Here is a 60,948-nt window from a genome sequence, read left to right on the forward strand (position 1 = left end):
TCCAAATCCAGCAAACCCTAACTCAGAAAATGTTGCACCACCTCCACCACCTACAGAACCAGCAACCCCAGTTACCCAACCTCCTAGACCTAGCTCAGCCAGTGGGAGCAAGGTCAAGATGACCGACTATATGAAGTTGGGTGCTCCCCAATATGAAAAAGGGGATGACCCGTTTGTGTATCTGGAGAGGGTCAAGGTGATTACAGATGAGATTGGGGCTGATGATAGTAGAGCCATTCAGATGGCTGGGTTCACACTTAAGTGCAAGAAGGCACGAGAATGGTTCAAGAATTATGTGAACTCGAAAGTGGATAGCATGTCTTGGGAAGAGTTCGCAAACGAGTTTGCGGGATGGGCTTTCCCCGATAGCTCGAGGGAGCTAAAAATGATTGAGTTTGAGCAGTTGAGACAAACTGATGAGATGGGAATAGAGGAGTTCACAGACAGATTTTTGGAGCTGTTGCCTTTTTCAGGGCAAAGCCTTGACACGGATCAGAAAAAGTCAAGGAGGTATATCATGAAACTCCACTCTAGATATTCCTCCTTGATCCAGTCAGCAAATAGGGAGAGCTTCCATGCCATAGTGGATATGGCCCGGAAAATGGAGGCCAGTGCCATCGTTCAAGGGACAGTCAAGCAGTCAGTGGCACAGCCTTCTGGTTCTAAGACCCCAGGCTCTTCTTCTTTTAGTGCAGCAGCTTCAGGCAGCAAGAGGTGGAGCAGTACCACCAAGAAGTCGAAGAAGAACAAGTTTTGGAACAAGGTTAAGTCCAGTCTGGGACTAGGGAGTGGCTCAAGCTCTGGTGCGGATAATGCAGTTTGTGCAAGGTGTGGTAAGCCACACAGGGGAGTATGTCGGTTTGGGACGAACGCCTGTTTCAGATGTGGTCAGGAGGGGCATATGGCTCGAGAATGTCCAAGAGCAGTCCCGATGGCTCAGTCCCAGCAGACAGCCTCAGGCAGTGTAGCGCAGCCAGCAGCTCCAGCCATGACTCAGGCCAGTGGCAGAGGCAGAGGGAGAGGAGCAGCCTCTTCTTCAGCGGGGTTCAGAGGTGAAGGTCCATCAGCTCCAGCACGGATCTTCACGATGACTCAACAGGAGGCAGATGCATCTAACACCGTGGTGGCAGGTAATTTAGTCATTGGTTGTTCAGATGTGTATGCCTTGATGGACCCTGGTGCATCTCATTCTTTTATTGCTCCGAGAGCCGTCCAGAGGTTGGGGTTGATGATCTCTGAGTTAGAGTGTCCTCTCTGGGTCAGTGGACCCAAGTGTGATCCATCAGTGGCAGAGTCAGTCTGCCAGTGTAGTCCAGTTTTCATAGAGGGAAGATGCATGTCCGCCGACCTTGTGGTTCTAGACTTGACAGATTTTGACGTCATTCTAGGGATGGACTGGTTATCTACCCATGGTGCTACCTTGGACTGCAGAGACAAGGTATTCAGGTTCAGAGGTCAGGATGGGTCTGAGGTTGTCTTCAGAGGAGACAAGAGGGGTACACCTAGAGGTCTGATATCAGCTCTTCAGGCTCGTAGGTTGCTTAGGAGGGGATGTCAGGGGTATTTGGCTCATGTAAGAGAGCTTAACAGTCAGGTTAGAGAACCCGCCTCGGTGCCAGTGGTTAGAGAGTTTCTAGACGTCTTCCCAGACGAGCTGCCAGGTTTACCACCTGCTAGGGAGATAGAGTTCGAGATAGAACTGATGCCTAGAACCCGACCGATCTCTATCCCTCCCTACAGGATGGCTCCAGCCGAGTTGAAAGAGTTGAAGGAGCAGTTACAGGAGCTGGTAGACAAGGGCTTCATCCGACCGAGCACTTCACCTTGGGGTGCACCAGTTTTGTTCGTGAGAAAGAAGGATGGATCCCTTAGACTTTGTATCGACTACAGGCAGTTGAACAAAGTCACTACCAAGAACAAGTACCCTTTGCCAAGGATCGACGATCTATTCGACCAGCTAGCAGGAGCGGGTTGTTTCTCCAAAATAGATCTGAGATCTGGGTACCATCAGCTGAGGATCAGAGATGAGGATGTGCCAAAGACGGCTTTCAGGACCAGATATGGGCATTTTGAGTTCCTTGTAATGCCGTTCGGGTTAACCAACGCCCCTGCAGCATTCATGGATCTCATGAACAGAGTGTTTAGCCAGTACCTGGATCACTTCATTATTGTCTTCATAGATGATATTTTAGTGTATTCCAGAAATGCAGAGGAGCATGCCCATCATCTGCGGTTGGTCTTGCAGACCTTGAGGGAACATGGCTTGTATGCCAAGTTCTCTAAGTGTGAGTTCTGGCTGAGGAGCATTTCGTTCTTGGGGCATGTAGTGTCAAAGAATGGGTTAGAGGTGGACCCCAAGAAGACAGAAACTGTGGCTAACTGGCCTAGACCCACTTCAGTGACGGAGATCAGGAGTTTCTTGGGTTTGGCAGGTTACTACAGGAGGTTCGTTCAGGACTTCTCGAAAATAGCAGCTCCTCTGACCAGACTAACCAGGAAGAATCAGAAGTTTCTGTGGACCGACCAGTGCGAAGAGAGTTTCGAAGAGCTTAAGAAGAGGTTGACTTCAGCACCAGTTTTAGCTCTGCCATCTAGTGATGAGGACTTTACAGTCTTTTGTGATGCGTCCCGTGTGGGACTGGGTTGTGTACTGATGCAAAATGAGAGGGTGATTGCTTATGCTTCTAGGCAGCTGAAGAAGCACGAGTTGAATTACCCCACACATGACTTGGAGATGGCAGCAGTAATCTTTGCACTCAAGATGTGGAAGCATTACCTCTATGGGGTAAAATGTGAGATCTTTACCGATCATAAGAGCCTGCAGTACATCTTGAGTCAAAGAGATTTGAACTTGAGACAGAGGAGATGGGTAGAGCTGCTGAGTGACTACGATTGCAAGATTCAGTATCATCCGGGTAAGGCGAATGTCGTGGCAGACGCCCTAAGCCGGAAGTCACTAGGCAGTCTATCCCACATCACGGCAGAGAGGAGACCGGTGGTGAAGGAGTTTTACAAACTCATTGATGAAGGTCTACAGTTGGAGTTGTCTGGTACAGGTGCCTTGGTTGCTCAGATGAAAGTGACACCCGTGTTTCTGGAGCAGGTGGCTCAGAAATAGCATGAGGACCCAGAGTTAGTGAAGATTGCCAGGACTGTTCAGTCAGGCAAGGATAGTGAGTTCAGATTTGACAGCAAGGGAATCCTCCGCTATGGAAATCATTTATGTGTACCAGATGACATAGGGCTAAAAGGAGACATTATGAGAGAGGCTCATAATGCAAGATACAACGTTCACCCCGGAGCCACCAAGATTTACCAAGATCTGAAGAAAGTTTATTGGTGGCCAGCGATGAAGAAAGAAGTGGCACAGTTTGTGTCCGCCTGCGAAGTATGTCAGAGGGTGAAGCTGGAACATCAGAAGCCGGCTGGAATGCTTAACCCGCTACCTATTCCAGAGTGGAAATAGGAGAATATAGCTATGGATTTCGTAGTGGGGTTACCGGCAACGTTCAACAGATTGGACTCCATATGGGTGATTATGGACAGACTCACCAAATCTGCTCACTTCATCCCTGTCAGGAGTGGCTACTCTGTGGACAAGTTGGCGCAGGTATATGTGAATGAAATCGTCAGACTGCATGGGGTTCCTGTTTCTATAGTGTCAGATAGAGGGCCCCAGTTCACCTCCAGGTTTTGGCGGAGTCTGCAGGATGCCATGGGTACTAGGTTGAATTTCAGTACTGCCTTCCACCCTCAGACTGACGGACAGTCAGAAAGGACCATCCAGACTATCGAGGATATGCTTAGGATGTGTGTGCTGGACTTTGGCGGTTCTTGGAGGCAACATCTACCTTTGGTGGAGTTTGCCTACAATAACAGCCATCATGCTAGCATCGGGATGGCTCCATATGAAGCTTTATATGGGAGGAAGTGCAGGTCACCTGTTTGCTGGGAGGAAGTTGGAGAAAAGGCCTTGGCAGGGCCTGAGCTAGTAGAGATCACCAGCAGGGTAGTACCCATAATCAGAGAGAGAATCAAAACTGCTGCAAGCAGACAGAAGAGTTATGCAGACATCCGCAGAAGACAGGTAGAGTTTCAGGAGGGGGATCTGGTATTGCTCAAGGTGTCTCCAATGAAAGGAGTGGTTCGCTTTGGGAAAAAAGGTAAACTAGCCCCACGATACATCGGACCCTTCGAAATCTTGCAGAAGATTGGAAACGTGTCGTACAAGCTAGATTTGCCTGCTTCAATGGCAAGAATCCATCCGGTTTTCCATGTTTCAATGTTGAGAAAATTTGTGTTAGATCCGGGCAAGGTTCTTAGTGAGCCTGATGTGGAGATCCAAGAGGATCTCACCTATGTTGAGCAGCCAGTGCGGATCATAGACACTCAGATCAGAAAGCTAAGAAACAAGGAAATCCCGATTGTGAAAGTCCTATGGAACCACCACAATATGGAAGAGTGCACCTGGGAGACACGGGAGTCCATGCTCCAGCAATATCCCCATCTCTTTTAGAGGTTAGTATCCTTGTGTGCTATGTTTTATGTATGTATGTTATGTTGTTTTCCTATGCATGTACTAGTTGAGGAACATTCGGGGACGAATGTTCTTAAGGGGGGGAGAATGTAATACCCGGCTAGACTCCGGTATCGGAATTCCTACTGTCCGGTGGAATCTCGGATGTCGGAAACCTCTAGAAGGGTAAAAGTATGTTTTTATGATATGTTTTCATGTTTTTAATAATTTTAAGAATGTTTTTACATGAGTTTTGTATGAAAAGTCTTTGGAGGAAAACCCAGGTTCGGCCGCCGAAAGTCAAGTTCGGCCGCCGAACATGCATGCGTTTTGGAGGCACGTTAGGCCCCCGAAAGCATGAGTGAGGGAAGTCCAGGTTCAGCCGCCGAAACTCAAGTTCGGCCGCCGAACATGGCATGCATGCGGAAGCACTTTCGGCCCCCGAACGTGGCCTGGCCAGCCACCTATAAATGGGTCGCTTAGCCGAAATGGGGGAACTTTCTCCCATTTTCGGCCACAGCTAGCTTCCGACCTCCCTCTCCCCAAATCTTGTGTTCTTTCTTCAAATCTCCTCCATTTTTCTTGAGTTTTAACCTCACATTGCAAGTTTTGAGCATTTTAAACAAGTTTGGAGCTTTGGAAACTCAGGAGCTCATTTGCTTGGATCTCCGAGTTTTGGTCGTCTCTTTCTCGATCTTCAAGAGGTAAGAGCCGATCTTAAGCTCAATGTATGTTTTAAACAAGTTTTATGGGGTAGAAATGCATGTTTAAGTTAGTTGAGCTATGTTAGGTTTTATGTGATTTATGGACAATGTATGTTGTTGATGTGTGTTTGAAGTGTTGTAGTTGGGGTGTATGCTAGTTTGAGACCCCTAGGTGTAATGTATGATATATATGCATGTTTTAGAACAAGTTTATGCATGATTTGAGGCTTGGGGAGGCAAGAGGCTCGTTTGAGCCAAGTTTCTGCCCCTTTGGGAGAAACAAGGTTCGGCAGCCGAAGGAACTTTCGGCCGCCGAACCCCCCTTTGTGGAGGCAGCATTCGGCTGCCGAAGCTTGCCCCCGAAAGAGGACTTTCGGATCTGTCTGGAACTTTCGGCCGCCGAAGGTGCCGCCGAAAGTGCTTGACTTTCGGATCTGTCTGGGACTTTCGGCCGTCGAAGGTGCCGCCGAAAGTGCCCTGTCCAGCCTTTCTTTGCATGTTTTGCATGGATGTTTTGAGATGTTTAGGGGGTTTTTGGGGGATGTTTTTGGAGTTATGTTCTAGTATGTTTGGTCCCTCATTTGAGTCCACCTATGTAGGTTCGAACCCGAGGAACCGAGGACCCCAGCAGTGAGTCTGCTGCCCCAGTGTCTGGTCAGAGCTGCCCAGAGGTGAGTGGAATAACTCTTATGCTTTTAAATAAATAAATCAGTTTTAGCATGATTCACGCATCATGAATGCCATGAGATATAATAGGGTGCTTGCATTAGAATTCACGAATATGTTGCATTGCATATTATGTTGATGATGCGGATGAATGTTGAATGATCCTTTAGTCCTCCTATGTTATGATATGATGATGATACGGTATGGAAGACCAGTGAGGCCCATTCTACGCCCCTGGCACTATGTAAGAGAAAGACCAGTGAGGCCCATTCTACGCCCCTGGCACTATGGAATGTTATGTTATGTTATGTATGTAAGAGAAAGACCAGTGAGGCCCATTCTACGCCCTTGGCACTATTGGAATGTGTAGAGGACTATTGGTGACAAATTCATCCTTGATGTGATTAGCTGTGATGTGATGCATTTCATGTTATCATATATTTTAAATGTTTTACTATTCTGCTCACTGGGCTTTGTAGCTCACCCCTCTCCCCTAACCCCAGATGTGCAGGTACAGGGTAGACCAGGAGGTTAGCCAAAGTTTGAAGTACATGTTTATGTAATAGTTAGAATGTGGACATGACAGATTGTATAATGATGTATAGATATGTAATGTAAGAGATTATAGTATGTTATGTAATGAGGTATATTGAGGTTATAGTTGTGCTTGACCCTATGAGTATTGTAATCCCTTGTTGATACATGATCTTAATGTCTATTGATGTTTATGTTTAACCAACTCAACTTATGATGTATCGCCCACTTGGGCAAGGATGAGATCCCACTGAGGGATTAATGTTTAAGTTATGTTATGTTTTGTGCATGCACAGGTTGAGTATGGTGTATGATGTAAAGGAAAGTTTTAATTTTTATGTATGATTGTTGATCATGTATGGGATTAAACAGGTTCACAGGTTTCATGTTAGGCTTGCTACGGGTCCCGGCGGCCTTAAGTCGACCCGGATCCTAGCACCGGTAGCGGTCCGATTTTCGGGTCGTTACAATCACAAAACGATCCAAGTACTCCCTGAAAACCCTGTTCATGAGATCCATGAATGCTGCAGGGGCATTAGTCAACCCGAACGGCATCACTAGGAACTCATAATGCCCATATCTGGTTCGGAAAGCAGTCTTCGATACATCGCCTTCCCTGATCTTCAACTGGTGGTATCCGGATCTCAAATCTATCTTTGAAAAACAACCTGCTCCTGCCAGTTGGTCGAATAGATCATCGATCCTGGGTAAAGGATACTTGTTTTTGATAGTGACTTTGTTCAACTGTCTGTAGTCGACACAAAGTCTAAGAGGTCCATCCTTCTTTCTGACAAATAATACTGGAGCACCCCAGGGTGAGGTACTCGGGCGGATGAAACCCTTAGCTACCAAATCCTGTAACTGCTCTTTCAACTCTCTCAACTCTGTTGGCGCCATCCTGTAGGGAGGAATAGAGATCGGTCTGGCACCGGGCATCAACTCTATCTCGAACTCTATTTCCCTATCATGTGGTAGTCCTGGAAGCTCTTCAGGAAACACATCTGGGAATTCTCTCACAACTGGTACTGAGGATGGTTCCCTAACCTGACTGTCTAGCTCTCTCACATAAGCTAGGAAACCCTGACACCCCTTCCTCAACATCCTACGAGCCTGGAGGGCTGATATCAAACCCCTAGGTGTCCCTCTCCTGTCTCCTCTGAAGACACACTCTGACCCATCCTGGTCTCTAAGACTCACTACCTTGTCCCTGCAGTGCAAGGTAGCACTATAGGTAGATAACCAATCCATCCCTAGAATGACATCAAAATCTGTCAACTCTAGAACCACAAGGTCAGCTGGAAGGCATCTATCCTCTATAAACACTGGACTGAAGTGACAGACTGACTCTGCCAATGATGGGTCACATCTAGGTCCACTGACCCAGAGAGGACACTCTAACTCGGATACAATCAACCCCAATCTCTCTGCGGCTCTAGAAGAAATGAAAGAGTGAGAAGCACCGGGGTCCATTAAAGCATACACCTCTGAACACCCAATGATGAGAGTACTTGACACCACTGTGTTCGAAGTGTCTGCCTCCTGTTGCGTCATGGTGAAAATCCGTGCTGGAGCTGACGGACCTGCACCTCGGGAACCCATCCCTGATGAAGAGGCTGCCCCTCTTCCTCTACCTCTGCCACTGCTTGGTGGACGGACTGAAGCTGCTGACTGGACGACACTACCTGAGGTCATCTGCTGGGCTGGAGCAACCAAAGTCGCCTGAGGACATTCCCGTGCATAATGTCCCTCCTGCCCACATCTATAGCAGGCTGTAGATCCCAACATACAAGCTCCTCTGTGCGGTCTCCCACACCTATTGCAAACTAGAAGATCTGTGCCCGAACTGGAGCCGCTACTCATTCCCAGACCCGACTTAAGCCTATTCCAGAACTTGCCTCTCTTTCCTCTGAATTTCTCCCATCTCTTTTTGCTCGCACTTGCTGTACTCTGTGAGGAGGAACCTGGTTTAGCACCAGAAGACTGTGCCTTATATTGCTTGACTACACCCTGACTTATGGCACTGGCCTCCATCTTTCTAGCAGCATCCACAATGGAGTGGAAACTCTCCTTCTCCGCGTGAAGAATCAAAGAGAAATACCTGGGATGAAGCCTTGTGGCATATCTCTTTGCCTTCTTCTGATCCGTATCATACGCCTGACCCACGTATGGTAACAATTCCAGGAACTTATCTGTATACTCATCAACGCTCATCTCCTCCGTCTGTCGCAACTGCTCAAACTCCACAACCTTTAACTCTCTGGAACTGTCAGGAAAAGCCCACCCATCAAATTCGTTGGCGAACTCTTCCCATGTCATACTGTCTATTCTAGGGTCCACATAGGTCTTGAACCATTCTCTGGCTTTCTTACATTTCAACGTGAACCCTGCCATCTCAATGGCCCTGCTCTCATCTGCTCCCAACTCACTTGTTATCATTCTAACTGCACTGAGATACTCAAAGGGATCATCTCCCGTATTAAATTTAGGAGCATCCAACTTTAAGTACTCCGTCATCTTCACCTTCGCTCCCCCTGAAGAACTGGGTTGTGCATCAACAACCGGGGCTGCTGGTTCAGGTGGTGGTGGTGGAGGTACTGTTTCTCTGGTTTTAGGCTGTACTGGACTTGAGTGAAAAGGTGGGGGTGGATACATGTGATATGGTGGATAAAAGGAAGGATGGGGCATATATGGCATGTAGGGTGGATATGGGGCAAAGCTGGAGTAATCCGACGTGCCCCCCCTCGGATCCCCTGGGCCCTGTGGAAAGGGTGGATAGCCAAACCCCGAGGCCTGTGCGCCTCCCTGGGACTCCCCCATTCCTTCTTCTGACCTTCCTACACCCATGCTTACATCTCTACTCTGAGCCTCCTCCAGAGCAACTCTCTCTTCTTCTGATCTTCCCCCTCTGCCTATTCCTCTTCTGCTCTCGTCAGAAGACCTTTTCGGGTCTCTTGACGTTCCCTCCCTGCTTGACCTGTGAGTCCTTGCCCTTGGCAATGCAGGAGGACGAGCAGCTGTACCCTCACTTTCAAGTGGTACTCCAGTCAATCTCGCGGATCGACGAGTTCCTCGCATCTTAACTCTCTCTGGAAACAACACATAACAGAGCACATAAGCAACACATAGAGGAAAACAACACATGCAGCATGGCATTGCACATCATCAGCAAATAGACAGGACTAACATCCTATCCTAGTGGACATGTTTTCCTATTGTGTTTGACCCACTAAACCTCTATGAGCCCAACTCTAGCTAGATAGGTCCGACCATGTGAACCTAGGGCTCTGATACCAATCTGTAACAGCCCGGAAACCGAACTGCTACCGGCACTAGGATCCAGATCGACTTAAGGTCGCCGGGACCCGTAGTAAGCCTGCTATACTGTCTGTGTACCTGTGAAATCCCATACATGATCATACATTTTCTTGTTAAAACAAAACATTTCAACGTTTCTTTTCTCCAGGGCTTAACCTGTGCATGCACTATATCTCTGCTATCCCCACTCAAGGCGGATATACTCATCATATGAAGCCTGGTTTTCTCATCAAGGTGAACAAGAAAAGAAACATACATAAACTGATCATGTGTCTACAACAAGGGATTACAACACATCTAAGTCAAACACAAGTCTCTACATTGTACATTATCCCTTTCCATATACATGTCCACACTAGCTATTACAAACTATATACTCTTCCTGTACCCTGCTGACTTCCCTCTGACCTCGGAACCTGCACAACTGGAGTTAGGGGAGAGGGATGAGCTACTATAGCCCAGTGAGTAGAACAGTAATAAAGAACAGGTGATAAAACATGCTCTCATGAAAGGTATCACATCACAAGTAATCACACCATCTCAGTATGGACGGATCAACACTCCCTCTATCTGGGTCCAGCCCACAAAGGAGCTTTTAGGACTGCATCTCATCTGGGGTACCGAAGTACCATGTGCCTGGTCCCCTTAGGGCTGTTCCAGGTCTTTGTGCCTGGTCCCCGTAGGGCTGTTCCAGGTCTTTCCTTCGAGGGCTATTGAATCCGTACTATGTCCATACAGGCATAGAAATAATGTACAAGGAGCAATGCCAAGTACAAGGATAAATGCAATGCAGCATATTCGTGTCCACTAATGCACTCACCCTATAGCATATTCATGATGCATGAAGCATGATAAAATAGTCATTTCTCATATTCAAACATTAAGTTCCGTTCCACTCACCTCGGGTTGACTCTGAACTGACTCTGCAGGTTCTAAAACTGGACTCACTGCTGACCTCCCTGATTCCTCTGGTCCGTACCTACACAGGTGGACTCAAATGAGGGACCAAACGACCTCACGAACATCTCTAAGAACCTCCCCAAAAACTCTCTACAAACTCCCCAAACAATCACATAAAACATGCAAAAGAAAGCTGGACAGGGCACTTTCGGCGGCAGGTTCGGCGGCCGAAACCCCTCTCCAGAGACGAAACTCATGCATGTTCGGCGGCACCTTCGGCAGCCGAAAGTCTCGTCCAGAGACGAAACTCAACCTTCGGCGGCACTTTCAGCGGCCGAACCTTGCCTCCAGAGACAAAAGTCCCAAGTTTCGGGGGCAAGCTTTGGCAGCCGAAACTGCCTCCACAACGGGTTCGGCGGCCGAACCTTCCTTCGGCGGCCGAACCTGGTTTTGCCTAACGGGCAGAACCCTGCTCTGTTTCATGCAACCTTTTCCCCAACTCCTCTCAACATGCATATCAACTACTCCCAACTAGCATATACACCTAGATCTGCACAAAGGGGTCTAAAACTAACCTAAAACCCCAAACAAACATAGCACATAACACGCAAACATGCTTGAACACCAAAGATCACCAAAAACCTCACCTAAACCTAAACATGCATACTACCCACACAACCTTCATGAAACCTTCAAAAATCATCAAAGAAGCTCAGGATCTTCACTTACCTCTTAAGGAACTTGAGGATGAAGGATCCTAACGTGGAGATATGGAGGAATCCTCTCTCAAACCTCCAAGCTTCAAAACTTGCTAGTTTTGCGCAAAACCTTCAAAACACACCAAAACTCTTAAAACCCTTGAAAGATTTGGTGAAAAACATGGAAAACATGAAAGTCAACTTGGGAAAGGCTTGAACTCACCTCTGGCTGCAAGTGGAGGAGAAATATCCTCCTTCCACCGACCTTTGGCCCTTAAATAGGTGGCTGGCCAGACCACCTTCGGCAGCCGAACGTGAATCCGAAACCATGCAATGTTCGGCGGCCGAAAGTGACCTTCGGCGGCCGAACCTTTGCATTTCTCCCTTATTGCTTTTCTTGCAAAACTCATTTCCTTTCACACTTAAAAACATTCAGAACTCTTGAAAACACACCTGAAAACATATGTCTTACCCTTCTCGAGGGTTTCGACACCCGAGATTCCACCAGACGACAGGAAGTCCGAGGCCAGACTCGAGCCGGGTATTACAGGCCCCATTCACGTTACCGCTCCCATTGTTCTACTAAAGGCGGTCCATGAAAGTGAAAACATCCTAGTCAACGAAATCCCTTCTGTAACTAAATGAGAAGGACATATAACATCTCTTGAGAAATCTTTCGTTTCTATGCTCTATCTCCCAGCGTTCGCGTAGATGACCAGATCTCTAGGATACCATCATTGTCTACGAAGAACAGCTAAAGGTAGATCTTCGATTCTCCATGGATCCATTTTTTTACTAAGGTCCTTCGATTCCACAAGCTGTTAGTGGCCCAGTTGTGCCCCAATAGCTGGAGGATCTTGGTAGCCTTCCGCTTTGTTTATTTTAATAACAATATTGAGCCGAGTGTGGCCCTCTTCTCTCAAATGTACCAATTGGGGACCAAAAAAATGAAGAGTTTTGATTTTTTAGTGGGAGAAAAAGGCAAACGTTATTTGACTGAATATCCTTGTCCTTAAAGCGATGGAAGAATAAGTTTTTCATCCTCCGTCACAAGATATCCGGGGGTTTTGGTCCCTTCCATACCAACTAGAACGTGTATTCGAAACTGAGAAAGGATGGGGTCCAGCCATAGAGGAATGAGAAAGAGGCTATGGAATTCCTCCAAACGATGGCCACATCCCAAAAAATAGCCATTACCGCGACTGTGAAGAACACCATTTTATCCTGGCAGAACCATCTCCAAGTGAGCCAGGCATGGGCTCCTCACCCGCCCAACCTTCCCTATCTTAGAGAAAGCACCTCCTTGGCTAGCAAACATGGTACTTTTCTTTTCAAATCCTTTTGTACTTCATACTACCTCACTCACATTTTATTTTATGCATATATGGCCGGGTCAAGATACAAATTCGCCGAGGCAGCACGTGCTTCCTAGAAAGACAAGGTTGTTGCTGGAGTGACCACACCTCCACTTAAGCATGCTCGTCACGCCGAGGAGATCATCATGCTTCCTCCTCATCCTCCCCCTCCCTCTCCTGCAACTGAAGAATTGGCTCCCACTTAGCTCGAGTATTTTTTATAAGGGATACTCCTCCTAGCCCCTTCACACCGATGCTCTACAAGAAGAAGCTGGTGTTGGAGCCACATGGCCTTGGGGCATCCAGCACCTGGCATTGGCTCTGACCCGTACCAATTTCCTTCTCGAGGAGCTCTGCCTATCTGTTCTAGTCACCAAGAGTGCTATGAGGCCTGGGGATTAGCACCGATAAATAACGTCGAGATTGATGACCTTTATGACAACATTATCCACTCTGCCATAGATAGTGCTCTTTGTGTCTACATGGCCAAGAAGCATAACAAGACTTTGAGGCGAGAGTTCAGGGCATAAGAAACAGATAAAATCCTCGTACAGGAGGAGTGTTTGAGGTTGAAGGCTCGGGTTGATGAAATGGAGGGCACAATGAAGGAGATGCTGGAGTCGGTGGATAAGCTCCAAACAGACTTGGAATAGGCAAATGCTTCAAAGTCAGCCTTTGAGAATCGGGCAAAAGCAGCCGAGGATCAAGTGGCCATGCTTCAGTGTCAATTCTAGGAGCTGCAATCTCAAGTTGAGGAGAACCTAGCCACCTCCACCATTATCGCTGAATTAGAAGTAGAACTTCAAGAAATGGTGGCCCGGAAAGAGGAGATGTTCGTCGAGGGCTAAGACTCGGTCAAGAAGGAACTGGTGAAACGGTTTCCTTCTGAAGACTTTACTTAGATAGACGACATCTTTCCGGAGGAGGGAGATAAGGACGACAAGAGGAGGAGGGACAAGCTAAGGAAAATCACACCGTCCGAATTTCTGCAGATAATGTAATAGATGTAGAAAATACTGATGTGATAGAGATTCGGGAGGAGGAACCTGAAGATATCTCTCCTCCTATGTAATTCTTTGTGTCTTTAATGAAAATATTTTCTCTCATATCTTGTCATTATTTTCACTAAGTTCTTATATGCTCTATACTCATTTATAACTCTTATCCCACTATAGTCAAACAAGACTTTAAATAATCTCTAAAAGGTGAAAAATTTTCCAAGGGATTAACACCTAACCAACGACCCGATAATCATTACCTTTGCTAAAAATGATTAAAGTAGGCTCGTTAACCGAGCATAACATCTGGTGACTAGCCTAACTAGTACCCTACTTCGTGGCCATAAAATAAACAACTTGGAAGATTCACAAAATGGAACCAACACCTGGTCATTGGGCCTGGCGGATACCCACCTTGTGGTCTTAGCATAAAATGTCTTAAGAACAAAAATTTTATAAACGTGAGGCTAACGCCTGGCGGATACCCGCCTTATGGTCTGGACATAAAATACCTTAAGAAATTTTTATAAAATGGGACTAACACTCGGTCACGTGGCCTGGTAGATATTCACCTTGTGGCCTGGACATAAAATGCCTTAGAAAATTTTTATAATATGGGACTAACACCCAGTCATGTGGCCTGGGCATAAAATACCTTAGAAAATTTTTAAAAAATAGGACTAATACTTGGTCATGTAGCCTGGTGGATACCCGCTTTGTAGCCTGGGCATAAAATGCCTTAAAATTTTTTTAAAAAATGAGACTAACACCCGGTCATGTGGCCTGGCGGATATCTACCTTGTAGCCTGGGCATAAAATGCCTTAGAAAATTTTTAAAAATGGGACTAACACCCAATCATATGGCATGGCAGAGTGCCTTATGGCATGAGCATAAAATGTTTTAGAAAAATTAAAAAAAAAGGGATTAACAACCGGTCATGTGGCTTGGCGGATACTCGCCTTATGGTCTGGGCATAAAATGCCTTAGAAAATTTTTTACAAAATAGAACTAATACCCGGTCATGTGGCTTGGTAGATACCCGCCTTGTGGCTTGGGCATAAAATGCCTTAGAAAATTTTTAAAAAATGGGACTAACACCCAGTCATGTGGCTTGGCGGATACCCATATTGTGGCTTGGGCATAAAGTGCCTTAGAAAATTTTTAAAAAATGGGACTAACATCTGGTCATGTAGCCTGGCGGATGCCCACCTTGTGGCTTGGGCATAAAATGGCTTAGAAAATTTTTTAAAAAATGGGACCAACACTCGGTCACTGAGTCTGGCGGATACCTGCCTTGTGGCTTTTATTAACGAACGTTCTTTAATCTTTTTGAAGAAGGCAAACCCATCGTTTCTTGTCTTTGAACAACACAATATATGGAAAAAATACCTCATTAATTTTTATTGATAAAATTTTCTCAAATTATAAATATTCTAGGAGTGGGGAATGACTCGACCATCTAATTTGAACAGCTTATAAGATCCTGGGTGAATAACCTTCGAGACTCTAAATGGTCCTTTCCAGTTTTTACCCAACTTACCAGACCCGACACTACTGCTTGTTGTATCTACTCTTTTAAGGACTAAGTCTCCAACATTAAAGATACGTGATCTAACTCTATTATTGAACATTATGGATATCTTGTTTCTATAAACCGCCATTCTGCTTGTTCACATAAAAACTCGGCTTGATTTAGATTGAATTATATTTCTTTAGGATTTCTTGAGATTTCAGGGTACTGTGTCCTGAAACTGCTTACTGACTCGCGGTTGTCGAAGCCGGTAAAAAATAACCTTTCCGGTTATCAATAATTTTACAACTGCAGATAGTGGTAAAGGATCGAATCTACAGAGAATTGAAAACTTATCTATTTTTCTCAATAAGACCAAGAGATTTAATTGAATGAGAAACTGAAAGCAAGTAACTGAAAGCGGAACAAAAGTAAAGTGCAATAAAAGTAAAAAAAAGGGGTTTGAGATTGATTTGATTAGCAAACTACTGAAAGCAATTAAATCAGCAAGTAAATAAAATAAAAGAGAGATCTAATATGAGAAAGGTCTAGTTGAAAAGATGGATCCACTTTGGTTGTTTGGATTGATCATTGAAACTTATGTTCTCTTGATTGATTCAATAGATTAGTTATGGAGATGGAAAACGCTTCTCACCACCATGTCTCTCCTTATGATTAAATCAATTAGGGAATGTCCTCTAATCAATTACTAATTAACAAATTGCCAATGAACGTCCTTGGGCCTTAGGCATTAAAACAATTATCAATTGCATGAAGAAATAGAGAGATCCAATCCTAGCTACCCAAACGCATGGAGATGTTGCTAGATCATACAATTCCTTAGTTGTTACACCAAGTGTTCTTATGTTTGAATAATTCTAGTAATTACGGACTAAAAATTATCCAAACTAACAATCAATTACCTTGAAATCAAGAATCAAGTGGCCAATTTGATCAAAACAACAAAGTAATCATAGATTCAAGCACCAAATTGTATGAATATTGAACAAATCAAAGACAAATAGTTTATGTTCAGATCTCACAATCCATAAAACAATCTTAGTTTCAACCAATCTTCAACTAGAATAAAAGGTTTCAGCCACTCATGGCTGAAACAAAAATAAAAAACAAGAAGAGAAGATAAAAAGGGGAACCGAATGGAGGAGATGAAGCTTGGTGCGCCTCCCTTGCCTTGGCCGAATGGTGTGATGAAGAGTGCTTGGTCGGATGGCCTCTTTGGAGTCTTTAAATATGTTTTAAGATGCTGGCCTAGGGTTTCTTGGCTGTCCATGAGTCTTTAAGAGGCTTCCCAAAATGCCCTTGGTCCAAGATGTGCCATCCATGCACATGTGAGAAGGGAAAAACGTGGGGCATGTGTGGCTTATGCAAGAGTGGGTCTTTTGATCTTTGCTTGCTGTCCAAGTGTCTTCAAGATGCTTTCCAAGATGCCCAAGTCTTGCCTTCACACTCTCCTTGCCACCCATGCACTAATAAGGAAAGTGGAGCCTCCTTCACAATTTGAATTTTGAATGTGCAAGGCATAAGGTGACAAGCATGTGATCTTTGGATTTGGCTTCCTTGATAAGCTGGATTTTGAAATTCAAAATTTGAATATGAATCTTGAAGATTTGAAATTCAAAATACTTTCCTCATTTGGCTCTTCATTTATGGCAACTTGAGACTTGGCTTCTTGAATAAGGAAAATGCTACTTGGAGATTTGAAATTTGAATTTCAAATTGCTTTGGCTGAATGTTCTTTCCATATTTGCCACTTTTCTTATTTAGAACTTTCCTTATTTAGCTTGACCAACTTGGCAGGCTTGCTCTCCTTTGCTCCATTTAAGGCAGTTTTAAGGGTATTTTCTCCAAAGTGTCATTTTTCACCATTTTCTATAAAATAATGTCAAGAGCACTAAATTAAGCAGAAATCACGTAGATAATCATCAATAATATCAAGATAAAATGGACTAAAATATGTTCTATCAAATACCCCCACACCTAGCCTTTTGTTTGTCCTCAAGCAAATAAAATAGTCACATAAGCTTTCTTTGCTACTCGATTCTTATTTCCACTTAAGCTCTTACTCTAGACACCTATTTTGAATCATTGCTAATAGAGCATAATTTAGTCCATTTTATATTAATGTTATTGATGATTATTTACATGATTTCTGCTTAATTTAGTGCTTTTAATATTATTTTGCAGAAAATGGTGTAAAAGGACACTTTGGAGAAAATCCCCCTAAAATTGCCTTATTTGGAGCAAAAGAGAGCAAGCCTACCAAGTTGGAATCAAGTCAAGATAAATAAGGAAAGTTCTAAATAAGGAAAGTGGCAAAGAGGGAAAGAACATTCAGCCAAAGCAATTTGAAATTCAAATTTCAAATCACCAAGTTACCTTTTCCTTATTTAAGAAGCCATATCTCAAGTTGCCATAAATGGAGAGCCAAACAAGGAAAGTATTTTGGAGTTCAAATCTTCAAGATTCATATTCAAATTTTGAATTTCAAAATCCAACTTGCTAAGGAAGCCAAATCTTGAAGATCACATGCTTGCTAACTCATTCTTTGCACATTCAAAATTCACATGTGCAAGGAAAGGCTCCACCTTCCTTATTTGTACATGGGCAGCAACTTGACACTTGGGCAGCCCTTTGGAAGCACTTGGGCAGCCTCATGAAGGTGTGTGGGCAGCAAAGACACTTGACCAGCAATTAAATAATGGACAGCCCATTCTTGCAATTAAGAACCAACGCACTTCACCATTCACACGCACATGGGACGCGCACATGGACAGCACTTCAACACCGCACATGGGCAGCAACTCCAGCGCACGTGGACCACAATTGAAGACCTAGGGCACTCCTTTCATCCTATATAAAGACCCTTAAGTGGCCGCCCAACAAATCCATCTCTTGGCAATTTCCGCAAGGATTCGGCGTAAGGCAGAATTCAAGAACTCAATTACTTCGGTTCATCTTCTTTGTTTTCCCTTTTATTTTCTGTTTTTAATTCAGCCATGAGTGGCTGAATTCTTTTAATCTAGTTGAATATTGGTTGAAGTTTTAGTTGATTAATGGGTTGTGAGACTTGATCAATGGGTTGTGAGACTTGATCAAATATTGTTTAACTTTTGGGTGTTCAATATTCATGCAATTTCATACTTAATGTTCATATGACTTTGTTATTGAGATCTACGTTGATTTTTGATTGCAAAATAATTATTTGTTAGTTTGAATTATTTAAGTCCGTAATTGCTTAGATTATTCTTACATAAGAACACTTGACATAAAAACCAAGGAAGTTGCATGATCTAGCGTTATCTCCATACGTTTGGGTAGCTAGGATTGGATCTCTTTATTTCTTAATGCAATTAACAGTTGTTTGTTGCCTGAGGCCCAGGGACGTTCCTTGGCAACTTGTTGATTAGTTATTAGTTAGAGGACGTTCCCTAATTAATTTATTCCTAAGGAGAGATAATGGTAGTTAGAGACTTCCTCCATCTCCATAACTAATCTGTAATACCCGGCTAGACTCCGGTATCGGAATTCCTACCGTCCGGTGGGATCTCGGATGTCGGAGACCTCTAGAGGGGTAAAATCATGTTTTCATAAAATTTTTTAATGTGTTTTATGATTTTAAGTAAGAAAGAAATTGAAATTTAAATGAAAAAGACCATGGAGGCATTTCCAGGTTCGGCCGCCGAACCTCAAGTTCGGCCGCCGAACATTGGATAGTTTAGGGGGCAAGTTAGGCTTTCGAAAGTGGTTCAGGTTTGGCCGCCGAACTTGCATGAGTTTTGGAGGCACTTTAGACTGCTGAAGGTGGTCTGGCCAGCCCCTATATAAGGGCTCCATGACCGAAACGGGCGAGTTTTCTCCCCATTTTCGGCCAACGGTGAGTCCATGCTCTCCCATGGTCGTTTTTGACGATTTTCCTCCAATCTTTCAAGTTTTAACAAGTGTTTGCTTGGTTTTTGAAGATTTGTGAGCTTTGAGCAAGTTTTGGAGCTTGGAGACCCAAGGAGCTAGATCTCCTCCATCTCCGAGTTAGATCGCCTCTCCTCTCGTTCTCCAAGAGGTAAGAGTAGATCCTTAGCTCATTTTATGTTTTAAACGAGTTTTATGAAAGTTTATGGGGTAGAAATGCATGTTTAGGTTATTATTGAGTTTATGGGTTTATGTTGAGTTTTTAAGCAATGTGGGTTGTTTGTTTATGCTTGATGTGTTGTAGTTGAGGTTTAGGATAGTTTGAGGCCCCTAGGAGCTTATGTATATGTGTATGCATGTTGTGGAAGTGTTGTGTTTGAGTTGAATGGTTTGGGAGGCAAATGTGCATTTTGGAGGCTGAATTCTGCCCTTTGGAAGAACTCAGGTTCGGCAGCCGAAAGGACTTTCGGCCGCCGAACTTGCCTGTGGAGGCAGGCCTTTGGCTGCCGAACCCTGCCCCCGAAAGTGAACTTTCGGCTCTGGAAGGGAGTTTCGGCCACCGAAGGTGCCGCCGAACATGCATGAGTTTCGTCTCTGGAAGGAACCTTCGGCCGCCGAAAGTGCCGCTGAAGGTGCATGACTTTCGTCTCTAGAGGGACTTTCGGCCGCCGAACCAGCCGCCGAAAGTGCCCTGTTCAGCCTTCCTTTGCATGATTTCTATGATTGTTTTAAGGTGTTTGAGGGGGTTTTTGGAGAGTATTTTAGAGTCATGTTTATGTATTTTTGGTCCCTCATTTGAGTCCACCTGTGTAGGTTCGGACCCCGAGGAACCGAGGACCCCAGCAGTGAGACAACTGCTTCAGTGTCTTGTCAGAGCTAGCCTGAGGTGAGTGGAATAACTCTTTATGTTTCAAAGTAAATAAATCAGTTTTTTGAGCATGTTCATGCATCACGAATGCCATGAGATAAATTAGGTTGTTTGCATTAGAATTTACGAATATGTTGCATTGCATGATATGATGATGATGTGGATGGGTATTGGATGATCCTTTAGTCCTCGTATGATATGATATGATGTGTTATGATATGGTATGATATGGAAGTCCAGGTCGAGGCCCATTCTACGCCCCTGGCACTATTGGATATGTAGAGGACTATTGGTGACAAAACCATCCTAGATGTGATTTGTTTGTGATGTGATGCATTCCATGAAAGCATGAATTTTAAATATAATGTTTTATTATTCTGCTCACTGGGCTCTAGTAGCTCACCCCATTTCCCTAATCCCCCAAGTATGCAGGTACGGGATAGGCCAGGAGGTCAAGAAGAGTAAAGTTATGTTTTATGTAATAGTTAGCTGTGGACATGAGAATGATGTAATGTAATGACGAGTATTGAGGTTTAGAGATGTGCTTGACCCTAGTATGTTGTTAATCCCCTTGTGATTACATGATCTTTTAATGAAATGAGTTAATGATATTTATGTAAACCAAACTTATCATATGTTATGTCACCCAATTGGAGTATTTGATGAGGGCTCCAGTGTGGGGTTTAATGTTTATGCTTATGAGTTGTGCATGCACAGGTTAAGTTTGGTAAATGAATGAGAAAGTTCAAAATTTTTTTTATGTATATGTTGATCATGTATGGGATTAAACAGGTGTTCAGGTTGTATGTTAGGCTTGCTACGGGTCCCGGTGGCCTTAAGCCGATCTGGATCCTAGCGCCGGTAGCGGTCCGGTTTCCGGGTCGTTACATAATCTATTGAATCAACCCAAAAGAACAAAGTGTCTGTGATCAATCCCAACAACTAAAGTGGATCCAATACTTCAACTAGAGCTTTCTCATTATTGGTTACTCTTTATTTAATTATTTGCTTTCCATTATTATTCTCATTATTAGTTTACTACAATCAATCCCAAACTCCCCCTGTTATTTTGTTGACAGTTTTGATCCCAATTTCAGTTTATCTCGTTTTATCCCGCTTTCAGTTTTTATCTCATTTTTAGTTTATTATCGTTTCAGTTTATTTTCTTGGTCATAAAAAGAGAAATAGGTGAGTTCTCAATTCTCTGTGGATTCGATCATTTCACCACTATCTGCAAATATAAAATTGTTGATAACCAGAAAGGTTATTTTTGACCGGCTTCGACAACCACGAGTCAATTGCAGTGAAGAATATATGCATCAAGATTACTCACCTTCTTTTCTTGTTTCCCTTTACTTACCATGGCTAGGATTTTTTTTACTCAAGAGAGAGATTATACATGCACATATTATTTGTTCAGATAAGACTCTTTTTAGCTTTCGGATTGACTTGCCCTTACCTTGAAGTACTTTATTCAGCCTTTTGCACTTAGATCTTGCTTGAAAAAGTCACCAACCTTTTGACGTGAAGGTACATATTGGTGATACCCACCCCCAGTTACTCAGTTGGTCACCTGTCCAAGTGGCTACTAGCTCTGTTCATAGTCTTTCAACCATTGGAACAGTTTTAAATTTGTGCTCATGAGGTCTTTGCCTTTGCTGAATTTTCTTTCTCTCAATGATTTGGGCAAATCAACACCAATTACTAAAACAAGTCATGTTCAGTTCATTCACACAATTTTCAATTCATTCTCTCTAATGAGTGTCATCAATACATTTTTCACCATGGCAAGCTCAAAGATTCAATTCAAAGGCAATTCTCAAACATGAATATAACTCACTGCAATTGATTCAACATAAGTTTAAAGAGTCATCATGTAATACCCGGCAAGAATCCGGCATTGGAATTCCTGTCGTCCGGTGGAATCCGGGGTGTCGGAATGCTAAAGGAGGGTAGGCTTTATGTTTTACTACGTGTTATGATGTGTGTTAATGTATTAAAGTCAAATGGGATTAAGTTTTTGAGCTGAAATGACCCAAGGCAGAGGAGCCAAGTTCGGCCGCCGAAGGTAAGTTCGGCCGCCGAAAGTGCTCAATGTTCGGCTTCCGAATTCAGGTTCGGCCCCCGAATGTTGCATGGTTTTGCATGCGCTTCGGCAGCCGAAGCTGAGTTGCTGAGCCAGCAGGTTTGTATCCCTTAGTCAGCATTTTGGACAGGTGTTAGCACCAGGTCCTGGCCAGAAGAGTGGCCACGTCTCCCCTGGTTTATTTGCTGAGTTTGAGCAGCTCATGCAGAGTGTTTTGATAGTTCACAAGGTTTAGAATGTTTTGACGCAAAAAAAGCTAAGTTTGTGAGAGTTTGAGAGTTTGAGGAGAGTTGGTCCGTTTTCCTTAGTTCAGAGTGTTCATCTTCTTGTTACAGGAGGTAAGTATGCTCTGGAACCTGTTTATGTGTTTGCTGAAGGTTTGATGGCAGTTAAGGGAGAGAGATGCATGTTTAAGTGAGAAGTAGTGATTTTGATGATTTATGCATGTATACATGTTTCTGTGTTATGTTTGATTTGTTGTTTGGGGTTATTAGATAGTTTTGGACCCCTGTGAACATATACTTATGTATATGAGTGTGGAGGAGTTGATATATGCATGTTTGGAGATGTTGAAAAGAAGGAGGAGCTTGGTTTGCCGTCGGGCTGAGTTCTGGATGAACTCAGGTTCGGCAGCCGAAGGTTCATTCGGCTGCCGAACCTCTTGCATGGTGGCTTAGGCTGCCACAGCTTGCCCCCGTGAGTTTTGCATGTTCGGCTCTGTTTGGAGCCTTCGGCCGCCGAAGGTGCCGCCGAAGGTGCTTGAGTTTCGTCTCTGGAGAAGACTTTCGGCCGCCAAACCTGCCGCCGAAAGTGTTCTGTCCAGCTTTCCTTTGCATGCTTTGTAAGAGGTTTAGAGTGAGTTTAAGGGGAGTCTTGGGAAGTTTCATAGAGTTGGTCATAAGCTAGTTTGGTCCCTCATTTGAGTTTATCTGTATCTATACAGACCAGAGGAACCAGAGAGAGCAGCAGTGAGTACTGCTCCAGAGTTTTCAGAGCCTGCTCAGTCAGTCAGTCCAGGTAGCCAGAGGTGAGTGGAACTAAACTTAACTCTTTTAATTGACTAATGGAATGTTTTAGCATATCTCATGCATCATGATTATGCCATAGGGTGATTGCATTAGTATCCACGAATATGTTGCATTGCATAGTTAGTTGTTGATGTGGGTAAATGCTGAATGATCCAATAGTCACAGACAGGAAGTCCAGGAGCCTTTGACTACGCCCTGGCAGGTATAGCAAGTCCAGGAGCCTTTGACTACGCCCTGGCAGGTTTATAGTAAAGACCAGGAGCCTGTGACTACGCCCTGGCAGGTATAGTAAAGTCCAGGAGCCTTTGACTACGCCCTGGCAATGGTAAGTACAGAGGTGTTATATACACATATACATATATGACAGGAAGACCAGGTGCTCGATTCTACGCCCTGGCACAGAGTTACTGGGACTATGTGGTGACAGGTTTACTCTTGATGTGGTTTATCTGTGTTATGATGCATTCCATGAGATCATGTTTTCCTGAGATATTTTACTGTTCTACTCACTGGGCTATAGAGCTCATCCCACTCCCTTAACCCCAGTTTTGCAGGTTCAGTGTACAGTGTACAGGGACAGTCCAGCAGAATATGGAAAGAGTAAAGAGATTTGTAATAGCTTAGAGTGGACATGTAATATTAAAGAAATGTAATAATTGTGTGTCTAAAGGTAGACATGTGCTTGACTTAGTGATGTATGTGTTGTACATGATCTGGTATGTATCTATGTTTTTCTGTATGTGAAAAACCAGGCTTAACAGATATGAGTTATCCCATCTAGAGCAAGCTCTAGTCAGGAGTACAGAGTACAGAGTACAGAGTACAGAGTACAGAGTACAGAGATAGTGCATGCACAGGTTAAGCCTTGGTTCAGCAAAGAGTTTTTATTTTCACAGAAATTGTATGATCATGTATGAGTTCTACAGGTACACAGAAAGTATAGCAGGCTTGCTACGGGTTCTGGCGGCCTTAAGCCGACCTGAATCCTAGCGCCGGTGACGGTCCATTTTGGGGTCGTTACAGATTGGTATCAGAGCCCTAGGTTCACATGATCGGACCTATAGAGACAGTGTCGGGCTCATAGAGGTTAAAAGTGGTCAAGCACAATAGGAAATCATGTCCACTAGGATAGGGTCTTGAGTCCTATCTGTGATATACCATGAGTTATGCATGTGCCTTATTGCTATGTGCTGTTTATGTGCTAAAGTGCTATGTTCTATGTTGTGTTTCCAGAGAGTAAAGATGCGAGGAACTCGTCGATCAGCTCGATTGACTGGAGTCCCACCAGAGAGTGAGAGAATAGCTGCTCATCCTCCTGCATTGCCGAGGGCAAGGTCTCAGAGATCTAGCAGGGAAGGTATGTCAATAGACCCTAGAAGGTCTGTCGACGAGAGCAGAAGAGGAACAGTGAGGGGAGGAAGATCAGAGGAAAGGAGGGAATCTATGGAGATTGATCAATCTAGAGATGACAGCATGGGTATAGGCAGTTTTGAGGAAGGTATGGGAGAGTCACAGGGAGGTGCTCAGACCTCAGGTTTTGGCTATCCAGAGTATCCGATGGAAGGGATGTCGGAGTACTCTAGTTTTGTGCCATATCCTTCTTACATGCCTTATATGCCTTATCCTTACTATCCACCATATCCTATGTATCCATCTTCCCCTACCCATCCAAGTGCAGCACACCCAGAGCCAAATGAACCAGTACCACCACCAGAACCAGTAGCTCCTGTTGTTGACAGACATCAACCTAGCTCATCTGGAGGTAAAGTGCAAATGACGGAGTACTTGAAATTGGATGCTCCTAAATACAACACGGGAGATGATCCATTTGATTACCTCAGAGCAGTTAGGATGATAACTAGTGAGTTGGGAGCCGATGATAGTAGAGCCATTGAGATGGCAGGTTTCACACTGAAATGAAAGAAAGCCAGAGAATGGTTTAAGAACTATGTGGAACCCAGAATGGACAGCATGTCATGGGGAGAGTTCACCAATGCGTTTGCAGGGTGGGCTTTTCCTGATAGTTCCAGAGAGATGAAAGTAATAGAGTTCGAACAGTTGAGACAGACAGATGAGATGAGTGTTGATGAATTCACAGATAAGTTCCTGGATTTGCTTCAGTATGTGGGTCAAGCCTATGATACTGATCAGAAGAAGGCAAGGAGATATACTATGAGATTGCATCCCAGGTATGCTTCCTTGATTCTTCCAGCAGAAAAGGAGAGTTTCCACACCATAGTGGACGCAGCCAGGAAAATGGAAGCTAGTGCCAATATTCAGAAGCAATCAAAGGCACAGGCTTCGGGTTCTAAGGCCCCCAGTGCAGGCACGTCAGGCAGCAAGAGATGGGACAGAGCAAAAGGAACAAAGGGTAAGTTCTGGAGTAAAGTCAAGTCAGGTCTGGGAATAGGTAGTGGCTCAAGCTCTGGCACAGCTCCAGTCTGCAGAAGATGCGGAAAACCACATGGCGGAGTTTGTCGGTTGGGATCTACAGCTTGTTTTAGATGTGGACAGGAAGGGCATATTGCTCGGGATTGTCCTCAGGTGACTTTCGCACCATCCCAGCAGATGAGTTCAGGCAGTGTGGTACAGCCAGTTGTACGGCCAGCAGCTCCAGTCATGCCTCAGAGTAGTGGCAGAGGTAGAGGGAGAGGGGCAGCCTCTACTTCAGCAGCAGGTTCCCGAGGTGGAAATCCGGTAGCCCCAGCACGGATTTTCACAGTGACACAGGAGGAGGCGAACATGTCGAACACAGTGGTGTCAGGTAATCTCATCATTGGGTGTTCAGATGTGTATGCTTTGATGGACCCCGGTGCTTCTCATTCCTTTATTGCGTCGCGAGCCATAGAGAGTTTGGGTTTGATCAGTTCTGAGTTAGAGTATCCTCTCTGGGTCAGTGGACCTAAATGTGACCCATCAGTGGCAGTGTCAGTCTGTCGTTTCAGTCCAGTGTTTATAGAGGGTAGATACCTTCCAGCTGACCTTGTGGTTCTAGATTTGACGGATTTTGATGTCATTCTAGGGATGGATTGGTTATCTACATATAGTGCTACTTTGGACTGTAGAGAAAAGATAGTGAGTCTCAGAGACCAGGATGGGTCAGAGTGTGTCTTTAGAGGAGACAGGAGAGGTACACCCAGAGGTATGATTTCAGCCCTTCAGGCTCGTCGTTTGCTTAGGAGGGGTTGTCAGGGGTTTCTAGCTCATGTGAGAGAGCTAGATAGTCAGGTGAGGGAACCAGCCGCAGTACCAGTAGTTCGAGAGTTTCTCGATGTGTTCCCAGACGATTTACCAGGACTCCCACCTGATAGGGAGATAGGGTTTGAAATTGAATTGCTGCCAGGTACCAGACCTATCTCTATTCCTCCCTACAGGATGGCACCAGCAGAGTTAAAAGAGTTAAAAGAACAGTTACAGGACTTGGTAGATAAGGGTTTCATCCGCCCTAGTACCTCACCTTGGGGTGCTCCAGTGCTCTTTGTTAGAAAGAAGGATGGATCCCTCAGACTTTGTATCGACTACAGACAGTTGAACAAGGTCACTATCAAGAATAGATATCCGCTACCTCGGATTGATGATCTCTTTGACCAGCTTGCTGGAGCAGGTTGTTTTTCGAAAATAGATCTGAGATCCGGGTATCATCAGTTGAGAGTCAGAGAGGCAGATGTGCCTACGACAGCTTTCAGGACCAGATATGGGCATTATGAGTTCTTAGTGATGCCGTTCGGGTTGACTAACGCCCCTGCAGCATTCATGGATCTCATGAACAGAGTTTTTAGTGAGTTTCTGGACCACTTTGTCATTGTGTTCATCGATGATATTTTAGTGTATTCCAGAGATGCAGAAGAGCATGCCCAGCATCTGAGGATAGTGTTGCAGACACTGAGAGAGCATGGTTTGTATGCCAAGTTCTCGAAGTGTGAGTTTTGGTTGAGGAGCATTTCCTTCTTGGGACATGTAATATCAGCAGAGGGTATTGAGGTAGACCCCAAGAAGATAGAAGCTGTAGCTAACTGGCCCAGACCCACGACAGTGACTGAGATTAAAAGCTTTCTGGGACTGGCAGGTTACTACAGGAGGTTCGTTCAGAACTTCTCAAAGATAGCAGCTCCGATGACCAAATTGACTCAGAAGAACCAGAAGTTTATCTGGTCAGACCAATGTGAAGAGAGCTTTGAAGAGCTCAAAAAGAGATTGACAACAGCACCAGTGTTAGCTCTGCCTGTTAGTAATGAGGATTTCACAGTGTTCTGTGATGCATCTCGAGTGGGATTGGGCTGTGTATTGATGCAGAGTGATAGGGTGATAGCTTATGCTTCGAGACAATTGAAGAAGCACGAGTTGAATTACCCTACCCATGACCTAGAGATGGCAGCAGTTATCTTTGCACTTAAGATGTGGCGGCATTACCTCTACGGGGTTAAATGCGAGATCTTCACTGATCACAAGAGTTTACAGTACATCTTGAGTCAGAGAGAGCTGAATTTGAGGCAGAGAAGATGGGTAGAATTGCTCAGTGATTATGATTGTAAGATCCAGTATCATCCGGGTAAGGCGAATGTCGTGGCAGACGCCCTCAGCCGGAAGTCACTAGGCAGTTTATCCCATATAGCAGTAGAGTGGAGACCAGTTGTGATGGAGCTTTATAAGCTCTTAGACGACGGCTTACAGTTAGAGTTGTCTGGTACAGGTGCGTTGATAGCACAGATGAGAGTGACACCTGTGTTTCTGGAGCAGATAGCTCAGAGACAGCATGAGGACCCTGAGTTGATGAAAATTGCCAGGACTGTGCAGTCAGGCAACAGTGCAGAGTTCCGATTTGATAGCAAAGGGATCCTTCGTTATGGGAGTCGACTTTGTGTACCAGATAGGGGCAGTGTGAAGGAAGACATTATGAGAGAAGCTCATAATGCAAGATATAGTGTTCACCCAGGAGCCACCAAGATGTATCAGGATCTGAAAAGGATCTATTGGTGGCCAGCCATGAAGAAAGAGGTAGCGCAGTTTGTGACAGCTTGTGAAGTGTGCCAGAGGGTGAAACTAGAGCATCAGAAACCAGCAGGAATGCTTAACCCATTGCCGATTCCAGAGTGGAAATGGGAGAATATAGCCATGGATTTTGTAGTGGGTTTACCAGCAGCGTCCAACAGGATAGACTCGATATGGGTGATTGTGGACAGACTCACGAAATCTGCTCATTTTCTTCCAGTTCGGAGTAACTATTCTGTGGATAAGTTGGCACAGGTCTATCTGGATGAAATAGTAAGATTACATGGTGTTCCAGTGTCGATAGTTTCAGATAGAGGACCTCAGTTTACTTCTAGATTTTGGCGAAGTCTGCAGAGTGCGATGGGCACGAGATTAGAGTTTAGTACTGCTTTTCACCCACAGACTGATGGACAGTCAGAGAGGACCATCCAGACCATAGAGGATATGCTTCGACTGTGTGTGTTAGACTTTGGCGGTTCTTGGAGGCAGCATCTACCTTTGGTGGAATTTGCCTACAATAACAGCCATCATGCTAGCATAGGGATGGCTCCTTATGAAGCTTTGTATGGGAGGAAGTGCAGATCCCCTGTTTGTTGGGAAGAGATAGGAGAGAAGGCTCTTGCAGGGCCAGAGTTAGTAGAGATTACTAGTCGAGTAGTGCCCGTGATCAGAGAGAGAATCAGAACAGCGCAGAGTAGACAGAAAAGTTATGCAGACATTCGCAGAAAGCAGTTAGAGTTTCAAGAGGGTAATATGGTATTGCTGAAAGTGTCTCCAATGAAAGGAGTGGTTCGTTTTGGGAAGAAGGGTAAATTAGCTCCACGGTACATTGGACCCTTTGAGATTTTGCAGAGGATCGGACATGTGTCGTATAAGCTAGATTTGCCTGCTTCTATGGAGAGGATTCACCCGGTATTTCATGTTTCTATGCTACGGCAGTTTGTGTCAGATCCGAATCAGGTTCTGAGTGAGCCTGAGGTGGAGATTCATACAGATCTCACCTATATAGAGCAGCCAGTGCGGATTCTAGACACGCAGATCAGACAGCTAAGAAACAAGGGGATTCCGATGGTGAAAGTTCTATGGAACCACCATAACCTAGAAGAGTGCACCTGGGAGACGCGAGAGTCTATGCTCCAGCAATATCCATATTTGTTTTGAGGTTAGTTTCCTCCTTTTTATGTTTGTTTTAGACTCATTCGAGGACGAATGGTTTTAAGGGGGGGAGAATGTAATACCCGGCAAGAATCCGGCATTGGAATTCCTGTCGTCCGGTGGAATCCGGGGTGTCGGAATGCTAAAGGAGGGTAGGCTTTATGTTTTACTACGTGTTATGATGTGTGTTAATGTATTAAAGTCAAATGGGATTAAGTTTTTGAGCTGAAATGACCCAAGGCAGAGGAGCCAAGTTCGGCCGCCGAAGGTAAGTTCGGCCGCCGAAAGTGCTCAATGTTCGGCTTCCGAATTCAGGTTCGGCCCCCGAATGTTGCATGGTTTTGCATGCGCTTCGGCAGCCGAAGCTGAGTTGCTGAGCCAGCAGGTTTGTATCCCTTAGTCAGCATTTTGGACAGGTGTTAGCACCAGGTCCTGGCCAGAAGAGTGGCCACGTCTCCCCTGGTTTATTTGCTGAGTTTGAGCAGCTCATGCAGAGTGTTTTGATAGTTCACAAGGTTTAGAATGTTTTGACGCAAAAAAAAGCTAAGTTTGTGAGAGTTTGAGAGTTTGAGGAGAGTTGGTCCGTTTTCCTTAGTTCAGAGTGTTCATCTTCTTGTTACAGGAGGTAAGTATGCTCTGGAACCTGTTTATGTGTTTGCTTAAGGTTTGATGGCAGTTAAGGGAGAGAGATGCATGTTTAAGTGAGAAGTAGTGATTTTGATGATTTATGCATGTATACATGTTTCTGTGTTATGTTTGATTTGTTGTTTGGGGTTATTAGATAGTTTTGGACCCCTGTGAACATATACTTATGTATATGAGTGTGGAGGAGTTGATATATGCATGTTTGGAGATGTTGAAGGGAAGGAGGAGCTTGGTTTGCCGTCGGGCTGAGTTCTGGATGAACTCAGGTTCGGCAGCCGAAGGTTCATTCGGCCGCCGAACCTCTTGCATGGTGGCTTAGGCTGCCACAGCTTGCCCCCGTGAGTTTTGCATGTTCGGCTCTGTTTGGAGCCTTCGGCCGCCGAAGGTGCCGCCGAAGGTGCTTGAGTTTCGTCTCTGGAGAAGACTTTCGGCCGCCGAACCTGCCGCCGAAAGTGTTCTGTCCAGCTTTCCTTTGCATGCTTTGTAAGAGGTTTAGAGTGAGTTTAAAGGGAGTCTTGGGAAGTTTCATAGAGTTGGTCATAAGCTAGTTTGGTCCCTCATTTGAGTTTATCTGTATCTATACAGACCAGAGGAACCAGAGAGAGCAGCAGTGAGTACTGCTCCAGAGTTTTCAGAGCCTGCTCAGTCAGTCAGTCCAGGTAGCCAGAGGTGAGTGGAACTAAACTTAACTCTTTTAATTGACTAATGGAATGTTTTAGCATATCTCATGCATCATGATTATGCCATAGGGTGATTGCATTAGTATCCACGAATATGTTGCATTGCATAGTTAGTTGTTAATGTGGGTAAATGCTGAATGATCCAATAGTCACCGACAGGAAGTCCAGGAGCCTTTGACTACGCCCTGGCAGGTATAGCAAGTCCAGGAGCCTTTGACTACGCCCTGGCAGGTTTATAGTAAAGACCAGGAGCCTGTGACTACGCCCTGGCAGGTATAGTAAAGTCCAGGAGCCTTTGACTACGCCCTGGCAATGGTAAGTACAGAGGTGTTATATACACATATACATATATGACAGGAAGACCAGGTGCTCGATTCTACGCCCTGGCACAGAGTTACTGGGACTATGTGGTGACAGGTTTACTCTTGATGTGGTTTATCTGTGTTATGATGCATTCCATGAGATCATGTTTTCCTGAGATATTTTACTGTTCTACTCACTGGGCTATAGAGCTCATCCCACTCCCTTAACCCCAGTTTTGCAGGTTCAGTGTACAGTGTACAGGGACAGTCCAGCAGAATATGGAAAGAGTAAAGAGATTTGTAATAGCTTAGAGTGGACATGTAATATTAAAGAAATGTAATAATTGTGTGTCTAAAGGTAGACATGTGCTTGACTTAGTGATGTATGTGTTGTACATGATCTGGTATGTATCTATGTTTTTCTGTATGTGAAAAACCAGGCTTAACAGATATGAGTTATCCCATCTAGAGCAAGCTCTAGTCAGGAGTACAGAGTACAGAGTACAGAGTACAGAGTACAGAGTACAGAGTACAGAGTACAGAGTACAGAGTACAGAGTACAGAGTACAGAGATAGTGCATGCACAGGTTAAGCCTTGGTTCAGCAAAGAGTTTTTATTTTCACAGAAATTGTATGATCATGTATGAGTTCTACAGGTACACAGAAAGTATAGCAGGCTTGCTACGGGTTCTGGCGGCCTTAAGCCGACCTGAATCCTAGCGCCGGTGACGGTCCATTTTGGGGTCGTTACACATCACATCAATGGGGTCATGGAAAGAAAAGCTCATCTAACATAGTTCATCAGTTTGAGTAGAGCAAATTAAAAAAGAAGAAGGTTGTGGTTGTGTGTGTGTTATTGAAAGCATGAAAACAAACTAAAGGGAAAACTAAAAGCAAAAATCGCATGAACTGAAACAAAGTAAAGCCAAAATCACAAATCTGAAAGGAAAAATGAAAAAAAATTTCGCAAACTGAGAGCCATGTAAATTCGCAGAATTGAAAGGAAAAGAAGAAGAAGAAGAGAAGAAGAAGAGATATGCACCCCCACACCTAAATCATGCATTGTCCTCAATGTATAAGAAACATATAAGAATAAAGGAAACTGAGTACTCTCCTGGGGTGTGGTGTGCATGGTATGATCACTTAGGTTGACTGAGATGGTTGATGTAGTGGAATTTCTTTCACTACTTGCACTGCAAATCCTTCATAGTATGGTTTCAGATATGGTTCCTTCCAAACATCATGTTTTGCATTCTTCTTGTCTTTGTCCTTTGTGTGCTTGGGCCTATCAAAGGGAAAGTTACTTCCTACACATTCAAGAGGTTGCCACATTGAGAGCTTCTGTTTGGGCAGACAAGATTCTGCCTTATCTGGTGGCTTTGGCAGAAAGTGTTTCTCATACCCCTTTGCTTTGGGCGATTGGAATTCCAGTTGTTCCTTGTGCACATGGGTTGTTGGTTGTCTGGCTGAACTGGTTTCAGCCTTTTCTTTCTGCGCAGAACACTCCTGAGGTGGAAGCTGAAGTGGTGGCAATGGGGGCTGAAGTGAAAGATTCGGTGGCCGAAAGATGCTGGAGTTCGACAGCCGAAAGGTGGTGGAGTTCGGTGGCCGAAAGTTCATGGCTTCAGTTTGCGCAAGTCCTTCTTGAAGTGGTGCAACGGATTTTCCTTCATTCTGCGCTTGACTGCAGACTACCTGTTGGGTGCTACAGACTGTTTCTTTCAGTTTTGGCTCTTTCTAGCTCTCATTCCTGCAAAGATCATCATTTAGAATACAATCTTGATTCTCATCAAATATTTCCTGGCTTAAGCAGTCAATAATATCAAGACCATAAACAGGGGACATATGACAGGAGCGGTTGTCGAAGCCGGTCAAAAATAACCTTCTTGGTTACTGTAATACCCGGCTAGGCTCCGGTATCGGAATTCCTACCGTCCGGTGGAATCTCGGATGTCGGAAGCCTCTAGTAGGGTAGAAACATGTTTTCATAAAATGTTTTAATGTATTTCATGATTTTAAGTAAAAAAGGAAATGAGTTTTTGCATGAAAACAACCTTGGAGGAAAACTCAGGTTCGGCCGCCGAACCTCAAGTTCGGCCGCCGAATATGCATGCGCTTCGAGTGTGCCTTAGGCCCCCGAAAGCATAAGTGAGGGAAGTCCAGGTTCGGCCGCCGAACTTGCATGCGTTGCGGAGGCACGTTCGGCTCCCGAATGTGGCCTGGCCAGCCACCTATAAAGGGGTCCCTTAGCCGAAAACGGGCGAGTTTTTCTCCCCATTTTCGGCCAAGGTGAGCTCTCCGCCGTCCCTCACCGATCTTGAGTTTCTTCCTTCCATTCTTCATGATTTTTATGAGTTGCAACTTTGTTTTGAAGCTTTTGAGCATTTGAGTAAGTTTTGGAGCTTGGAGGTTCAAGGAACTTTCTCTCTCCCATTTTCCGAGCTAGGGTCGTTCTCCTCTCGATCTTCAAGAGGTAAGGGCCGATCTTGAGCTTATGGCATGTTTTAAGTAAGTTTTAAGTAGATCTATAGGGTAGAATGCATGTTTAGCTTATGGTTAGGTTTATGGGTTCATGTTATGTTTTTGGACAATGTGGTTGTTTGATGTGTTGTAGATGGGGTTTAAGATAGTTAGAAGCCCCTAGGAACTTGTATGCTTGAGTATGTATGTTGTAGATTAGGAAAAATGCATGTTTGGATGGTTTTGGGAGGCAACTGTGCATGAGGAACCAAGTTTCTGCCCTTTGGCAGAAACCAGGTTCGGCAGCCGAAGGACTTTCGGCCGCCGAACCTGCCTAGGAGGCCAGCCTTTCGGCTGCCGAAGCCTGCCTCCGAAAGAGGACTTTCATCTCTGGAGGGCAGTTTCGGCCGCCGAAAGTGCCGCCGAACATGTATGAGTTTCGTCTCTGTCTGGGAGTTTCGGCCGCCGAAGGTGCCGCCGAACCTGCCTGACTTTCGGCTCTGGAGGGACTTTCGGCCGCCGAACCTGCTGCCAAAAGTGCCCTGTTCAGCCTTCCTTTGCATGTTTTTGCATGGATGTTTTGAGGTGTTTTAGAGGGTTTTTGGGGGATGTTTTTAGAGTTATGTTCTAGTTGTTTGGTCCCTCATTTGAGTCCACCTGTGTAGGTTCGGACCCGAGGAACCGAGGACCCCAGCAGTGAGTCAGCTGCTTCAGTCTTTGTCAGAGCTAGTTGAGGTGAGTAGAATAAACCTTTATGTTTTAAAGCAAATAAATTATACAGTTTGAGCATGCTCATGCATCATGAATGCCATGTGATGATTTAGGTTGTTGCATTAGAATTCACGAATATGTTGCATTGTATAATTTTGATGATGATGTGGATGGTTATTGGATGATCCTTAGTCCTCGATATGATGCGATGTGATATGATACGGTATAGTACGGAAGTCCAGGTTGTACCCATTCTACGTCCCTGGCACGATGTAAGAGAAAGTCCAGGTTGTACCCATTCTACGTCCCTGGCACATTGGAATGCTATGTTATGTTATGTTATGTTAAGAGAAAGACCGGTTGACCCATTCTACGTCCCGGCACTTTGGAATGTAGAGGACTCTTGGTGACAATACCATCCGTGATGTGATTTGTCTGTGACGTGTTGCATTCCATTATAGCATATGATTTAAATGTTTTATTATTCTGCTCACTGGGCTCTAGTAGCTCACCCCTTTTCCCTAATCCCCCAGGGTTGCAGGTACAGGCTAGACAGAGAAGTCAAGGTGAATGAAGTCTTGAGTTGTAATAGATAGAATGTGGACATGATAAATTGTATAATGATGTAAAAGTTATGAATAGTTATGTCATGTATATGTTGATTATGAGATTGAGGTTTAGAAGTTGTGCTTGACCGAGTTTGTATAGTAATCCCTTTTGTAAACATGATCTACGTTTTATGATGCTTTTGTAACCAAACTCTATATATATAAATGTCACCCCATTGGGGCACTGTTGGGACTCCACAGAGGAGTTAAATGTTTATAACCATGTTATGTATAGTGCATGCACAGATTGAGTTTGGTGAATGAATGAATGTAAAGAAAAGTTCAAATTTTTATGTATGTTCTTGATCATGTATGGGATTAAACAGGTTTACAGGTTGTATGTCAGGCTTGCTACGGGTCTCGGCGGCCTTAAGTCGACCTGGATCCTAGCGCCGGTAGTGGTCCGATTTTCGGGTCGTTACAGAATGGTATCAGAGCCCTAGGTTCATATGGTCGGACCTAGAGTGTCGGGCTCATAGAGGTTATAGAAGGTCAAGCAGAATAGGAAAGGTCATGTCCACTAGGATAGGATGTGGAGTCCTGTCTTGTGTGATGATGTGAAATGCCATGATTATATACATGTGCATTAATGCTATGATATGAATGATATATTTGTAATGCGGGTTCATTTGTTTCCACATGAACCATTTGATGCTAATGTTTTTGTGTGATGTGCGCTGTTTTTCAGAAAACAGGATGAGAGGAACTCGTCGATCAGCAAGATTGACTGGAGTACCACCTGAGGATGAGGGCACGAGCGCCCGTCCTCCTGCATTGCCTAGGGCAATGTCAAGCAGGTCTAGCAGAGAAAGAGTAGTAAGAGACCCTAGAAGGTCTTTGGATCTGGGTAGAAGCAGATCAGTGAGGGGAACAGTTCAGGGGGGAGTGTCAGAGGATATGGGGGATGAGATGGATGTGGACCAGAGGAGGGATGGTAGTTTAGGAGTGAGCATGTCGGAAGAGGGAATGGGAGAGTCCCAAGGAGGCACCCAGGCCTCGGGATTTGTTCAGCCACCTTACTACCCACCCTTCTCACAAAACCCCGGATATTCGATGGGAGGCACATCAGACTACCATAGCTTTAACTCTTATCCCACACAGATGCCATACCCATCTTACTACCCACCATACCCACAGTACCCCATGTACCCACCTCCACCTTCCTATCCAGGTACAGCAAACCCTGCCCCAGGGGATACTGCACCTCCTCCTCCACCAGCAGAACCCACAGTTTCAGAAATCCTAGTACCTAAGCCTAGCTCATCTGGTGGGAGCAAGGTCAAGATGACCGACTACATGAAGTTGGGCGCTCCTCAGTATGAAAAAGAGGATGACCCGTTTGTATATCTTGAAAGGGTCAAGGTGATTACAGATGAGATTAGGGCGGATGACAGTAGAGCCATTCAGATGGCTGGGTTCACGCTTAAGTGCAAGAAGGAACGAGAGTGGTTTAAGAATTATGTGAACCCGAGGATGGACAGCATGTCTTGGGAAGAGTTTGCAAATGAGTTTGCAGGATGGGCTTTCCCTGATAGCTCAAGGGAATTGAAGATGATAGAGTTTGAACAGTTGAGGCAGACTGATGATATGAGTGTGGATGAGTTCACAGACCGATTCTTGGAGCTGTTGCCATTTGCAGGGCAAAATCTTGACTCAGACCAGAAAAAGTCAAGGAGGTATATCATGAAACTCCACTCCAGATATTCCTCCTTGATCCAGTCAGCAGATAGGGAGAGCTTCCATGCCATAGTGGATATGGCCCGGAAGATGGAGGCTAGTGCCATCATTCAAGGGACAGTTAAACAGTCAGTGGCACAGCCCTCTGGTTCTAAGACCCCAGGCTCTTCTTCTCTGAGTGCAGCAGCTTCAGGTAGCAAAAGGTGGAGTAACACCACTAGGAAGCCAAAGAAGAATAAGTTCTGGAACAAGATCAAGTCCAGTCTGGGACTAGGGAGTGGCTCAAGCTCTGGTGCGGATAATGCAGTATGCAAGAAGTGTGGAAAGCCGCACAAGGGAGTTTGTCTGGTTGGGACGACAGCCTGCTTCAGATGCGGACAAGAGGGACACATGGCTCGGGAGTGTCCTAGGGCAGCTTTTGGGGCATAGTCCCAGCAGACAGCTTCAGGTAGTGTAGCGCAGCCAGCAGCTCCAGCCACGACTCAGGCCAGTGGCAGAGGCAGAGGGAGAGGGTCAGCCTCTTCTTCAGCGGGTTTCAGAGGTGAAGGTCCATCAGCTCCAGCACGGATCTTCACGATGACTCAGCAGGAGGCAGATGCATCTAACACCGTGGTGGCAGGTAACTTAGTCATTGGTTGTTTAGATGTGTATGCCTTGATGGACCCTGATGCATCTCATTCTTTTATTGCACCAAGAGCCGTTCAGAGGTTAGGATTAATGGTCTCTGGATTAGAGTGCCCTCTCTGGGTCAGTGGACCCAAGTGTGATCCATCAGTGGCAGAGTCAGTCTGCCAGTACAGCCCAGTGTTTGTTGAGGGAAGATGCTTGTCCGCCGACCTGGTGGTTCTAGATTTGACTGATTTTGACGTCATTCTAGGGATGGACTGGTTATCTACCCATGGAGCTACCTTGGACTGCAGAGACAAGGTAGTCAGGTTCAGAGGTTAGGATGGGTCAGAGGTTGTCTTTAGGGGAGACAGGAGGGGTACACCTAGAGGTCTGATATCAGTTCTTCAGGCTCGTAGGTTGCTTAGGAAGGGATGTCAGGGGTATTTGGCTCATGTGAGAGAGCTTAGCAGTCAGGTTAGAGAGCCCGCCTCGGTGCCAGTGGTCAGAGAGTTCTTAGATGTGTTCCCAGACGAGCTGCCAGGTTTACCACCTGCTAGGGAGATAGAGTTCGAGATAGAATTGATGCATGGAACCCGACCGATCTCTATCCCTCCCTACAGGATGGCTCCAGTTGAGTTGAAAGAATTGAAAGAACAGTTGTAAGAGCTGGTAGAAAAGGGCTTCATCCGATCGAGTACCTCACCTTGGGGTGCTCCAGTCTTATTTGTGAGAAAGAAGGATGGATCCCTTAGACTTTGTATCGACTACAGGCAGTTGAACAAAGTCACTACCAAGAACAAGTACCCTTTGCCAAGGATCGATGATCTATTCGACCAGCTAGCCGGAGCGGGTTGTTTCTCCAAAATAGATCTGAGGTCCGGGTACCATCAGCTGAGGATCATAGATGAGGATGTGCCAAAGACGGCTTTCAGGACCAGATATGGGCATTTTGAGTTCCTTGTAATGCCGTTCGGGTTAACCAACGCCCCTGCAGCATTCATGGATCTCATGAACAGGGTGTTTAGCCAGTACCTGGATCACTTTGTTATTGTCTTCATAGATGATATCTTGGTGTATTCCAGGAATGCAGAGGAGTATGCCCATCATCTGAGGTTGGTTCTACAGACCTTGAGGGAGCATGGCTTGTATGCCAAGTTCTCCAAGTGTGAGTTCTAGCTGAGGAGCATTTCATTCTTGGGGCATGTGGTGTCGAAAAATGGAATAGAGGTAGACCCCAAGAAGGTAGAAGCTGTGGCTAACTGGCCTAGACCCACTTCAGTGACAGAGATCAGGAGTTTCTTGGGTTTGGCAGGTTACTACAGGAGGTTCGTTCAGGACTTCTCAAAGATTGCAGCTCCTCTGACCAGGTTAACCAGGAAGAATTAGAAGTTTGTGTGGACCGACCACTGCGAAGAGAGTTTTGAAGAGCTTAAGAAGAGGTTAACTTCAACACCAGTGTTAGCTTTGCCAGCTAGCAGTGAGGACTTCACAGTGTTCTGTGATGCATCTCGAGTGGGGTTGGGTTGTGTGCTAATGCAAAATAAAAGGGTGATTGCTTATGCTTCTAGGCAGCTAAAGAAGCATGAGTTGAATTACCCCACACATGACCTGGCGATGGCAGCAGTAATCTTTGCACTCAAGATGTGGAGGCACTACCTCTATGGGGTTAAATGTGAGATCTTCACAGATCATAAGAGCCTACAGTACATCCTGAGTCAAAGAGATTTAAACTTGAGACAGAGAAGATGGGTGGAGCTGCTGAGTGACTATGATTGCAAGATTCAGTATCATCCGGGTAAGGCGAATGTTGTGGCAGACGCCTTAAGCCGAAAATCACTCGGCAGTTTATCCCACATATCGGCAGAGAGGAGGCCAGTAGTGAAGGAGTTTTACAAGCTCGTTGATGAAGGTCTTCAGTTGGAGTTGTCTGGTACAGGTGCTTTAGTTGCTCAGATGAGAGTGGCACCCGTGTTTCTGGAGCAGGTGGCTCAGAAACAGCATGAGGACCCAGAGTTAGTGAAGATTGCCAGGACTGTTCAGTCGGGCAAGGATAGTGAGTTCAGATTCGACAACAAGGGGATCCTCCGCTATGGGAGTCATTTGTGTGTACCAGATGACATAGAGCTAAAGGGAGACATTATGAGAGAGGCTCATAATGCAAGATACAACGTTCACCCTGGAGCCACCAAAATGTACCAAGATTTGAAGAAAGTTTATTGGTGGCCAGCTATGAAGAGAGAAGTGGCACAGTTTGTGTCAGCCTGCGAAGTGTGTCAGAGGGTGAAGCTGGAACATCAGAAGCCGGCTGGAATGCTTAACCCGCTACCTATTCCAGAGTGGAAATGGGAGAATATAGCTATAGACTTCGTAGTGGGGTTACCGGCGACGTCCAACAGATTGGACTCCATATGGGTGATTGTGGACAGACTCACCAAATCTGCTCACTTCATCCCTGTCAGGAGTGGCTATTCTGTGGACAAGTTGGCGCAGGTGTATGTTGATGAGATCGTCAGGCTGCATGGGGTTCCTGTTTCAATAGTGTCCGATAGAGGGCCTCAGTTCACCTCCAGATTTTGGCGGAGTCTACAGAATGCCATGGGTACCAGGTTGGATTTTAGCACTGCTTTCCATCCACAGACGGACGGACAATCAGAAAGGACCATCTAGACCATAGAGGATATGCTCAGAATGTGTGTGCTGGACTTTGGCGGTTCTTGGAGGCAGCATCTACCTTTGGTGGAGTTTGCCTACAATAACAGCCATCATGCTAGCATCGGGATGGCTCCATATGAAGCTTTGTATGGGAGGAAGTGCAGATCACCTGTTTGCTGGGAAGAAGTTGGAGAAAAGGCCTTGGCAGGGCCTGAGCTAGTAGAGATTACCAGCAGGGTAGTACCCATAATCAGAGAAAGGATCAAGACTGCTGTAAGCAGACAGAAGAGTTATGCAGACATCCGTAGAAGGCAAGTAGAGTTTCAGGAGGGGGATCTAGTATTGCTCAAGGTGTCTCCTATGAAACGAGTGGTTCGCTTTGGGAAGAAAGGTAAACTAGCCCCACGATACATCGGACCCTTTGAAATCTTGCAAAAGATTGGGAATGTGTCGTACAAGCTGGATTTACCTGCTTCAATGGAAAGAATCCATCCGGTTTTCCATGTTTCAATGTTGAGGAAGTTTGTGTCAGATCCGGGCAAGGTTCTTAGTGAGCCTGATGTGGAGGTCCAAGAGGATCTCACCTATGTTGAACAGCCAGTACGGATCATAGACACCCAGATTAGAAAGCTAAGGAACAAGGAAATCCCGATGGTGAAAGTCCTGTGGAACCACCACAATTTGGAAGAATGCACCTGGGAGACACGGGAGTCTATGCTCCAGCAGTACCCTCATCTCTTTTAAGGTTAGATCTCTATGTGTTTATGTGCTATGTATGTATGTTATATTGATTGCTTTGCATGTGCTAGTTGAGGAACATTCGGGGATGAATGTTCTTAAGGGGGGGAGAATGTAATATCCGGCTAGGCTCCGGTATCGGAATTTCTACCGTCCGGTGGAATCTCGAATGTCGGAAGCCTCTAGTAGGGTAGAAACATGTTTTCATAAAATGTTTTAATGTATTTCATGATTTTAAGTAAAAAAGGAAATGAGTTTTTGCATGAAAACAACCTTGGAGGAAAACTCAGGTTCGGCCGCCGAACCTCAAGTTCGGCCGCCGAACATGCATGCGCTTCGGGTGTGCCTTAGGCCCCCGAAAGCATAAGTGAGGGAAGTCCAGGTTCGGCCGCCGAACCTCATGTTCGGCCGCCGAACTTGAATGCGTGCGGAGGCACGTTCGGCTCCCGAATGTGGCCTGGCCAGCCACCTATAAAGGGGTCCCTTAGCCGAAAACGGGCGAGTTTTTCTCCCCATTTTCGGCCAAGGTGAGCACTCCGCCGTCCCTCACCGATCTTGAGTTTCTTCCTTCCATTCTTCATGATTTTTATGAGTTGCAACTTTGTTTTGAAGGTTTTGAGAATTTGAGCAAGTTTTGGAGCTTGGAGGTTCAAGGAACTTTCTCTCTCCCATTTTCCGAGCTAGGGTCGTTCTCCTCTCGATCTTCAAGAGGTAAGGGCCGATCTTGAGCTTATGGCATGTTTTAAGTAAGTTTTAAGTAGATCTATGGGGTAGAATGCATGTTTAGCTTATGGTTAGGTTTATGGGTTCATGTTATGTTTTTGGACAATGTGGTTGTTTGATGTGTTGTAGATGGGGTTTAAGATAGTTAGAAGCCCCTAGGAACTTGTATGCTTGAGTATGTATGTTGTAGATTAGGAAAAATGCATGTTTGGATGGTTTTGGGAGGCAACTGTGCATGAGGAACCAAGTTTCTGCCCTTTGGCAGAAACCAGGTTCGGCAGCCGAAGGACTTTCGGCCACCGAACCTGCCTGGGAGGCCAGCCTTTCGGCTGCCGAAGCCTACCCCCGAAAGAGGACTTTCGTCTCTGGAGGGCAGTTTCGGCCGCCGAAAGTGCCGCCGAACATGCATGAGTTTCGTCTCTATCTGGGAGTTTCGGCCGCCGAAGGTGCCGCCGAACCTGCCTGACTTTCGGCTCTGGATGGACTTTCGGCCGCCGAACCTGCCGCCGAAAGTGCCCTGTTCAGCCTTCATTTGCATGTTTTTGCATGGATGTTTTGAGGTATTTTAGAGGGTTTTTGGGGGATATTTTTAGAGTTATGTTCTAGTTGTTTGGTCCCTCATTTGAGTCCACCTGTGTAGGTTCGGACCCGAGGAACCGAGGACCCTAACAGTGAGTCAGCTGCTTCAGTCTTTGTCAGAGCTAGTTGAGGTGAGTAGAATAAACCTTTATGTTTTAAAGCAAATAAATTATACAGTTTGAGCATGCTCATGCATCATGAATGCCATGTGATGATTTAGGTTGTTGCATTAGAATTCACGAATATGTTGCATTGCATAATTTTGATGATGATGTGGATGGTTATTGGATGATCCTTAGTCCTCGATATGATGCGATGTGATATGATACGGTATAGTACGGAAGTCCAGGTTGTACCCATTCTACGTCCCTGGCACGATGTAAGAGAAAGTCCAGGTTATACCCATTCTACGTCCCTGGCACATTGGAATGCTATGTTATGTTATGTTATGTTATGTTAAGAGAAAGACCGGTTGACCCATTCTACGTCCCGGCACTTTGGAATGTAGAGGACTCTTGGTGACAATACCATCCGTGATGTGATTTGTCTGTGACATGTTGCATTCCATTATAGCATATGATTTAAATGTTTTATTATTCTGCTCATTGGGCTCTAGTAGCTCACCCCTTTTCCCTAATCCCCCAGGGTTACAGGTACAGGCTAGACAGAGAAGTCAAGGTGAATGAAGTCTTGAGTTGTAATAGATAGAATGTGGACATGATAAATTGTATAATGATGTAAAAGTTATGAATAGTTATGTCATGTATATGTTGATTATGAGATTGAGGTTTAGAAGTTGTGCTTGACCGAGTTTGTATAGTAATCTCTTTTGTAAACATGATCTACGTTTTATGATGCTTTTGTAACCAAACTCTATATATATAAATGTCACCCCATTAGGGCACTGTTGGGACTCCACAGAGGAGTTAAATGTTTATAACCATGTTATGTATAGTGCATGCACAGGTTGAGTTTGGTGAATGAATGAATGTAAAGAAAAGTTCAAATTTTTATGTATGTTCTTGATCATGTATGGGATTAAACAGGTTTACAGGTTGTATGTCAGGCTTGCTACGGGTCTCGGCGGCCTTAAGCCGACCTGGATCCTAGCGCCGGTAGCGGTCCGATTTTCGGTCGTTACAGAACCTACAATTTACAACTGCAGATAGTGGTGAAGGATCGTATCCACAGAGAATTGATTACCTATTTATTTATCTCAATCAAGACCAATAAGACTAATTGAAAACACAAGTGAAAGCAAGTAATCAAGAGAAATAGAAACAAGTGCAAGAAAAGTAAAAAGGGGAGTTTTAAGATGATTTGATTAACAACTATTGAAAGCAATTAAAACAGCAAGTAATTAAAATAAAAGAGGAAATCAATATGAGAAAAGTCTAGTTGAAGATATGGATCCACTTTGTTTGTTTGGATTGATCATTGAAACATGGTTATCTTGATTGATTCAATAGGTTGGTTATGGGGGTGGAAGACGCTTGTCACCACCATGTCTTTCCTTATGAACAAACTGATTAGGGAATGTCCTCTAACCAATTACTAATCATCAAATTGCCAAGGAACGTTCTTGGGCCATAGGCATCAAAACAATTGCCAATTGCATGAAGAACAAGAAAGATCCAAACCCTAACTACTCAAACGCATGAGATGATGTTAGATCATGCAATTCCTTGGATTTTTACACCAAGTGTTCTATGGACAGAATATTTCTAGCAATTACGGACTAACAAATATCCTAATCCAACAATCAATTAACTTTGCAATTAAGAGTCAAGTGGCCAATTTGATCAAAACAACAAAGCAATCATAGAATTAAGCATCAATTGCATGAATATTGAATAAAATCAAAGACAAAAGTTTCTGTTCAGATCTCACAACCCATTAAACAACCTTAGTTTCAACCAAACTTCAACTAGAGAGAAGGTTTTAGCCACTCATGGCTGAACCAAACAGAAAATAAAAGAAAAGAAAGCAAAAGATGAAGAACTAAGGTGGAGAGAGAGCGTTAGAGAGGCTGCCGAAATTAGGAGAGAAGAGGTGGATCCAAATCTGTCTTCTTGTCTTCTTGAAGCCTTTAAATATGTCTTGAGGAGCTGCCTAGGGTTTCATGGAAGTCCAGGAGAGTTTTAGAGGCTGTCCAAAGTGTCCTTGGTGTTGCATGTGCCTTGTTTGTGCATGAGTGAAGGCAAAAACGAGTCACATGTGTTAGAAGGCAAGTGGGGGCACTTTGGTCTTTTCATAGCTGCCCAAAATCCTCAAGATGCTGTACATTAAGTCCAAGAGATTGCCCATGCACTAATGAGGAAGGTGGAGCCTTCTTTGGAAACTTGAATGAAGTGGGAAACATGTGATCTTTGGATTTGGCTTCCTTAATAAGCTTGATCTTTGAGATCCAATAATTGAATGTGAATCTTGAAGATTTGGATCTCAAGATATTTCCCTTATTTGGCTCCTCAAATATGGCAACTTGGGATATGGCTTCTTGAACAAGGAAAGAATGCATTAGAGCGCATTTTCGGCTGCCTAAATTGAGTTTCGGAGGCTGGACTCTCGGTTCTGGTCTGAAGGTTCGGGGGCCAAAGGTTGGGGTTCGGCGGCCGAAGGAGGCCGACTTTCGTCTCTGGAGCCAATGTTCGGCGGCCGAAGGTGGGGCAGTTTCGTCTCTGGACTGGGCTTTCGGCCGCCGAAGATGCTGCCGAAGGTGGCTTTTCTAGATTTTGCACTTTTGAGCGTTTTTAAGAGCATTTTCTCTTGAATGTCCCTTTTCACCTAATATCTGCAAAACATGATTAAAACCACAAAATTAGGTAGAAAAGATGTAAATAGACATCAAGAATATCATGATAATATGGGCTAATTTATGCTCTATCAAATACCCCCACACTTAAGCTTTTGCTTGTCCTCAAGCAAATAAACATAGTCAAATAAGTTCTCTTTGCTCTAGATCCTTGTTACCACTTAAACTCATACTCTAGACACTTATTTTGAAGCATTGCAGTGAAGAATATATGCATGAAGATTACTTACCTCTTTCCTTGTTTCTCTTTGCTTACCATGGCTAGGATTTGTTTTCCTCAAGAGAGACATGCACATTATGTTAAGACTTTTTCTAGCTTTTGGATTGACTTGCCCTTATCTTGAAGTACTTTTATTAAGGCTTTTGCACTTTAGATCTTGCTTGGAAAGGTCACCAACCTATTTTTGATGTCATAGTTTATATTTTTCAGTTGGTCACCTATCCAAGTGGCTAGTAGCTCTTATTTTTGTGCTTTTGAGGTCTATGCCTTTGCTGAATTTTCTTTCTCTCAATGATTTGGGCAAATCAACACCAATTGCTAAATCAAGTCATATTAAGTTCATTCACACAACTTTAATTTATTCTCAATCAATTGAGGGTCATCAATACATTTTTCACCATGGCAAATTCAAAGATTCAATTCAAAAGGCAATTCTCAAACATGAATACAACTCACTGCAATTGATTCAACATAAGTTTAAATAGTTATCACATCAATGGGGTCATGGAAAGAAAGACTTATCCAACATAGTTCATCAGTTTGAGTTGAGCAAAACAAAAAGAAGAAGAAGGTTGTGGTTGTGTGTGTTTTATTGAAAGCATAAACAAATTAAAATTTAACTGTGGCTAATTAACTTAAAAGAAATTTAAAACTGGAAGGAAAAAAGAAAAAAAATTTTGCAATCTGAAAGCATGAGAAATCGCAGAAGAGAAGGGGAGAGGAAGAAGGAAAAGAGAGAAGAAGAAGAAAGAAGCTATATGCACCCCCACACTTAAATTATGCATTGTCCTCAATGTGAAAGAAAGAAAAAGAGAAGAAGAGAGAAGAGAACAAAAGAAACTGAGTACTTCCCTGGGGTGTGGTGTGCTTGGCATGATCCTCTAGGCAGAATGAGTGACGAACAGATGTTCGTCTGGGAACTCTTCTTTGACTGGGCATGGTGCAGAGCTGGAGGGAAGTCGGCTGAGGTGGTCTGCCACAAGGTTTTCTTTGCCTTTCTTGTCTCTTATCTCAAGATTAAATTCTTGTAGAAGTAGAATCCACCTAATGAGCCTTGGTTTTGCTTCTTTTTTCTTGATCAAATATCGTAAGGCTGCATGGTCAGAATAGACAATGACTTTGGTTCCCAAAAGATATGGTCTAAACTTTTCCAAAGCAAATACAACTGCCAAGAGTTCTTTTTCAGTTGTTGTGTAGTTGCTTTGTGCAAAATCCAATGTGCGAGAGGCATAGTGAATGACATGGGGAGAGTTTCCCACACGTTGCCCCAAGATTGCTCCTACTGCATAATTGCTTGTATCACACATGATTTCAAATGGCAGGTTCCAATCAGGCCCTTGAATAATTGGGGCAGTCACAAGCAACTCTTTAATCAAATCAAACGCCTTTTTGCAATCTGCATCAAAATCAAATGTTACATCTTGTTGGAGCAATCTGCATAATGGCAAAGTAATTTTTGAGAAGTCTTTGATGAATCTTCTGTAGAATCCTGCATGTCCAAGGAAGGAACGGATGTCCTTAATGTTTGTGGGGTAAGGCAGATTTTTGATGGTATCCACCTTAGCTTTGTCCACTTCAATGCCCTTAGTTGAAACAACATGTCCTAAGACCATACCTTGATTAACCATAAAATGACATTTTTCATAATTAAGCACAAGGTTAGTCTCAATGCATCTTTGCAAGATCTTTTCTAAATTGGTAAGGCATTCATCAAAAGAATTTCCATGAACTGTGAAGTCATCCATAAATACCTCAATTGTCTTACCCACATAGTCAGAAAATATGCTCATCATGCATCGCTGAAAAGTGGCAGGTGCATTGCATAGTCCAAATGGCATTCTTCTAAAGGCAAAAGTGCCAAAAGGAAAAGTGAAGGTAGTCTTCTCTTGGTCTTCTGGAGCAACTGGAATTTGGTAAAAACCTGAATAACCATCAAGACAACAATAGTGAGATTTACCTGCAAGCCTTTCTAGCATCTGATCAATGAAAGGCAGTGGGAAGTGGTCCTTCCTTGTTGCAGTATTGAGCTTTCTATAGTCCATGCATACTCTCCATCCATTTTGAACTCTAGTGGGTACAAGTTCTCCTTCAGCATTTGGAACAATGGTAATTCCAGTTTTCTTTGGAACTACATGTACAGGGCTCACCCATTTGCTATCAGAGATTGGGTATATGATGCCTGCATCAAGGAGTTTGACTATTTCTTTCTTTACCACTTCCATCATGGGTGGATTCAATCTCCTTTGAGCATCTCTGACAGGTTTGCATTCATCCTCCATGTGAATTCTATGCATGCATGTGGAAGGAGAGATACCTTTTATGTCATCAATGGTCCATCCTATGGCTCCCTTATGTTTCTGTAGTACCTTTAAGAGGCTTGCTTCTTCATGTTGGTTCAATTCATTGGACACTATGACTGGAAGTGTCTTGTTGGCTCCCAAGTACATGTATTTCAGATAGTCTGGGAGAGGCTTCAGATCAGAAGGTTGTTGCAGAGGAGTTTCAGAGGAGCTTGCTTGTGATGAAGGCTGCTGGGAGAGGTTCGGCGGCCGAAAAGTGTCTGAGTTCGGCAGCCGAATTTCTTCAGTTTGCGGAATGAGCTGTGGCGATGGATTCGGCTTCTACAAATCGGTGGGGTTCGGCCGCCGAAAGATGTTCGGCGGCCGAAGGATGTTCGGCGGCCGAAGGATATCTTCTTTTTGCGCAATGTGTTGCAAAAGTGGTGCAACAAAATCTGGTGTCTGTGGAGCAGTAGGGTTCGGCGGCCGAAAGTGGGCTATGTTCGGCGGCCGAATGTCTTCTTTCTATTCGATCTCAACTTGCTGAATGCTGCAGATTGTCTCTTTCAGTTTCAGGTTTTCAATCCTGCAAAGATCATCTAAAACAGAGTCTTGATTTTCATTAAACACATCTTGGCTCAAACAATCAATAATATCAAGACCATAAACAAGGGATGTATCATGAGGATATTTCATAGCATCATAAACATTGTACTTGATTACTTCCCCTTCAAACTCCATGGTAAGAGTATCATCATGCACATCAATTTTAGTTCTAGCAGTACTCAAGAAAGGACGTCCAAGAAGAATATCAGAACTAGTATTGCAACTATCTTCCTTAGTATCAATCACATAAAAATCAGCAGGAAAGACAAGTTCATCTACTTGGACTAACACATCTTCTAGAACACCTATGGGGTATACCACAGATCTATCAGCCAATTGTATCACAACTCTTGTTTCTTTTAGTGCACATGCATTGAGAGATTTATAGATGGAGAGAGGCATGACATTGATAGATGCACCAAGATCACACATGGCTTTCTTGATACCAACATTCCCAATTTTGCAAGAGATAGCAAACATACCTTTGTCCTTGCATTTAGTAGGGAGTTCTCTTTTAATAACAGCAGTAACTACCTCACCTACACTTACTTTCTCTCTTTCAGCTAGCTTTCTTCTGTTGGTGCACAACTATTTCAGAAATTTTGCGTACCTTGGAATCTGCTTGACAGCATCTAGCAGTGGTATGTTGATCTCCACTTTTTTGAAGGTCTCAAGGATCTCCTTTCTTCTTTTTCTTTTTGAGTTCTTTCAAATCTTTTTGGAAAAGGAGGTGGGATGTGAAAACTTACCTTCGGGTCAGCTCTTTGCGCAGGAGGTGGTGCAGAATGCGACGAAGGGGCTTCAGATTGCCTTGGATGTTGTGCAGAGGGTGTCTCAGATGATGCATGCTTTGGTTCAACTTGCTTTTCCTCCTCAAATCTTGCATCTTGAAGCTCTTTCCCACTTCTCAAAGTAATGGAACTTACATTTTGTTTGGGATTTGCCTCAGTCTGGGATGGCAACTTTCCTTGAGCTTCCAATCTGTTTATGGAGGTGGCCATTTGTCCCATCTGTTGTTGTATCATTTGCAAGGTCTTCACTACCTCATTCATAGTGTTATTGTCCATTGGAGGTGCTGGTTGGACTTGGCTTCTTTGGTAACCTTGGTGATTCTGATAAGTGTTGCCCTTTCCATAGCTGAAATTGGGATGGTCTCTCCAACCTGCATTATAGGTGTTGGAGTATGGATCATATCTAGGCTGGTTGTTGTACCTCCCAATGGCGTTGGCTTGATGATGGTCTTCTTGGAGTGTGGGACATTGATCAGTTGGGTGTCCCACACATAAACAAATCCCACATGGCCTAGGTGGCTGGGGTGCTTGAATCTGTTGTACCACATCCACCACAGCATTTTTTATAACAGATGTTAGTTCAGACATAGTAGAAAAATTTACCTCATTGGCCCTTTGTAGTTGCCTCTCTTCTCCATATTGCCTAGATGAGGCTGCAAGAGTGGAGATTAATTCTCTCATTTGTCTAGGTTTTTTGTCTTCAATGGAGCCTCCACAGGTTACATAAATGAATTTTCTCTCTGAGGGAGATAATCCTCCATAGAAGAATTGTATAAGGGCCTTGTCTGACATGTCATGTTGAGGGCATTCTGTGCAAAGTCTTTCAAACCTTTCCCAATAATCATATAGGTCCTCAGATGCTTTTTGCTTTATGCTTGTAATTTCTCTTATTATGCCAATTGATTTATGAGTTGGGAAGTATTTGTTCAAAAAGGTTCTAACCATATCATCCCAAGAAGTAATAGATCCAGGTGGCAAGTAAAATAACCAATCTTTAGCAAAGTCATCCAATGAAAAGAGGAAGGCTCTCAATTTAATTTGGTCTTCAGAGATACCTTGAGATTTCATAGATGAACAGATTATATTGAATGCTTTTAAGTGCTTGTGTGGATTTTCATTTTCTCTACCTCTAAACTTAGGGAGAATATTTATCAAACCTGTCTTCAGTTCAAAGGGAACTGTCAGAGGTGGGTAGGTGATGCAAAGTGAGGCATAATCACCTACAGGAGTTGCCAATTCTCCCATGGTCCTTTCTCTTTGTTCTTGGGGCCTAATTGCTGGATTTTCTTGAACCATTTGGCCTTGGACAGCATGTCCATCATGGGCAGCAACTGGTGCTTGAAGTTCTGCCATTGGTGCAGAATTCGGTTGCTGGAGTGAAGAACTTTCGGCGGCCGAAGATGGGTTGGGTTCGGCGGCCGAATGTTGGGCAGATTGCTCTACGGCTTGCTTTCCAAGTCTTCTGAGAGTGCGTTCAATTTCTGGATCAAAGGGTAGTGTGTCCCTGCGTTCAGATCTGGTCATGAAAGAAAATAAACAAGTGATATCAACTCCCCGGCAACGGCGCCAATTTTTGACAAGAGCGGTTGTCCAAGCTGGTCAAAAATAACTTTCTTGGTTACCTACAATTTACAACTGCAGATAGTGGTGAAAGATCGTATCCACAGAGAATTGATTACCTATTTATTTATCTCAATCAAGACCAATAAGACTAATTGAAAATACAAGTGAAAGCAAGTAATCAAGAGAAATAGAAACAAGTGCAAGAAAAGTAAAAAGGGGGGTTTTAAGATGATTTGATTAACAACTATTGAAAGCAATTAAAATAGAAAGTAATTAAAATAAAAGAGGAAATCAATATGAGAAAAGTCTAGTTGAAGATATGGATACACTTTGGTTGTTTGGGTTGATCATTGAAACATGGTTATCTTGATTGATTCAATAGGTTGGTTATGGGGGTGGAAGACGCTTCTCACCACCATGTCTTTCCTTATGAACAAACTGATTAGGGAACGTCCTCTAACCAATTACTAATCAACAAATTGCCAAGGAACATCCTTGGGCCATAGGCATCAAAACAATTGCCAATTGCATGAAGAACAAGAAAGATCCAAACCCTAACTACTCAAACGCATGAGATGATGTTAGATCATGCAATTCCTTGGATTTTTACACCAAGTGTTCTATGGACAGAATATTTCCAGCAATTACGGACTAACAAATATCCTAATCCAACAATCAATTAACTTTGCAATTAAGAGTCAAGTGGCCAATTTGATCAAAACAACAAAGCAATCTTAGAATTAAGCATCAATTGCATGAATATTGAATAAAATCAAAGACAAAAGTTTTTGTTCAGATCTCACAACCCATTAAACAACCTTAGTTTCAACCAAACTTCAACTAGAGAGAAGGTTTCAGCCACTCATGGCTGAACCAAACAGAAAATAAAAGAAAAGAAAGCAAAAGATGAAGAACTAAGGTGGAGAGAGAGCCTTGGAGAGGCTGCCGAAATTAGGAGAGAAGAGGTGATCCAAATCTGTCTTCTTGTCTTCTTGAAGCCTTTAAATATGTCTTGAGGAGCTGCCTAGGGTTTCATGGAAGTCCAGGAGAGTTTTAGAGGCTGTCCAAAGTGTCCTTGGTGTTGCATGTGCCTTGTTTGTGCATGAGTGAAGGCAAAAACGAGTCACATGTGTTAGAAGGCAAGTGGAGGCACTTTGGTCTTTTCATAGCTGCCCAAAATCCTCAAGATGCTGTACATTAAGTCTAAGAAATTGCCCATGCACTAATGAGGAAGGTGGAGCCTTCTTTGGAAACTTGAATGAAGTGGGAAACATGTGATCTTTGGATTTGGCTTCCTTAATAAGCTTGATCTTTGAGATCCAATAATTGAATGTGAATCTTGAAGATTTGGATCTCAAGATATTTTCCTTATTTGGCTCCTCAAATATGGCAACTTAGGATATGGCTTCTTGAACAAGGAAAGAATGCATTAGAACGCATTTTCGGCTGCCTAAATTGAGTTTCGGAGGCTGGACTCTCGGTTTTGGTATGAAGGTTCGGGGGCCGAAGGTTGGGGTTCGGTGGCCGAAGGAGGCCGACTTTCGTCTCTGGAGCCAATGTTCGGCGGCCGAAGGTGCTGCCGAAGGTGGGGCAGTTTCGTCTCTGGACTGGGCTTTCGGCCGCCGAAGATGCTGCCGAAGGTGGCTTTTCCAGATTTTGCACTTTTGAGCGTTTTTAAGAGCATTTTCTCTTGAATGTCCCTTTTCACCTAATATCTGCAAAACATGATTAAAACCACAAAATTAGGTAGAAAAGATGTAAATAGACATCAAGAATATCATGATAATATGGGCTAATTTATGCTCTATCAACATATCATGTGGATATTTCATAGTATCATAGACATTGAATTTAATGACTTCCCCTTCAAACTCCATAGTCAAAGTATCATCATGCACATCAATCTTAGTCCTAGCAGTACTCAAGAAAGGACATCCAAGAAGGATATCAGAACTAGTATTGCAACTATCTTCCTTAGTATCAATCACATAAAAATTTGCACGAAAGACAAGTTCATCTACTTGAACTAACACATCTTCTAGAATACCTATGGGATATACCACAGATCTATCAGCTAATTGAATCACAACTCTTGTGTCTTTCATTGCACATGCATTCAAAGATTTACAGATCGAAAGAGGCATAACATTTATGGATGCACCAAGATCACACATAGCTTTCTTAATTCCAACATTCCCTATCTTGCAAGAAATAGCAAACATACCTTTATCTTTGCATTTAGTAGGGAGCTCTCTTTTAATCATAGCAGTAACTTCACCTACACTTGCTTTCTCTCTCTCAACAAGCTTTCTTCTACTGGTGCAAAGTTCTTTCAGAAATTTTGCGTGCCTGGAAATCTGCTTGACAGCATCTAGCAGAGGTATGTTGATTTTCACCTTTCTGAAAGTCTCAAGGATCTCCTTTTCTTCCTTTTCTTTTTGTGTTCTTTCAAATCTCTTTGAAAAAGGAGGTGGAATGTGAAAACGTACCTTTTGATAAGCTTTGTGCGCAGGATTGGCTTCAGATTGCGCTGGAAGCTCTGTAGAGGCTTGCCTTTGTGCAACTGGCTCTTTAGAATGCGCTGGAGAGGCTACTACCTGGGCTTTCATGGCTTTTCTTAAAACATACCTAATATTGAAAGTTGACAATATTACTGCCCAGGTAGACAACCACCCTGATAGCTTTGACCTATGTAAAAGTAAAATCTTTCCCAAAGGATAATCTATTCTGACTTTTATGGTGTGTGACTCAAAGTATGGACATAGCTTTGTGGCAGACATCAGGAATGTAAATGCCAATTTCTCAAGAGGAGGATAGTTTAATTTTGCCCCCTTTTAAGACTTGGCTCGCATAGTAGATCGGGCTTTATTCCCCTTTGTCCTCACAAACGAGCACTGAGCTTACAATTTCCTACATCACAAACAAGTATAGAAATAAAACCTCGCCTTTGACGGGCAAGCTTAGCAAAGGGGGAGATGATAAAAAAAGTTTTTAAATTTTCAAATGCCTCTATACACTATTCCTCCAAACAAACTTATTTTTATCTTTTAAGGCTTTAAAAAATGGTAGACACCTCCTGGCTGAACATGATATAAACTGGCCGAGAGCTGTGGCTTGTCCATTCAATTTTTGTATATCATTTATGGTTTTAGGTGTCTCCATATTCTAGATGACACTAATTTTTTCTGGGTTAGCCTCTATGGCTCTTTCTGAGACTATGTACCCTAACAATTTTCTAGCTTTTACCCCAAAAGTGCACTTTTCAGAGCTAAGTTTCATACATGCCTTATCCAGTATGTCAAAAGCTTTTTGGATGTCCTCTGGATGATCTTCTAAGGATCGGCTCTTTACTATCATATCGTCCACGTACACCTCGACTATTGACCCTATAGGATCGAGTGCTTACCACCATGCCAAAAGCTTAAGCTTTTATCAGAGATGCAACTCTAATTCTTTATAACGTAGCAAGCCCAAGTGCCATAGTTTGGATCTAAGCAGGATGCTGTCTCACTTGGCCAACAATCCCCTCCCTAGCACCTGCTAGGATTCGAACCCATGACTTTGGCTTTGATACTAATTGTAGGATCGAGCGCTTACCACCATGCCAAAAGCTTAAACTTTTAGCAGAGGTACAACTCCAATTCCTTATAGTGTAGCAAGTCCAAGCGCCATGGTTCGAAGGGATCTGAGCAGGATGCTGGCTCACTTAACCAATAGACCCCATCATGTATTTGAAGATGCCCGACACTAATCTTTGGTAAGTCGCCCCTGCGTTTTTTAGCCCAAAAGACATCACTTTATAATAGAAGACTTTGTCATTAGGGATAAACACAGTCTTCTCTGCATCTTCAGTGTCCATCATGATCTGATGATAACCTGAAATTGCATCCAGAAAAAGAAACCACTACATGGCTCGAGGTAGAGTCTACTAACCTATTAATAGACGGGAATGGATAATGATCCTTTGGGCATGGTTTATTGAAGTCAGTAAAATCCATGCACATCCTCCATTTCTTGTTTGCCTTCTTCAACAGTGCTATGTTGGCGAGCCAGCCATGTAGGATATTAGACCTCTTTTACTATTTCTGCACTTAACAACTTATTAACCTCCTCCTTAATCACCTACTGCCTCTCCGGTGCAAATTTTCTTTTCTTCTGCTGTATCAGTTTTATTATTTCTTCAATAGACATCTTATGGGTGATAAGGGTCGGGTCCACACCTTTTACATCTTCTAGAGACCAAGCAAAAGTGGTCACTTTGCATTTTAGTAATTCTATTAAACGATTCTTTATTTCACCAAATCGGAATTCCTACCTTCAGGCGGAATCTCCGTTGGAATCTGGGATTTCTCGGATGTCGGAGCCTTCTAGAAGGGTAAAATAAAGGTTTTCTAAAATGTTTTATATGTTTTTATGGTTTTAATGAAGAAAGAAAATTGAGTTTTGAAAGAAAATGCTTTGGAGGAAAAAACCAGGTTCGGCCGCCGAACCTCATGTTCGGCCGCCGAACATGGTGGAGTTGCGGAGGCACCTTTGGCCCCCGAAGGTGGTTTGGCCAGCCACCTATGAAAGGCCCCCTATCCGAAAATGGGCGAGTTTTCTCTCTCCATTTCCGGGCAAGGTGAGTCTCCGCCACTCCCTTGATGATCTTGTGTTTTCTCCTCAAATCCTTCAAGTTTTTTTATGAGTTTTTACCATGTTTTGAAGATTTTAAGCTAAGATCAAAGTTTTGAGGCTTGGAGACCCCCGGAGCTCGTTCCTCCATATCTCCAAGTTTGGGATCGCATCTCCTCTCGATCTTCAAGAGGTAAGTGTAGATCCTCATATCCTCTTATGTTTTAAGTAAGTTTTATGAATGGTTGAAGGGTTTTGATGCATGTTTAGGCTAGTTATAAAATGTGAGGGTTTATGTTAGTTAGATGTTAAATGTATGCTTAATGTGATGTTTGTTAGGGTATAGGCTAGTTTTATGCCCCCTATATGCTTGAATAAGTGTTTATACATGGTTTAGAATAGTTGAATGCATGCGTGAGGTTTTTGGATGGCTGTATGCATGAGGCGGAATCGGGTTCTGCCATTCTGGAGAACCTAGGTTCGGCTGCCGAAACCATGTTCGGCTGCCGAACCTGCCTGGGGAGGCAGCCTTTGGCCGCCTAAACTGCCCTCGAAAGCAAGGACTTTTAGCTTTGGAGGGGAGTTTCGGCCGTCGAACCTGCCCCCGAAGGTTGGTGACTTTCGGCTGAGGAAGGACTTTCGGCCGCCGAACCTTGCCCCCGAAAGTGCTTGACTTTCGGCTCTGGAGGGACCTTCGGCCGCCAAACCTGCCGCCGAAAGTCCCCTGCGCAGCCTTCCTTTGCTTATTTTTCCATGCATGATTATGATGTTTTAGGGGGTTTTTGGGGAGATGTTTAGAGTATGTTTGATCCCTCATTTGAGTCCACCTGTGTAGGATCGGACCTGAGGAACCGAGGTGATCAGTAGTGAGATAGCTGCTTCAGAGTTAGTTCAGAGTCAGCCAGAGGTGAGTGGAACTAAACTAATCTTTTATTTCAAAGGATCAAATGTTTTAAGCATGTTCATGCATCATGATATATAACAGGTTGTTTGCATTAGAATTCACGAATATGACGCATTGCATTATTCATTGTGGGTGTGGATGGACAACATGACGACCCATTAGCCCTCTAGATATTATGTTATGTAACAGAAGTCCTGAGGAGCCCCACCGAGGGCTGGGCACAGAGCTTATGTATGTAATAGAAGTCCTGAGGAGCTCCACCGAGGGCCGGGCACAGAGTAGAGGGATTTTTGGATCAGTCCATCCGTGATGTGATTTGTTTGTGATGTGATGCATTCCATGAAAGCATATGTTTATTAAATTGTTTTTATTGTTCTGCTCACTGGGCTTTTGTAGCTCACCTCTCTCCCCTAACCCCCAGGTTTGCAGGAGCTCAGGTAGCTATGGGGAGGTCGGCAAGGCTATGTTTATGTAATAGTTTAGTAGTGGACATATAATGTAAAACGGTATAATGTAATGTAATATAGAGAAATGTTTCATGGTTTAGTATTGTGCTTGGCCCTTTCAGTAGTGGTAATCCCTTTTTGTACATGATCTATATGAAATGTTTTAATGATGAGAAATGTTAAACCAAGCTTGATGTATGTTATGTTGACCCAACTAGAGCATTTGATGAGGGCTCTAGTGTGGGGTTTTATGTTTACAGTTATGGTGCATGCACAGGTCAGTGGCTGCATATGTGGATTAATGCATGAGAAGTCCATTTCTTGAACATATGGACGATTATGGTTTCAGATTTTAATTTTCTTTCAATTATATGCGGTACATAATGGTCGATTCAATTGTACTACAAAAGTATAACAACCATCCTTCTAATTTTGAATAGATTTTATCTGGCTCCTTGATAGAGCATAATTTAGTCCATTTTATATTAATATTATTGATAAATATTTACATGATTTCTGCTTAATTTAGTGCTTTTAATATTATTTTGTAGAAAATGGTGTAAAAGGACACTTTGGAGAAAATACCCCTAAAACTGCCTTATTTGGAGCAAAAGAGAGCAAGCCTGCTAAGTTGAAATCAAGTCAAGCTAAATATGGAAAGTTCTAAATAAGGAAAGTGGCAAAGAAGGAAAGAACATTCAGCCAAAGCAATTTGAAATTCAAATTTCAAATCACCAAGTTGCCTTTTCCTTATTCTAGAAGCCACATCTCAAGCTGCCATAATTGAAGAGCCAAAGAAGGAAACTATTTTGAAATTCAAATCTCCAAGATTCATATTCAGATATTGGATTTCAAGATCCCACTCATTAAGGAAGCCAAATCTCAAGATCACATGTTCCCCACTTTATGCCATGCACATTCAAGTTTCCATAAAAGGCTCCACCTTCCTCTTTAGTGAATGGGCACACTCCAAAAACGTGGGCAGCCTCTTGGACACACCTTGGGCAGTATCTTGAAGATCTTGGACAGTAATTAAAAGACTAAAGAGCCCCCACTTGCATGCTCCACGTTTTTGCCTTCACCCATACACAAAGAAGGCACATAACTCACCAAGGGCACTTTGGGAAGTCTCCAAAAGACTCATGGATACTAAAAAGGAAATAGGCAGCCTCTCAACACCTATTTAAAGGCCTCAAGAACACAAGAAGAGGCACAATTCAACTCTCCAAATTCGGCCAAGCAAGGGCAGCCACACTCCAAGGGGCTTCTCCCCTCAATTTCGGTTCTTCTTTCTTCTTTTCTTTAATTTTCTGTTTTGGTTCAGCCATGAGTGGCTGAAACCCTATTTCTAGTTGAAGTTTGGTTGAAACTAAGGTTGTTTAAAAGGTTGTGAGATCTGAACATAAAGTGTTTGCTTTTGATTTATTCAATATTCATGCAATTATGCTTAATTCCAAGATTGCTTTGTTGTTTTGATCAAATTGGCCACTTGATTCTTGATTGCAAAGTTAATTGATTGTTGATTAGGATATTTTTTAGTCCGTAATTGCTGGAAATATTCTGATCTAAGAACACTTGGTGTAAAAACCAAGGAATTGCATGATCTAACATCATCTCATGCGTTTGAGTAGTTAGGGTTTGGATCTTTCTTGTTCTTCATGCAATTGGCAATTGTTTTGATGCCTATGGCCCAAGGACGTTCCTTGGCAATTTGTTGATTAGTAATTGGTTAGAGGACGTTCCCTAATCAATTTGTTCATAAGGAAAGACATGGTGGTGAGAAGCGTCTTCCACCCCCATAACCAACCTATTGAGTTAATCAAGATTACCATGTTTCAATGATCAACCCAAACAACCAAAGTGGATCCATATCTTCAACTAGACTTTTCTCATATTGATTTCTCTCTTATTTTAGATTACTTGCTGTTTTAATCACTTTCAATAGTTGTTAGACAAATCATCTCAAAACCCCCCTTTTTACTTTCCTTGCACTTTACTTTTGTTCTATTTGCAATTACTTGCCTTCACTTGTGCTTTCAATTGGTTTGATTGGTCTTGATTAAGATAAATAAATAGGTAATCAATTCTCTGTGGATACGATCCTTCACCACTATATGCAGTTATAAATTGTAGGTAACCAAGAAGGTTATTTTTGACCGGCTTCGACAACCGCTCCTGTCACTCCTGATGCAATATTCCTGATTAGGAACTTCATACAGGTTTCAGATGTTGTGCACATGCCCTTCGTATAATTTTAGTCAATAAATTCTCTTAATCACTATAGGATACTAGTTAATGAACTCTAGTGATTAGAAAATGGTCAAATCTAGAGAGAAATGATATGTTGGAAGAAAAGTAATATCCTACTATAATTTATCTAATAAATAATTAGTTGCTGCAGAAGCAGAAAGAGCAAAGAACTTGAGCATTAACAATGTGAGATCAGAATATTTCCTTCCAATAACATAGCAAAGAGCAGTACAACACTTTCAACATTATTCAGGTGCAAATTTGCACCACAGTAGCAGTAGGTGCTTGCTGGTCTTTGAGCAGCTAGCAACAGCAGCAGCATGTGGCTGCTGCTACCTTGCTAGTGCAATTTCGCACCACTAGCAGTAGCAGCAGGCTGCTTCTACTGTAATTTTACAGCAGTAGCACCTGCTGGGGGTGCAAAATTCAACACCAGCAGCAACAGGTGCTTTTTGATGTTGTAATAGCATTATGTCCAGTTGAAGGCATTACTCAATCAAGTGTTAAATCTTCAGGCTTTAGTGGAGAGATGAAAATCAAAATAGCTTGAAGCCATAAATATTCTCAAATGTTTATGAATTGTTAATTGTTATGCTTCTGTGTTCTGCATCATCCTTATAAGATAAAATAAATTTATGATGGTTTGTTTTGCAATCTTATTTAATGTATTTCTTGCTGCTACTTTTTCAAATGTGAATATGAATTTCTTTTATATACAGGTGTAACTTTCTCCTTAATAATTTTATAGATAAAATTCTGACCCCAACTCAAAGAAGGGAAAAATACCTTGTTATTGCTGTTGTTCTATTTGTTTGCACTATTCTTTCTCCCCATGTTAGTCACTTTGACTAATCTTGAATGTAGGAATACATAGAAATGTATTGGGGATTCTTGGCTTATTTTCCAAAATTTGAATAGTGTGGTACTTTGCCTTCTCCTATTGTAATACTTTTAAGTTTCTGTAAGGTTCTTTAATGGTTAATGATTTAGAATGGGTGGCTATCAGTGTATGGAACATTTAACAAGAAATATTAAACATAAAACTTGTTGGAATTAATTACATAAATGTTCAATAATCAAACTGGGGAACATTTAAGGAGTCGTATGTATGTGGCAATCACAGGATGAGCATCTAATATTCATTTTTTCAAGCACAACCTTCTCAAACTAATATTAATTAGATGCCTTTGTTGGCAATGACAACCGTTACAATCTGCTACACTATGCTTATTTATAGCTTTTTGACTATATTCGCTAGGTGTCTATGTTATTAATGCCTGTTTGTACTTCTATCTTAGATGCATTTGGATGTTCTAACATTTGAAAGTTATTTTCTTGCAAGAAAACCTGAAATTATTGATCAAGTATATGGTTGATTCATTCTGGTATGAGTTGGTCAAATTTGAGCATTTGCCTTGCATTCAGCCTTTTAAAGTTAAATATGAGCAGGTATTCTTTCCTTATACCTGTTTTTTTATAGTTTAGTATTGGCTCTGTAAAAGAGAGTACTTGCCTTTACTGTTTCCCAATATTGACCATTATAACTGTAGTGCCCAGAGCATTGTACAACAATAAAATGGTGGCAGCACATTTGAATTGATGAGCGTGCACTGGGAAAAGAAGAGAAGGAATACTTCAATGGGAAAGGTATATTTTATTTATATTTTGAACTGAACTTTTATAGGAACTTCTCTCATGGCTTTTGAATGTTATACTTATCAGTCATGTTGAAGATATGACATCCACATCACATGCCAAAAAAGTTTAGTCTCAACCTGTGGTAGCAAATGGAGTATCTGCAAGCTATCCATCAGTAAGGTATTTTTAAGTAGATCCTCAAAAATTACAAGAAAAAATATTTATAGATGGTGTGATTTATATTTTTATCTGCTCATAGTTCAAGGTTTGGTGGACTGGTTGTTTACAATGATGATGAGGATGATGAAGACTATAGACTTCCACTTAAGAAACAACCGGAAACCTTAGAAGAAGGCGAAGGAACTACAGAGTCCCTCAAGTTGAAGCATAAATTGCCTTCTATGGAAAAGGAAGATGAACCAGTAAAGAAGCAGCGATTAGGTAAACCTTTAAAATCAAGAGAGAGTATTTGCATCTTTGTGTTCAATATTGTAATAAGATAAGGAATAATCGGGCAATTTCAGTATATTTCTCCATTGAAGTAAGTGTGTATATATGCAGATTACAAGGCCTTGTTAAGGCAACTCCTAAAAATTCTCTATCAATCAATTAGCCTATGATTATGTAATCTCCTATAATTATGTATAGATTATTCACACTCTAACACTCCTCTCAAGTTGGATCATAAATATTTATCATGCCCAACTTGTTAGAAAAATATTCTATTCGAGACTCATTTAAATTTTTGGTGAGTAGATCACCCAGTTGCTCTCCTATCTTCATATAACTAGTGGAGATTAAATTTTCTTGAATCTTCTCACGAATGAAATGACAATCAACTTCAATATGTTTAGTCCGTTCGTAGTATACTGGATTGAGAGCAATGTGAAGAGCAGCCTAATTATCACACCAAAGTTTTGCGGGTGATACAACATTCATACCAACTTCTTTCAGTAGATGATTTATCCACTGAATCTCACAAGTGGATTGAGTCATGAACCTGTATTCTGACTCGGAACTAGATCCGGATACCACATTTTGCTTCTTACTTTTTCAAAACACTAGGTTTCCTCCAACAAATATACAGTAGCCTGTAGTCGACCTTCTATCACTTTTGGATCCCGCCCAGTCAGCATAAGAAAACACTCAAGTGCAGTATGCTCATGATCACTGTAGAGTATACTAAGTCCA

General features: G+C 43.3%; 1 pseudogene; it reads left to right on the forward strand.

The window, feature by feature from the left end:
- Positions 1 to 32,088: 32,088 nt before the first annotated feature.
- On the forward strand, positions 32,089 to 60,260 carry LOC110624219 (annotated as a pseudogene).
- Positions 60,261 to 60,948: the final 688 nt, after the last annotated feature.

Source organism: Manihot esculenta, chromosome 10 (genome assembly GCF_001659605.2).
Source record: "Manihot esculenta cultivar AM560-2 chromosome 10, M.esculenta_v8, whole genome shotgun sequence".
Lineage (NCBI taxonomy): Eukaryota > Viridiplantae > Streptophyta > Magnoliopsida > Malpighiales > Euphorbiaceae > Manihot > Manihot esculenta.